Source organism: Nicotiana tomentosiformis, chromosome 2, assembly GCF_000390325.3.
Source record: "Nicotiana tomentosiformis chromosome 2, ASM39032v3, whole genome shotgun sequence".
Lineage (NCBI taxonomy): Eukaryota > Viridiplantae > Streptophyta > Magnoliopsida > Solanales > Solanaceae > Nicotiana > Nicotiana tomentosiformis.
In genome coordinates this window covers 172,844,265-172,916,353 of record NC_090813.1, presented here as the reverse complement: position 1 = coordinate 172,916,353, position 72,089 = coordinate 172,844,265, and the positions used below count along the sequence as shown (strand labels likewise).

General features: G+C 36.2%; 2 protein-coding genes across 9 annotated transcripts; one reads left to right on the top strand and one right to left on the bottom strand.

Moving 5' to 3' along the window:
• Window positions 1–28,266: 28,266 nt before the first annotated feature.
• Window positions 28,267–29,184, bottom strand: LOC138906098 (uncharacterized). Its single transcript, XM_070194620.1, has one exon. It carries the CDS (start codon window positions 29,182–29,184, stop codon window positions 28,267–28,269), a length of 918 nt encoding a protein of 305 aa, XP_070050721.1.
• A 2,447-nt stretch (window positions 29,185–31,631) lies between these two features.
• On the top strand, window positions 31,632–50,323 carry LOC104093002 (serine/threonine-protein kinase GRIK2-like). Of its 8 annotated transcripts, XM_009598706.4 has the most exons (14): window positions 31,633–31,775; window positions 31,898–32,015; window positions 32,630–32,870; window positions 32,987–33,383; window positions 34,213–34,287; window positions 34,371–34,415; window positions 34,926–35,000; window positions 41,830–41,917; window positions 42,099–42,223; window positions 47,694–47,789; window positions 49,222–49,288; window positions 49,366–49,481; window positions 49,574–49,652; window positions 49,905–50,323. In XM_009598706.4, exons 4-14 carry the CDS (start codon window positions 33,051–33,053, stop codon window positions 50,054–50,056), a joined length of 1,251 nt encoding a protein of 416 aa, XP_009597001.1. In that variant the 5' UTR covers window positions 31,633–31,775; window positions 31,898–32,015; window positions 32,630–32,870; window positions 32,987–33,050; the 3' UTR covers window positions 50,057–50,323. The 8 variants fall into 8 exon arrangements, with proteins under 8 accessions (XP_018625255.1, XP_070052427.1, XP_009597000.1 ...); XM_018769739.3 differs by lacking the exon at window positions 32,630–32,870 and having other exon boundaries at window positions 31,632–31,775; XM_070196326.1 differs by having other exon boundaries at window positions 31,632–31,775; window positions 32,723–33,383.
• Window positions 50,324–72,089: the final 21,766 nt, after the last annotated feature.

The window sequence follows — 72,089 nt, the reverse complement described above, 5'->3', positions numbered from 1 at the left end:
ATATCAACCATCTCGTTGAAAGTAGCACCAGATACCCTCTCCCGAGTCATAAGCAACTGTATCTGATATGTGAGGCCATCAATGAACCTCCTAATCCTCTCCCTCTCAGCGTGAACCAACCAAACTGCGTGATGAGCCAACTCTGAATACCGCATCTCGTACTGGGTCACAGACATGCCCTCCTGACGAAGCTGCTCAAACTGTCTCCGCAGCTCCTCTCTGCGGGACTGCGACACGAACTTCTCCAAGAAGAGAATGGAGAACTCATGCCATGTAAGTGGTGCTGCACCGACCGGCCTGCGCCTCTCATAAGCCTCCCACCATCTGAAGGCAGCGCCAGTAAACTGAAAAGTAGTGAACGAGACCCCACCGGTCTCTAGAATACTCGTCGTGCGAAGAATCTGGCACCTATCCAAGAAGCCCTGGGCATCCTCTGACTCAGCCCCACTAAAGGATGGAAGCTGAAGCCTCCCAAATCTCTCTAGTCTCTTCTGCTCATCATCGGTCATAACGGGACCTACTTGGGCCTAGGCAGTTGTGACTGGCTGGGCTGGTAGTACCACCGGTGTCTAAAGTCTCTGCATCACCTGCTCTGGAGTACGGGCGGTAGGAGTCTGAGTACCTCCCCCGACTTGAGAAGTGGCTGCTGCGGCCGGAACTGAGACCGCCTAAGCAAGGCTAGTGCACACAGTCAAAATCTGAGCCAAGGCCTCCCGAAGGCCTGAAATCACAATTAGGGACAGGTGGTGCCTGAGCTGGCCCCACTGGCTCAAACCACATCTGGAACCTGCTCCTGAGCTGGAGCAACTGGTGGATCTGTAGGTGCTGCTCTAGCTGTTGTACGAGCCGCTCCTCTGCCCCTATCGCGACCTCGACCTCTCGTGGCCCTAGCTAGTGGTACTGGTGGTTGTCCTCCTCACAATGTGTGAGAGAATAGAATAACAGAAGTTTAGTTACTGAAATTAACAAATCCGCACGACAAGAATACAAGAATGTTAAGTTTTATAAGGGTTCGACAACCTCTCGAAGATAAGTATAGACGTCTCCGTACCGATCCGTAAGACTCTACTAAATCTTCTCATGACTCTTGAGATCTATGTAACCTAGGCTCTGATACCAACTTGTCACGATCCAAAACCAACCCGTCGTGATGGCGCCTATTGTAGTACTAGGCAAGCCGACTACTCAAATATTTCCAACACTTTAAAGCTTTGAAAGATATAAAAACAGTTTAATTTAATGAAAATCTTTTAAAAGCAGGATATGAAGTCATCTCAATACATAATCTCTCTCAAAACCGGGGCGTCACTAAGTACATGAGCATCTGCATGAAGATACAGTTTGGTACACCGTCTAGAAAATAAAACTGAAACATAAAATGATAGATAAGGGAGAAGTGTCAAGGTCTGCGAATGCCAAACAACTACCTCGATGATCTCCAAAGGTCCAGACTCCACAAATCAGCAACCGCCGTGACTGGAAGCACCCGGATCTGCACACGAATTGCAGGGTGTAAAGTGAGTACAACCAACTCAATAAGTAACAAATCTAACCTTTGGACTAAAAGTAGTGACGAGCTCGATATGTACACTTTAGAATAGGAATAACAGTACAGAAATGTAGGCTTGCTTTGAAGTTCAACAGTTAAACTCAATACAAGTAAGATAGATCAATTCTGAATTATATGAGGAATATGACCTCTCTCTCTCTATATATATATATATACGTGCTAATGTACATGATGTACGTGATGCACCACACTGGAAGCCTCGTGTACTCACACTCTCAGAATACTCAATCACTCAGTACTGTATATGGCCAATCCATCCCAGGGAAGATCCATCCCAAGTGTGTGTGTGTGTGTGTGTGTGTGTGTGTGTGTGTGTATATATATATATATATATATATATATATATATATATATATATATATATATATATATCAATTGACAGTCAGTCACTCAGTAGTGTATAAGGCCAATCCAGTCCAGGAAAAATCCATCCCCAAATATAAATGATTCGGGCAAGATCCATACCCAGGGAAGATCTATCCCGCAATATAAATCAACTGCGCTCACTATGGGGGTGCAGACTCCGAAGGGGCTCCTTTAGCCCAAGCGCTATAATAAGCCAGATCCAGGCATAATAAATAAAACATGCTGCGGCGTGCGGCCTGATCCCATAAGTATCACTCACAATCAGGCCCTCGGCCTCACTCAGTCATCAATCTCTCCAGTCTCTCGGGCTCACAACTCTTATAATAAACAACCCAAATCAATGATACGATATGTGACAGTACACAATAACAAAAACTGAGATGTGATATGAAATCATGAATAATACGGAGTACATAACTGCAATTTAACAAATAAGTCAACAGCAAAGAACGACCACTATGGGTCCTAACAGTACCAGCATATAGCCTAAACATGATTCCTAGCATGAATCACAACTCAAGTGCTCTAACACATAGAATAAGACAAGAATGTTCAAATCAAAATGGCTATGTAGCTCTAGAGTATTGACTAAATCACAATTTCTACGGTGCATACCCACACGCCCATCAATTAGCATGCGCGACACCTCAACATCTATCACATAACACGAAATTTGGGGTATTCATACCTTCAGATCCAAGTTTAGAAGTGTTACTTACCTCAAACCGTGAAAATCTCTACTTCAATACGCCCTTGCCTCGCGAAACTACCTCTGAATGCCCCGAATCTAGCCGCAAACAGTTTGATACAATCAACACGAGCAAAAGAAATCAATTTTATAAGAAAACACTAAGTTCTGAATCAAATTCAAAAGTTGACTAAAAACCTGGTCCCCGGGCTCACGTCTCGGAATCCACTAAAGATCACAAAATCTGGAAGCCCATTCAACCTCGAGTCCAACCATACCAAATTCACCAAAATTCAGTACCAAATCGACACCTAAATCCCCAACTTAAACTCTCCAAATCCCTAGCCTCAAACCCCCAAATTACACCTTAAAACCACACAATCTAGGTGGGAAAATCAATAAGGAAACATAATTATTGAGCAAATTAAACCACAAGTGACTTACCTCAAGAATCCCTTCGAAATTCCTCTCAAAATCGCCTAATCCCGAGCTTGGAATGTTCAAAAATTAAGAAAATCGTGAAACCCTCGTTTTAATATTCTGCCCAAGCTTTCCGCACATGTGCTCCAAAAATCCGATGTGGTCACTAATCCGCTTTTGCAGAAAACACCCCACTCCTAACCTCGCATACCTGCGGCCAAGCTTCCGCATCTGCGGGTGCTCTCCTGCGAGCCCTCGCCCGCTTCTGCGACTCCAACACAGCCTGCCCCTTTCCGCTTCTGCGGAAGACCCTACGCAGATGCGCCTTCGCATCTGCGGAAACATTTCTGCTCTTGCGACCACTATCCAATCCCTTTCAGGTCGTACCTTCACTCACCAGCCCGCACCTGTGACCAATGTTCCATAGGTGCGATTGCACTAGAAGACTTCAGCTACAACAATTTTTCAAACTCCAATTTTGATCCGAAAACTATCTGAACTCCACCCATGCCCCCGTGACCTCAACCAGATATACCAACAAGTCCTAAAATATAATACAAACTTAGTCGAGCCCTCAAATCACCTCAAACAACATCAAAAACACGAATCACACTCCTAATTCAAGCCTATTGAAACTTAGGAATTCTAACTTCTACAAACGATGCCGAAATCTATCAAATCACGTCCAATTGATCTTAAATTTTGCACACAAGTCACAAATGACACCACAGACCTACTCCAACTCCCGGAACTCCAATCCGAGCTTGTTAACCACAAAGTCTACTCTCGGTCCAAAATCACCCGACGGAGCTAACAAAACCATCAAAACTCATTCCGAATCCTCTCCGGACCTAAACCATCTACCTGGCAAGTCACCTAATAACTATAAAGCATAAAATGAGTAGTAAATGGGGGAACGAGGCTACAACTCTCAAAATGATCGGTCGGGTCGTTATAGTTAGGCTCGACACTTACAAAGTACATGGAGTCAGTTGTACTCATATTACTCATATGCACTTCTTGTGTAGATTCTGATGTTGGTCCCAGTGGTATCTAGCGAAGGTTTTGCTCGGATCATATATGCATCTGGCGACTTGAGGTAGAGATGCACGACATTCATAGTCCCTGAAGTCCATTTCCTTATCTATATTTACTGTTATTTTGTTTCGAATAGTTGTATTTTGTTTCAAACTGCATTTATAGTATTCTAGTCGCTCATGTACTTGTGACTCCGGATTTCTTGGATTAGTATATACCGTGTTATTTATAGATTTATTACATGTATTTTCGGAGCATTTCAGTTGTTAATTATTTATATTCTGTCTTTAATTTGTTAAAATTGGATAATTCTTTAGCTAATGTTGGCTTGCCTAGCAAGTGGATGTTAGGTGCCATCACGGCCCCAAGGTTGGGATTTTGTGTCGTGACAACTACGAGTAATGTTAACCCTGTCAATTAATAAACTAGATAAATTAATTAGTCAATTTAAGTGAAAAACTTAACAAGATTGTTAGCTAACCCAAAGCTCTAGAATATTTTCTCTCATTGAATTAGTATCTAAGCTCTCTCACTTGTTCCTTTAGTCTCTTAGTTTGCTACTCTATTTTAGTTATAGTTAAAAATCATACTTTTAAAAAATCACTTGAATAAGTTAATTATTTTAGTTTAGTTTAGTTGATAGTTAATCACAAGTCCTCGTGGGAACGATACTCTACTCGCTCTTTATTACTTATCGACCACGTATATTTGCGTGTGCATTTTAAAGCAACAAGTTTTTGGCATCGTTGCCATGGACTTAGAAATTAACTATTTTACTAGATTAGATTTTTACTTTTGCCTATTTAAGTTTTAAAATTTTAATTTAATTTAATTATTTATTATCTTTGTTGACATGACATATTGGAATACAATTAGTTGAATATTGGTTATTCTAATTTTGGTAATCCTTGTCTATATTGTGAAAGACTGCAATTATGGAAAAATTATAAAAATATTTTGGGGAGCGAGTTGAGGTTACCATCTCAATCTTATGAGTGGATGTTTTGTAATGTATGTGGTTGTCAAGGTGGCCATTGGGATGACTGTCCTGATTCTTTTTATTCTTCTCCAAGCTCTTATTATTATTATTTTAATAATATTTATGAGTTTGATAGGAGCAATGGAGTGGAGGATGTGGAACGTGCCACCCGTACTATGGACATGGTGAGGCAAGTAGCCGAACAACTTGATGAAACTCAAAAGGCAATAAAGGGAATTGGTACAACAATCACGAGAATGAAGGACAAAGAGGAAAAATTGGCTGGAGAGAGCAAGTTCTGACAAGAAGATAACTTTGAAGAAGAAGATATCGTGAGCCAATCTTGGCTAGAGGAACAAGCTAAGCTAATGAAAATTTAATGAGTTTCTCTGTAATGGTCTTTCAAATATGGCAAAACAACTGATAAAAGGAATAAACTGAGCTCAGGCAAGAGATAGACCAATTTGGCTCATATATTTATGACTTGCCGGCTCAATTGCATAAAAAGGTTTAGGCGTCTGATGCTCAACAACTATTTATTGCGGATACAGGCTAGATTGTGGAGCAGAAAGGGGAATTCCAATCATTGATGAAACTATTGTTGATGATGCCAAGGTTGACGTAGTGTGCAAAATGAGAATGTCAAAATTGAAGTGATTTTAGAGTTAGAGCGTATTGGACCTCATTCTAACCACTTTTCAATATTGTGTTTGATTGGTGACACGAGAATTGATCCATCCGATTTTATGGAGGAGTCTAGAAATGAGGAAAAAAGTGCATATAGTGTGAGATTTGCTATGCCAAGAAGAGAAATGCGATATTGTTTGATTATGTTGGCTTTGTACCTCCAACCCGGTACCATAATCGAAATCTTGAATCAAATTTGGGGATATAATTTATATCTTCAAGGTGGAGGAAAATGTGATAAAGTTTGGATAAGTCGTGCCAAGACTATAAATAAAATGCTTGTTGGAAGGCAAGCCAACTCTACTTTTTTTTTGTTATTTTATTTTATTGTGTTATCTTTGTAATGTTATTTTTGTGTTTTGTAGGAGTAAGAGCATAGAGTCAAAGCTAATAGGAAGTATGCAAAAGTGAACAGGTGGTTGGAACTAAGTATGGGGTGTCCGCACAAATGATCATATATGGGTGAAGCCTGCGTATCCCGTGAACTGCTAATGCTTCGAACTTTGACCTACCAGGGAGTCTCTTTTATCCTCTTATTATTTATTGTATGCATTGAGGACAATGCACAATTTTAAGTGTGGGGTGAGGAGATTGTCAGGGTGATTTTCTGCGCTATCTTAACTTAGTTGTAGTACTCTTTCGTAGTATAGTAGTTTATGTTAAAAAAAAATAATTTGTGAAAAAATCGAAAAAGAAGAAAAAATCAGAAAAATTAGACTTTTTTCGACGATGGATTTTGTGGACAGCTTTCTTGAGAGATTAAGGTCCACTGAAAAATGCAAAAAGTGGATTCTCCTTTCGTTTCTAGTTAGTTTTAGTTAGGTAATAATTCTCCCTTGATTTTTTTTTGTGCATCTGTTCTTTTTCAGGGGATGTAACTTTAACCGAGTATTGTATTTAGGATTAGAGTAGGAGTGGGAAGGAAGAAATAATTGCTCTTAGATGCATTTTGACATGTTTGTTGCTAGCACATTTAGGCTGAGGCATGTGAATCACCTTCCCGACATGTTTTGAACTGTATGATGCCTTAAAATATTTAAATAGCATGTTCTGTGACGCCCTTTTCTGAGCTTCTTGACTTGTTTGTTCATCTAGTGCTTATTGCTTAATACTTCTTGGTTATGTGCTACTTGCTTTAACTTGAGAGTTGGAATGAAACTGTCCTGAATGAGTTGTGTGCAATGTGTGTGAGAGGTTTGAAGTTGTAGTCTGTGTTATCTTGAGTTAGTCTAGAATTTGCCCCATGTGTGAGACAAAGCGAAATAAATGTTGAGTCTAGGAGATGATCTAGGTATTTCTGTGATTAGCCCTTTGAGCCTTAATTGCCTATCATTAATTTAATTTTTTTTAGTTAGCTCCTTTGAGCCTATAAATATTTCCTTTGGCACCCACGTTTCAAGCCTAATCCCCTTTCGTTATTAATTTATTCTTTGATTGAACCTTGATCTCCAAAAGTACTTGAGTTACAAGATTGAGCGCTAGAAAGGTAAGGAAAAAATGGGGTAGCTTTTGAGTGGAACCATAAAAAAGGAAGAAAGGTGCACTACAAACAAAGAGCCATTAGCGGAAATTATAAGCATTGGGGAAGTGTAAGACAAAATTACAAAAAAAGAAGGAAAAAAAGTGAAACAAACATCACCCGAGTATATTCTATCATCACTAGTGAGTTATCAATATTGAAGTGTTTAAAGAAAGGGGGCCTACTTGTGATATGGTAATGATATGGGACGTATGAAGATTGGGTTATGATGAGCAGCACTCGAATTATTTGATGTATTGTATTAATGTGCTTAGAAGAGTTAGCCACTATTACCCAAATGTATCTTATCCGTCTCTTAGCCTACATCACAATCCATAAAGTTCTAATTGATCATAGATTTAGCAGGCTTAGATTAGTCGAGTCCTACACTACATGCAAGCCTATAGTACGACCTTGGGAAATGCATGAATTATTTTGTGAGAGTGAGTGAATTCTTGTTCTTATGTATGAGTCTTGAATTACATTTGTTCTTTTGAATTGAATATCTGGACTATTTCTTCTCTTGTTTATTAGTGAAGGAATATGATCTCATGACGGATAGGTGAATTTATTAAACTTCTCTTATTTGGGTGAGGGTGCAAACCAAGAGTGCTTAGTGATAACGAATCGACCTTTGAGGTAAGGTGGTTATGTACAGGTTGTTTGAAGCTTTGAATTTGTTCAACTTATTGTGACGACCCAACCGACCATTTTGTGTAATTGTGTGATATTTTCCCTTTTTATGCTTCACATATGTGTGTTTATGGTTTTATAACTTACAGGGTTGGTTAGTTTTATTCCGGGAAGATTTCGGGTTGTTTGGGACCGTTTAATTCTTGACTTAGAAGCTTAAGTTAGAAATGTTGACCAAATTTTGGCTTTTCTAAAAAAGAGCCCAGAATGGTATTTTGATAGCTCTGATATCTTCGTATCGTGATTTTGGACTTGGGCGTATGCCCGAAATTGAATTCGGAAGTCTGCAGGTTGATTTTTGTTGTTTTGCCAAAATTTGGCAGTTTGAAATTGAAGGATTTGACCGTAGATTAACTTTTAGTTATCGAGTTGGAATTTTATTTTGGGAGTTGGAATTGGTCCGTTATGCTATTTAGAACTTGTCTGCAAAATTTGATATCGTTTGGAGTTAAATTGATAGAATTCGGATGCTTAGTTGCAATTCTAATAGTTCTTGAACTTTACTTTGAAATTCATGCATTTTAGTGTTCGATTCGTAGTCTTAGATGTTATTTTTATGTTTTTATCGCGCGAGTAAGTTCGTATGATATTTTTAGACTTGTGTGGATTGGTTTGGAGCCTCGAGGGATCAGATGAGTTTCAGGCATGTTTCGGAATGAATTGAAATGAAAATGAATTGTTAGTATTGATGTTGCTCTGTTATCGCAATTGCGAGAACTAGCCTCACAATTGCGAAAGTGACAGTGGGGGGTCTGATGTTGAAATTGTGACTAACCCGTTCGCAATTGCGAAGTCATCAAGCATTTGGCTTGGTTCGCATTTGCGAACAATTGTTCGCTTTTGCGAAAAGTCCAGCTTCGCAATTGCGAAGCCTTTGTCGCAATTGCGATTATTATTAAGGATGTCAGGGTTTCCAAATGTGATCCCTGGTCTGCAACTGCTAGGGCTCACAAATGCAAGCCATGTATCGCAAATGCGACATCTGTAGCTGGATAAAGGGCTGGGAGGCGGGATTTTTCAACATATTCCCATTTTAGAACCCTATACTCGGTAGGAGGAGATTTGGAAAGGGAATTTTCATCTACAAACATTGGGCAAGTGATTCTAATCTATTTCCAACTATATTTCATCAATATATCTTAGAGTTTAACATCAAAATCATGTGAATCAAAGTGAAAAATTTGTGAAACTTTGTCAAGTTTTTGAAAAATAAGAATTTGCGTTTTGAGAGTTGATTTGGACTCCAATTTTGAAACTAATCACATATATGAACTCGTGGGGTTATGGGTAGTCAAAATCTACCTTTGGACCGGGGTTTTGACTGGCGAAGCCCCAGGTTGACTTTTTTTGACTTTTTGAAAAAGTATAAAGATCATAGCTTTATCTATTATAATTGATTTTTCTTGCATTGTTTGATGATATTAAGTTGATTTTGATTAGATTTGAGCCATGTGGATGCGCGTTTGGGGGGAAAAGATATTTTCGAGGGTTGAGTTGGCCTAGTTAAGGTAAGTATCTTGCATAAATTTGTGTGGGAGAAATACCCTTAGGATTTGGGATTGATTGTGTCATTTGTATTATGTGAAAATCGTGTACGCAAGATGACGAGTGGGTACACAGGTTATATATAGTATTTGACTGGTTTAGGATACTTAGACTCTTTTCATGTTTTAATTGAATTATCATATCATGTTCTAAATTCTCATAGTCAATCTACTCTTACTTTCGTTAGTCTATCCTTACAAGCCTTAAATGACTTCGTTAACACTTGTCCTACATCTTACTCTATATTTTTCTCTTATGCTTTAGTTGAACTTGTTACCTCTTTCATTGTTACATGTTATCTTTTCCATTGTTCATTTATCATCATTTGAAGTTATTGTTACATGTTATCTTTTTCATTGTTGATTATCATTATTTGAAGTCATTGTTACATGTTATCCTTTCATTATTGATTATCCTTATTTGAAGTCATCGGTATATGTTATATCTTCTATTGTGAGATATTCTTATTTAGTGTCGTGGTTACACATTATCTTTCTCATTGTTGAGTTATTGGTGTTGAAGTTATAAAAGTCGTTATCACATTGAGGCGAAGTGTTAATTGTTGAGATATCTTTTATTGTTGAGAAATTTACATTCATTGTTATTGTTGATATTTTTGTACACATTGTGGTTGGGCCATGGGCTATTACTGTGGAAATATTGATATTATTGATTATTGGCAAGTTGTGACATATGGGCACTTGTGGTGCGAGTTGTTATTGTAATATGATATTGATGCACATGCAGCGGTATAAGGATAGGGGTTAGTATGTATGCGGTAGCATAAGGTGAGACTTATGTGCGTGTTGCTTGTAAGGGAGTTACTTGAAGTTACATGGCATCATAAGTTGGGCTAAAGTGCATGTAGCTATTTTGGAGAAAATATTTTTAAAACTATTTAAATATAAGGCTCACACAGCGGTATAAAAAAAGATTGTAATTGAAATTGAGAAATGTGAATACGAGGCGGTACCTCGATTGTGATTCTTGTTATATAAGAGGCGGTACCTCGGTTGTGATTCTTATTGTACACGAGATGGTACCTCGTTGTGATTCTTGTTGTTTATCTCATGTTGCAAAGATTTATTGGTGGGAATACTTCTTGTTGTTTTGTTCTTCCTTGTTCAATTAGTTATTGTCCGTATATGATCATTGTGGTTCATTTCAATCGCTTCCTTTATGTTATCTCTATGCTTACAATCCTTTCACTAGTCTATGTTATTAACTTGCTTCATATTACTTATTTCTCTGCTTTCCATTTTTTTGTTATTACATTTTCATTCTGTTTATTATGTCCTAGTAGGTATCTTGACCTGACCTCGTCACTACTCTATCGAGGTTAGGCTTGATACTTACTGGGTACCGTTGTGGTATACTCATACTACGCTTTTGCACCTCTTTTTGTGTTGATCTAGGTACGTCTACTCGTGCCAGACGTTAGGGATCGATTGTTAGCTGCTTTTCGGAGACTTCAAGGTAAACTTGCTCGGCGTCAGCAGGCCTCGGAGTCACCTTCCCTTATCTTTCTTTTCTGTTGTATTTTCCATTCAGACAGAGTTATAGTAGACATTCTAATTTATTCATTTGAGCTTATGATTCAGTTCCACTGCTTTTGAGAAAGTTGTTGTTGAGATTCTGTTTTGGAAGGCTATATGAGTTTGTTAGTTCTATTTTAGTATTCCTGCTGATTATTCTTATTAAGTTATTATTAAATGTTAGGCTTACTTAGTTTTAGAGACTAGGTGCCATCACGACATCCTGCAGAGGGAAACTGAGGTTGTGACACTTATGGCATGCGAAGTCAGAAAGTGTGTAAAATGGGTATGCTCATGCTTAATTTTTGGTATCAACCATAGTCGTAGGTGTAGTGTGATTACTTGCTTATGCTCCATCATGATGTGGTCTCTTGAGTTGTGTGGTTGAAATAGTAAAGTTTAGGTTACTCGAGGACGAGCAAAATTTTAAGTGTGGGTAGTGATGTTAGGCATATTTTCATATGTTTTGATATTATTTACTCTACTTGTTTTGTTATTTAATTGTATTTTATATTGTATATGCCCAACTTAGCTTGAGTATTAAGTTTTAAACTTATTTGAATATTAATTAATAATGTAGGTATATTGGAGAGTGAAGATGGAATTTTGGAGTAAAAAGAATGAATTTCAAATCATCACATAATGATTACTTGGTGAGTAATCATTACATGATAATTAGTTGGCTAATAAGTTTATAAGAAGATTGGAAATTAGGCACCAAGCAAGGAAATGAGGGTAAATAATATTCTGGTTCGAGGGATGCGTTACCCCTCCTTCATATGTTGTCTTTAGGTTAAAATTCCCGATCACTTAAAGCAACCTTGTGAGCCAAGGAGATCTTCTCTACAATAATGAGTCCTTTAACAAAAGCGCCTATTTATTCTCAACTATTTTTGTAGGGGGGATCAAACTAATTCTTTGAACTAGATAGAATTTTATAAAAAAACATTACAAAGCTCATAGCCCATAAATAAAGGTAGGTTGGAATTGGTGAAAATTGAAAGGACTTTAGACTTTCGGAATAATGACAATTAAATTAAAGTAGGCATGGTACGAGAGGAAAGAGACCAGCCTTAGGCCTCTTCAGCTAATAAATGCGTCAAAGACCGTTGCCATCTACTACTAGTCGCAAACAAGCCCTTGCTAGGAGTGAAATTGCCCTCGATCAACTTGGAGCTAAAAGCCCTAAAGAAGAAAAAGAATTGTCCTAAGATTGCCTACTTAATCCGGTTGTCATTGTCCCAATTTCTCACCTTAGAAGTCGTGATGAGACCTAGTCTCTAAGACTAGGTAATCCTAACACATGCTGATTTAATAACATAATTGAACTATTTAATCATTTATCATAAACTATTAAATGACATATATAGCCACAAGCAGCCAATAGTTACACATTTTCCAAAATCGGTAGTACGGAGTCATAAACAGTACTAAAACACACTAGAATTTCTAAACACAATATTGTTTTGGCTTACAATTTAATAGTAACATAATGAAGTAAGATGGTGACTCTGAGGCCTGCGAACGTCAAGAGGTATACCTTGAAGTTTCCCGCCGCGCAGATGCAACTCTCAACAACACAATCAGAATACCTGGATCTGCACAAAAATGTACAGAAGCATAGCATGAGTATACCACAACGGTACCCAATAGGTATCAAGCCTAACCTCGGTAGAGTAGTGACGAGGTAGGTCAAGACACCTACTAGATATAGAAATATATTCAAGATATACATAAGCTAACAATGGAAAGAAGATCAATGTAAGATCAACGACAGAAAAATTCTTGATTTACAACCAACAATGAAGTAATAGAAATATAAATGGCAGCAAGTAGTAAATGAGTAATAAAGAAACAACATAATCCGAACATCGATGAGATGTAAATCAAGTCAAATAAGGAAAAACTTATGATAACTCAAATAATCAAATCGCTTCCAACGCATGGACTTACAACAAGAATTACCCCGAGGCACCACACCTCATAAATCACAAGTCATGAACCACAATTTCCAAATCTTACACATATCACACGACAAAGCTCTCGTGCTACCATGTACTTTGCAACCGTGATAAATATTAATTTAGATGAACGAAAGATATATTTAGATACCATAAAATATAATAACAATCTTGAATAAGGTAAAGTGTCAAATGAAATAATGAGTTTATTTTAGAAATCAAGTAAAGTAAAATAATATACAATTTGTACGAAAGTATAAGATGGGTTTAGTTTAGAAATCAATAGAATTGAGTAAAAGTATCATTTTAAAACAAAGCAAAACATAAGTTAAATTAACGAGTTAAATATAGAATTTATTAAAGAAAAACATGATAACAATTTTAAGTAAGGTAAACATCTAACAGGGTGATGAGTATAATTTGAGATCCCAATTATAGTGAAAGTGCGATAACCATTTAGAAAAATAAGGCATCGAGTGAGATAAGGAGTTCTATCTTAAGAGGCATATAGAATAAAGCATATTAATAATTCTTTTATTTAAACCATTATGTTACCAACAACTCAACAGAATATGATACAGTGACTCCACGCAATTAAATTCACATTGACAATCAATTCACTAAGTTATAACAGAGGCACAGATTGACATGTTAAAGTAACACAACAAATCACATAGAATGCATAACTCACACAAGAAACCACAACAGTTCCAACACCAAGATAGCAACGAATAACCAAATACAATCAAAATGTAGATGAATGATTGAAGGAAGAACAATGTCCGTTCAAATCAACAAGTTTTTCCAACATGGAATGTACAATAAAAATCACAACTGAGGTACCGCCTTATATTCACATTTTACAATTTCAATCACAATCTTTCCTTATATCACCGCGTGAGCCTTACATTTAGTTTTGAAAATTATTTTTTTCCCGAAATAGCTACACGTGTTTTAGGCCACCTTATCTCACCGCGTGGCTTCAATTAGTTACCCTACTAGCAACACGCGTATCAAGCCCACCTTATCTCACCGCATGCGTATCAACCCCTAACCTTACACCACTGCATGCCTATCAATATCGCAACATAATAACAACTTGCACCACAAGTGCCCATATGCTACAACTTGTCACAAAGTCAACAACATCAATATTTTCACAACAAATAGCCCATGGCTCAACCACAATGTATACAAGAATTTTAACAATAACAAAATGAATGAGAATGCTCAACAAGGAAAGGTATCTCAACAATTAACAACTCTGCCTCAATGTGATAACGGCTATTACAACTTCAACACCAATAACTCAACAAGATGATATTCCACGAAATAATAACTTCAATTAAAAGTGATTCAATAATTAAGAGCTAACAAGACAATAAGGAAGGCAATAAATTCAACTAAAGCATATAAGAGCAAAATAACAAGTAAGAGGTAGAACAAGTGCTAACAACGTCAAATAGAGCATGTAAGAGTAGATTAATAATGAGAGATATAACATGTTATGACAATTCAATTAAAGGCATGGAAAGAGTCTAGATAATCTAAACTGGTCAAATACCATATATAACCCGTGTACCCACTCGTCACCTTGCGTACACAGCTATCACATAACACAAATAGCACAATCCATCCAAATCCTAAGAGGTAATTTCCCCCACACAAAGTTAGGCAAGATACTTACCTCAACTAGGCCAACTCAATCCTCAAGCCTTTCCCTAAAATTCGCCTCCACATGACTCGAATCTAAAAAATGACTTAATAACGTCAAATAATGCAAGAGAAATCAATTACAATAAATAAAGCTATGATCTTTACATTTCCCCCAAAAAGTTAACAAAAGTCAACGTTGAGCCCGCCTTAGATTCCGAATCCAAGATTACTCGAACGAAGCCCGAACCAATACAATCTCACACGAATGAAAACTGACTCAATCGGAGTCCGATAGCTCAACCAATTCTCCACAATATCGCTCTTGAGTGTTCATAACCCAAGAGTCCAACCCACAGTAATTGGGTCCCATGTCTCCCGAAATACTCCTCCAAAACTCACCAAATTCGAGTATGTTGTTCTCCTAATATACGAGAACAAAACCCCAAAAGGAATCGGGAAATAAATGCATCTAACGTATTTTCAATCTTTAAAATTTAAGATATAACCTAGGTCTTGATTTAAAGAATTAAATGAATTTTCAATTAAAATCATGGATTAAACCTTAAACCAAGGGAATGAATCAAAGTAAAATACTTAGGTTATGGTTTAGACCTTACCCCATAGAAAAAACTTGAAGAACATCCTTGAATTCTCTCAATCCCAAACTTTCAAGATGAGAAAAACTCCAACAACATTAATAGCCAAAAATGCCAGTTGTTCTACCTTGTTTCTTGTGCCAAATGATCCCGAAACTTACTTTTGATGCCTCTAATAGATACCTCGTGAAATTCCAGTCAAGTTAGAATTTTGAATCACTCCATTTGACCTTACAATGAAGGAAATATGTTAGTTTCAATATTTCAAAATAGTGCAGATTTTTAAATACGAATTCACTGGCAATTTCGTAACTAATCTAAAAAATTCAGCAACCCAATTCTTAGTAAAATGACCATAAATTACTCATACGATGTCAAAACATAATGATTTCAGTTGCTATGGTTCCAAAATTATGATACAGATATAATGGTTTTGTCGAAACACAAATCAAAGTCCATTTGCTCAATATGATAACATTTATGCTTAAATCGACGTCAAAACCGAAAACAATCACCATATAACCCAAATTTATCCAAAACTCATTAGAATTTATTCAAACTTTGTGGACATGTCCAAAATCATCATACAAACTTATTGGAATAATTAAAACCCGATTCCGAGTCCATTTACGCAAAAGTCAAACCTTGATCAACTCTTCCAACTTAAAGTTTTTAAAACGAGAATCATTCTTCCAAATCCATCCTGAAACATAGAAAAACTGAAACCAACCATACACGTAAGTCATAATACATAATAAAAAAACTACTCAAAGTCTCAAACCATCGAATGGAATACTAAATCTCAAAATAATCGGTCGGATCGTTACACCGGTACTTTCTTCTTCCCCCAAAAATATGAAGGTTTTGTCCGAATTCCTCACTATCTTAAATTTTTCCTATTTCACCCGGGAAAAAGGTTATTTCAGCCCTACATAGTCCCAACTTGTATAAAAGGCATTCTAAACCTATTTGGTGGATATCTAGCATATTTTGGGGAGAAAAATACGCCACTTTGGAGGAAAAGAACGCAAACCACATTGAGAGGAGGCTTCCATCTAGTTTTTCTTCTCTTCTCTTCTCTTCTCTTCCTTTAATCTCATAGTTTATTAGTTCTAGGGTTGTGGGTGCTATATGAACATTGTAGTTTGAAGCTTGGATTGTTCTTATTAATTTATTGTATTGATTTATTTATACAATCTTGTGCTTAATTTTTGATTGTTTGATCAACAATTGAATACTATCTACAGATCTAGGATTGAACCATGAGTTTGATATTCAACGTGTTAATGAGGGAGCATCCTGGTATTGTTGTTACACATGCTACAAAAGGAGGAAGATCCGTAACAAGTACAATTGTTTCACTCTAAGTTTTAGATTCACTTGCATGATCTTCCTACGGGTTACATATTTGAGGCAGTGGCTAAATAAATTGACAATTTTATTGGGTCCTTTCTTAGTTATAATGCTCGGAAAATTACTGAAAAACTTAATGTTTTTATGCGAATAAGGATCCGGATTGATCTTCGAGAGCCGTTGAAATGTTCTAAGAATATTTCTAAGCGTGGAGAAAATATTGCTTCTATCAATTTTTTTTTTTATAAAATACTGCTATTGTTTTACCTTATTTTTGGTTGTTTGTGGCATGGAGATAGTACCCGTGAGACTAATTTCATGTTACCATAGGACAAGTAATGTTTGGCTATAATTTTATATTTTTAGTGCATTACTTACCTTATATTTTAGGTGCTTTAATGCTAAACTATACTATATTTGTGCTTAATTGAGTTTATTTTATGTGTAGGTACGTTGAAGATGGAATTGAGAGCAAAATAAAGATATTATGTGTATTTTATACACTATAAGAATGGAGCTATGATTATTTAATTATTGAATATACAAGGGTTAAAAGTTAACATTACAAAGAAAATCAAAACAAAGAAAGGAGAGCAACTGAAAAAAGAACCAAAAGTAAGAAACGAGAATGAGAAAAGAGTTTGAAAAGTTAGGCAGAAAAAAATTGTTCGCTCAGGGCATAGCTCCAAAGCAGAGGGTGCAAGCGATAGTGCCATGGTTAGATGAAGATGATGCAGATAAATGTTGGTGTATTGATCCTTCTTTTTCTTTTCTTGATAAAATTTTCAATTGTGCTCGGGTCATCACGGATTAGAGCAAAGGGTGATCGTAACTCTTGGAAAAAACTGAATGAATTCTATGATTATCGTAAGATTATTCATCCTAGGTATGATTTAGATAAAAAAAAAAAAAGAAGTTAGTAAACTAAAGAATAATTTTAATGATGTCTTGCTACAAGAGATTTGAAGAAGAGAGCTAAAAAATTCTGGCTATAATTTGCTGATAATAATACCAATTTCTTCCATATCCAAACATCAGAGCACAGGAGGAGAAATCGAATAGATGCGTTAAAAGATGAAAGTAGTCACTGAGTAACTCAAAAAGATAATATTCATGCATTGATTGCCAATTATTACTCTAATTTATTTGACTCAATCTCCAAGAATTATGCGCCAGTGATTAGCATGGTGAATAGAAGGGTTTCAAGTGATGATAATAATTTGTTATTGGCTCTATTTTCTCATAAGGAGTTTCACAAAACTATTTTTCATATGCATTCAGATAAGTCGCCATGCCTGATGGTATAAATACTAATTTTGGTATTTGATTGTGCAACGACAAAATCGGTCATTTTGAGAATTAGCATCCCGTTCGGTAACTTAAGATCTCAAGCAGCTTCGTATTATGTGTTATAACTTGCGTGTGTGGTCGAGTTCGGTTTTCAGATGATTCAGGGTCAATTTGGAAGAAGGATTCTTGTTTTAGAAGTTTAAGCAGTAAGAGTTGACCAAAATTTTAACTTTGGTGTAGACGACTCCGAAATGGCATTTTGATAATTCCAATAGTTTCGTATGGTGATTTTGGACTTAGGCGTGCATCCGGATTTGGATTTGGAGGTCCGTAGGATAATTTGAATCAATTTAGCGAAAATTGGAAAGTTGAAGTTTTGGAAGGTTAAGAAGTTTGACCGAGATTTGACCTTGTTGATATAGGGCTTGGATTGCGATTCCGAGAGTTGGATTAGCTCCGTTATGTCATTTGAGACTTGCATGCAAAATTTGACGTCATTCCGAGTTGATTTGATATGTTTCGGCACGAGTTTTGAAAGTTAGAAGATTTGAAAATTCATAAGTTCGATTCGAGGTGTGATTCGTAGTTTCGACGCTGTTTGATGCGATTTGAGGCCTCGAGAAGGTCCGCGTTATGTTATGGAACTTGTTTTCATGTATCGACGGGATCCGGGGCCACAAGTGTATTTCAGATGGGCTACGAGCCATTTTCTTATGTTTTGGAATGCTGAAGTTCTGGTGTCTGATGTCCTTCTACACGATTACATAGGTTGTTTGGTGAGTGACCCATTTTCCTTATTCGCGTTCGCAGTGTATGGTTCACGACCGCGAACGTGTAAATTCTTCTGCATCGCGTTCACATTTGATGTTCCACGTTCGCGTAGAGTTGGCCTTGCTGGGGAGCCCTACTTTGTTCTTCGCGTTCGCATATCTTTGCTCGCGATCGCGTACATTGAGACAGTGTTGAACCGCGTTCCCATCCCCTTATTCGTGATCGCGTAGTACATTCTTGGCAGCTGTTATTTTTTTTCTTCTTTGCGATCGCGATTCATGTTACCTGGGCAGCAGAATATAATTTTCAAAATCATGGATTTTGTCCATTTTTCATCTTTTGAGCTAGAGGCCTCAGATTTGGGCGATTTTTGAAGGGTTCTTCACGTGTTGATTGGGGTAAGTGTTCTTTATCCGAAATTAATTATATTTTATGATTCCATAGTTGTTTTCATTATTAAATTAGTGAATTGAATGGAAGAAAATGAAAAAATTTGTAATAAATTTTCAAAATATAAATGAGAATTTGAAAGGCGATTCGATGTCGGAAACTGATAATTTTGGTATGGTTGAACTCGTATCGGAATCGGTGTTAGTGTTTTGTAAATTTTATCGGGTTACGAGGTGCGGGACCGAGGTTGTCTTTTTAGTTTTAATTAAAAATTAGAGTTTTATTATCCGAAATTATTTCCTATGAGTTTTATTTATGATTTGAAGTTATTTTGGCTAGATTTGAGCCGTCCGGAGGTTGTTTCACTCAAGAAGGTCATTTTAGAGTATCAGTCTATCTCCTTTGAGGTAAGTATCTTGCCTAACTTTGTGTGGGGGAACTACCCCTTAGGAATTTGAGTCATTTGTGCTAATTGTGTCTTGTGAAGGCCGTGTACGCGAGGTGACGATTACGTACTCAGGCTAAATTGTGAAAATTTGACCGTTTAGGGCTCTTAGGTTCTTATGTTCATTAGATTTGAAGTTGTTTTGTCATGTTAAATCCCCCATTTACTAAATTCACCCTTACGTGTCTTGTTTGGAATTAATTGATTCATGTTCTACCTTTATTGCTGATTAAATTCTTATGTGCCTTAACTGAAGTTGTTGCCTCTTTTATTGTCATGCTATCCTTTTTGTAATTGCTTAACCTTAATTGAAGTTATTATTATCTCTTCCGTAATTGCTCAACCTTAATTGGAGTTATTAGTATCTCTTCCGTAATTGCTTAACCCCAATTGAAGTTATTAGTATCTTTTCCGTAATTGCTTAACCTTAATTGAAATTACTATTATCTCTTATGTTATTGCTTAACCTTAATTGAAGTTTGTTATCCCTTCCATTGTTGACGTATTTTTATTTGGGGTCATTGATTCATGCTATCTCTTTTATAGTCGGATTGTACTTTTGTGGAATCATTGTTACACATTATATCTCCCTTGTTGAACTATTATTGTTGAGACCATTACTCCATGTTATGTCTTTCTTTGTGAGCTCGTCCTTCCGTTTCTTTGTGTTTTGAAGTTCTTGTGTTGATTTACTTATCGTATTCTCGTGTTATTGTGGTTGTTGTTGTTGTACTCAGTGTTGTTGAGCCGAGGGCTATGCGCGATTGTGGTATTGAAACTATTTTGAGGAAATGTTATGGCATATGGGCACTTGTTGTGAAAGTCATTAAACTGTGTTGTTATGTTTTGGCACACGTCATATTGTTGAGAGGATTGCCGGGGTGTTCGCACGTGAGTTGTCCGTGTTGTTGTTACTATTGATATTTGCGCATGTGGCATGACATGGAGGGCTATATATGTGGGTTTGCGCATGTGACGAGACAAGGTGGGAATATTATTGTGTGTGTGCGGCGAGACAGGCAGGCATTTACTTTATTATTGTGTACATGGCGAGACAAGGTGGGCTATATTGGGGAATGATTTGTGATGACTTGTGATGGCTCGAGGGCATTGTTATTGTTGATATTTGTGTAGTGGTGTGCCTAGCTTGTGTGAGTTATACCTTATATATTTTTTGGTGATCGTTTCTTATGTGTCATTCATTGTCTCTACTCTTACTTGTTGACTTGAATTGTGGTAGAACACTTGTACACCTATATACGTAAATAAATCACATATCGGTTTAAGAAGATGAATCCTAATGTTATTGGCCATTTACATGTACTCCCGTGTACTTGCCTTCTGTGTGAGAGTTATCCTGTTGGCACGTGAGTTGTCCATACAGTCATGAGTCATTGTTATTGTTAGCATGTGAGTCGTCCATGGGGTCGTGAATTGTAATATGGGCACAAGATGCCAAGTGATTAGGGTTCACAAATTGGGACCTGAGATTTGTGATTTTGAGGTTTTGTATCTTGTAGAAATTCTTGGATAAACTTGGTGTGAAAGCGGTTGTTCTTATTGAGTTCTTGCTTGTTTTCCTTTATTTCGTTTCACCTGAGTTAAACTGTGTTTATCTTACTCTACAGTGTTATTACATGTTGTGTCTCGTTGCTAACTGTTGCTTTTAGTTCCTATTACAAACATTGTATTATTATTGACATTATGCCTAGCTTTATATCGATATTGTTCCCTGTTAGTTCTACATTTATACTTGTTCAGGTTGTTTAGTCCAGTGGGTGTCTTGACTGTCCCTCGTCACTACTCCGCCGAGCTTAGTCTTGATGTTCATTGGGTACCGTTGTGGTGTACTCATGCTACGCTTCTGCATATTTTTGTGCAGATCCAAGTGCCTCGGATGTTGTTGATTATTAGCTAGTTGGTCGAGCATTGCTGTGGAGCCTCAAGGTAAACTTGTCGTCGCGTTCGTAGGCCTCAGAGTCACCTTCTGAAACTTCATCTTGTACTGTTTATTTCTCTTCTGGAACAGTTGTATTTAGGGATTTTCTAGCAAACTCAGTAGAGCTTATGGCTTGTACTACCAGTTTTGGGACGTTATTTCATGTTGGAAATGTTGGTTTCATTTAGAAATAGCTGGTTTCTGCTTAATAGTTATGTTGTTTAATCGCTATCAATTAATTCACTAGTGTTAGGATTACCTAGTCCCTAAGATTAAGTGTCATCACGATATCCTACGGAGGAAAATTGGGGTTGTGACAGATTGGGCATGAGTTTCTGGAGGCTTGCAGGTACTGATTACAAAATAAATCTTTTCACGCCTCACTACATGAAACCATTATTGTCTTATACCAAAAACGCTGGATCCTTTTACTCTTAAAGACTTGCATCTAATTGCTTTAAGTAATATTTTATATAAATTTATTACTAAAGTGCATTCTAATATGCTGAAGTCTCTATTTTCAAGAATTACCTCGTCAACTTAGTCAGCTTTTGTGCCTGGACAGTTAATTACTAACAATGAGTTAATAGCTTTTGAAGTAATTCATCACATGAAATGTAAGAGTTGGGGTGACAAAGATGAGATGGATCTGAAAATTGATATTAACAAGGCTTATGATAGAGTAAACTCAGGATTTTTTAAACTATCATGCTAAAGTTGAATTTTGATCCAAATTGGATTTACCTTATCATGATTTGCATGACTTTTGTGAGGTATAAAATTTCTTTTAATGGATAGGAGATTGAGACGATTATTCCAAGGATTTATTCAAGCTTTATCTACTGAATTATGGGATCATAACCCCATTGATCATAACATGTATTCAAGCTTACCTTCACCAATTGGTAGGATTAAGACTCTAGTTTTTTTCTTTTCTTAAAGACAAGGTGAGGAACACATTTTTTTGTTGGGATATTTTTTAGGGCAAAGAAAGAGGTTTTAATTAAGTCAGTGGCTCAAGCTATTCCTTCATCATGGTTGTGTTCCTTATTCCTTCATCAAAGATTGGGAAGCAAAGAAAGATGCATTGGCTGTCATGGCAGCGCCTTTATTAAAAAAAAAGGAGATTTGAGGTATGGATTTTCGTAACTTTGCACTGTTTTAATGCTGCTCTACTTGGGAAGTAGGGTTGTAGATTTTTCACTCTTCTAAAAGCTCTTCTTTGTCAAGTCCTTAAAGCTAAATATTTTCAATTAAGGAATTTTCATCGGCCCATTTAGGCCAGAATTCTCGTTACTTGTTAAAAATCATATTGCATTCTAAGTAGCTGTTGCAAAATGGTATCAGGTGGGGAGTGAGAAATGGTAAAAAAAATTAGTATTAGTAATGACCCCGCTTTAGATATTAAATTTTTCCCCAAAATTATTTTTTGTGGAATATGCGAGTTAAAGATCTGTTTTGTGAAGATAGCAGAAGGTAGGATTAAGATAACATTTTTTCTATATTTGATGTAGAGGAGCAAAAATAATTTGCAGTATTCCGATTAGTGTAAGAGGTGAGGTTGATCGCTTAATTTGGCATTTTATAAAAAAAAAAAAAGGATCTTATATGGTAATAACAGGTTATCATCTTTGTTATTCTCTCTCTAGCTTTTGACTTTTATTGGTATTTGTTGACGAGAAGAAGCTTTGGAACTTGAAATTACCTCCAAAGATATTATTTGGAGGTTTGCTCGAAATATTCTGCCTACTAAGTCTAAGTTACTAGCTATATGATTAATCTTCAAGCATGAATTTTTTTTTGTGGCTTAGTGAAAAACAATGAACATGTATTCCTTGAGTGTGAGAAGGCAGAAGAAATCTGGGTGGTATGACAGAATAAACAAAATGAGGAAAGCATTAGTATAGCAGAGTTCCTTAGGCGCGTTGTTAGTGACTCAAATTCTTCCATTTATGTGCTATCTGAAGCTCTGAAACTTTTAAGCGAATGGGAAATTGTCATGATTGAAGAGCGATTGAAAGGTCTAGTGAGTGCTTTCACACGAGTTGCAGTATCGTCTTGGTCTAAGCCTTCACATGGGATCTGGAATTGTAATATAGATACAGTTGTCTTCCACACTTCGGGCTGCAGTAGAGTAGGGGCTATTGTGCGTTATTCACCAGGTAAATTTGTAGTTGCATTTTCTTCGGTTTTATGATGTTATGCCAATGCTAGGCATGCTGAAACTATGGATTTAAGTTTTCTCACGTCTGGTTGATTTAATATTTTAATGGCCGGGTATAATCGAATGTGATGCCTAGGAATTGTTGTAACTACACCTCAAGTGAAGATTTTATAGAATTTGGAGTGTTTTAGGAGGACTATCGTTTTCTGTTAAGGAGAAATCCTAATATTTCTCTAGTTTCTGTTAAGAGGCAAGCAAATTTAATTTCTCTGCTTGGCAAGCGAGTGTAGAAATTATACTAGTCTGTTCTATTATAAGTACGCTCCTAATTTTATTGTAAACTTGTTGGTTGATGATTCAGCCTAACAAAAAACTTTGTTTGAGTTCAAAAAAGAAAAAAAGAAGATAAGAAGGAACCACGAGATAAAATAAGAGGATGCTAGAGTTATCATAATAAGAAGATTAAACTTAAATATATAATATAAATTGTGGCTTAATATTTTGCAAATAGTTTTAAAAAACGGCCTGCACAAATCTTAATACAGTCACGTGGCTTAATTTCTTGATGTTGAATGTCAGAATGAAGTTACATATACATATATTACTCCCTAATAAGACGTACTATAAAAATTGTAATGGGCCATGCCTCATTTTGAGTAGAAATAGCGTGGTATAGCTACTGTTTTAGGTGGTATTTACTTTTTAGTTAGTGTTTTGAATGTTGAGTAAAAATAGCTATTACTCTATTAAAATTGATACGAAAAATCTTTTTTACCCTTTCTTTATGAGTGATGTGTAAATAATAAGAACACTATATCCTTAATATTTACATTGCACACATGAAGTTAAGGACACCATGTCCTTAACATTTACACTGCATATATGAAGTTAAGGACATGATGTCCTAAAGTTTAGCAGCAGAAGGTGCAAATACAGGATACTTTGTCCTAAATATTTACACAACATTCATGAAGTGAATGACATCATGTCCTTAATATTTACACAACACATATGTCTAGCACAAGGGGTATTTTTGTCCGGCGGGTAAAAATTTATTAAGCACTGGCTAAAGAATAAATACTTTTAAAATAGTGACTAAAAAGTAAAGACATCTCTAATCAGTGGCTATCTGTGCACTTCCCCCTCATTTTGATAGTCTTTATTTATGGCTATAAAAATGTTATTTATATTTTACCAAACTAATGACTTTTACGCGAATAAAAATGAGTTTTGCAAAACCTTTTGATATTGTGTTGCTGGTATATATATTGCGATACTTGTCTCGACTTGAGCAATAATTTCAAAAATACAGCAGTAAAAACGTGCAACGACTAATATAATTCAATTAGTAGCTCGAATATAGAAAAATTTAGATAGGATCTCAAACACAAAAAAAGTTTATTAGGAAGCATACGCTTTTGATTTTCCTAAGTAAAGCAGTTGCAACAGAGACCACCTTTACATAAATATCACTTAGTGGAAACTTCATTAATTATCATCCTCATTTCTTGAGTGACCTTAGCAATGTTAGTCAATAACTTATAATAAGACAATGAATGAGTGACCAAAGATCAATTTCTTTTTTATGAAAAAAAAGGCTATCACGATTATACGATTACAAATGCACACTATAATAACCAAATCAAAGGAATCGTGTTGTAACTTCCAAACATAAGTAAATGAGAGTTTTTTTACGAAGGCAAGAAGGGAACCAAGCTGCACAAAAAGAAAAGGAAAAAAGAAAAGGGAGAGGAAAAGGGAGATATGCTATAGCTATATAGCATCGGAAACGACTAGTGAATAATAAAAATATTTTTTTATGCTTCTCTTTGATGCACGTCGAGAAGTTTGTTTTAAAACACACTCAATGAGTTCTTATTAATGTTACTAACTTGAGTGTAGAAATACTCGTATTTGATCACCACATTATTTATTTAGCGAGAGATGCAACAACGTATAATTGCCTCAATTGGAACTTGGCTACACTCCAATTAAAGGGATGAAGTTATGTCAAAATACTCTTGGAATCACGCGAGTCTTAAAAATAATAATACCAGGGCATCTCTTGTTGGATCTCAAAATCCTCTTGTTAGTAGGCGTTTGGACATAACATTTAGTATGATTTCTGAAAAAGTAATATTTTAAGTTAAGTTGAAAAATGATATTTGAAATTTGAAATTATGTTTGGACATGTATGTCATTGAAAAAATATTACAGCTTATGAGTAGAAAAAAAGGTTTTTTCGAAAAACTTGAAAAAGTGGTCAAAACTACTATGACCGCTTTTTGTTTTTCAAAAAACTCATTTTCAAAAAACCTCAAAAAACTTACCAAATTTCATGGATAAATATATTTTGGAAAAAATAATTCAGAAAAAAGAAAGTAAAAAAATCTATAGATAAATGGGTCCTAGTCTCCAACATTTTTTAAGAAATAATCAAATAGGGGAAGAAAAAAAATCTTATCGAAAGGAATAGACTAGTGCCTAAATATTTTGCATGCTGAACTATTAGCCTATTGGCGGGACTAGAACTAGATTTTTACAAAAATGAAATTATTTTCTCTAATTGTGGAAACATATACTTATGTATTAAGCAATTTATTTTCTACAACTATTATTCTCTATTGACACATTGTTAATGATGCAGTTTTCTTTTTGACGTTGTAGGCATTGTAGATATCTGCCACATTTTAGGGAGATAAATGATATAGAAGACAAGCTTTCACGATATGGAAGAAGTTCTATTCCACTCAGTTTGAAAGAAGCCACTATCATATTTGAGAAACTCCTTCCCATTTTCTTTACATACTTCCAATAAAGACTATTGTCACAGGACCGATTTAAAAGGCTCCGTGCGGACATCAAGATAGCATGACTGCTACTCTAGCTTCAGTCCTAACTAAGAAATAAGCACAATGTCGTACTTGAACCAAGACAATCACATAAACTCAAAGGTTGGGAAGATAATAAACTGAAAGGCACATAAAGGATGGGAGGCCAATGCCAATTTTCGGATTTAATTGATATACAAAAGAAGGAAATACAAGTGTATGAGATCTGCCTTCTAACAAGGCATATACATGTCTATATATACAATGAATGTCCACTACAGATTTGCTGGCAGTGGACCCATCCAGCTGTGTAGCACAACTTTCTGCTTGCATCATGTGATCTCCATGATTATGTTAGCAGCCTTTGTGCCAATGGTCCTGTCCAGCTGTTGTGTGTTGTGCCCCAGTTCTTGCTGGCAAAGTGTTGCCTCCCTGATTGTTCTGGCGGGTTGTGGTCCTACCCAGCTGTGCAGCACATGCCTTTGCTGGCAGATAGTTGCCTCCATGATTGTCCTGGCAGGCTGGGGTCCTACTCAGATGTGCAACATATGATATTGCTAGCAGAGTGTGGCCTCTATGAGGGCCCCGACAACCTGTGGGATTGTTGCCTCCATATGCAAAGACCCTCTGGTTTTTGGCAGCAGAGTTTGGCTCGGTTTGCAGCCCTTTAGGCGGGCAATTCGTTAGGGAACTATGCGGGGTGGTACACTCTCCCCAACTTGAAATGGCGACGACTGCGGCACCACAAAGTTTCAAGTAATTATGAACTTGATCTTTCAACGGCCATAGCTCCTCATATTTGTCCCACGATGTCTTCTCGGGTGGTTTCCCCTTCCAATGGATAAGAAAGCGGGCGCTTGAATTGCCCTAACCTACTCCTTGTACCACTTGATGGTTGATAATGGCCTCGACTTCCTTGTCGACGACCGAATGGGTTATGAAAATATTTGGTCGGCTGGATTGCCCCCACTCCACATCACCCCTGTCTCCAAATAGTGCCTTTGACGGACTAACATGCCCCGACTCAAGCAACTCTTCAGGTTGCTTCCTTGAATCCTCCAACTTCGGAGGTGCCATGCGATACGCACCCAAGGCTTGTGGCTTTGCCCCCGGTATGAAGTCCTTATTCTCTTTAAGGACTTGTTGTTCGCATGGAGGCAAGGCTTCGTCAACCTTGTCCTCCTTGGTCTCTGTCCCGACTGCCAAAACTGTGGCTCCCTCTTCCTTGAAGCCTTTCACGACTTGCATCGTGGACAATTGACTTACAACTTGCGGCACCCGAACTGTTGGTATCACACATGGACCCTTCGGGTCATAAATGTAAATCTGGTTGACATTTAAGCAGATGAAGGCCTTCACTTCATTCCAATAGTCCAATCCCAATACCAGATCAAACATATCCATGGGAGTGACAAAGAAACTCACTTTTCCCTGCCAAGCTCCTAAGTCGAGCTGCACATTGCGTGCAACTCCGTATACATGCCTAGGGATGGCGTTCACCGTCTTCAGCACGGAACTGCTAGGACCAACCGCAAGGCCAAGTGACTTAGCCTTTACTTCGGACACAAAGTTGTGTGTCGCGCTGATGTCCACCATGATACAGACAGACTGTCCGTTCAATCTTGCATCCACGAACATGGATCCTGACTCCCTTGCTTGGGGCTCCTTGCCTATCACATCGTTTCCTAACGAGTGGATCAATTTGGCAATATCATGCTTCCCGTGAGTAACTTGCTTCAAAGCAGGCTCTTTGGCCAGTACCATGTTGCCAAAATGAGTTATGCCTGATGGTTGTTGAACTGTTGCTTCGGCTTGTTCATCAGCTTGGACTCACTCCTCTGTTTCCCTCCGCTCGACCGCAATTAAGGCACTAAGTTTCTTCAAAGAAGGACAATCCTTGTAGCCATAATTGGGGTCCTTGCAGATGTAACAACCGGTGTGGGTACCAACTTCCTTCTTCCGTTGGTGATACATGTCACCCCAATGAGACACCTTGTTGACTTCTTCTCGGGAATCGCGACCCGGGGAAGCGGGTTGCTTGCCTTTGTCTCGATATCCATGGTCTCTACCAAGTTTGGAGTTGGTGTCCTTTGCCTTTGTGGCTTTTGTCCTAAAATCATTTAAGGACTTAGTCACCGTGATAGCTTCATCGACGTCTGTGACTTGACGCCGCTGCAATTCCTGTTTGGCCCAGTTTTGAAGGCCATCTATGAAATAGAATAGCAAGACATCGCTTGCTATGTTGGGAATTTGCAGAATAAGTTTAGTGAACTCCTTCATGTACTCACTAATGGAAGTTGTTTGCTTGAGCTCTCTCAACTTCCGACGTGCCTCATTGACAACATTTTGGGGGTAGAACTGACGCTTCAGTTCGTACTTGAACTGTTCCCAGCTCTTGATGGAGCAAGTTCCCTTCTCCATGTTGGCTTTATTCCTCCTCCACCACAATATAGCAGTGTCGGCTAGATACATTATTGCTGCCCGGATCTTGGAAGCTTCATCAACGATGTTGAGTTGCTCAAAGTAGTCCTCCATCTTCCAGATGAATTTCTCTACATCTTGAGCATTTCGTTTGCCCCTAAACTCCTTCGGTTTTGGGCCCTCAATTTTGGTTTCACGCATTGTTACATGACCAGTGCCACCAACAAACCTTGTTGCCTGCAGTTGTTGCTTTAGGGCTTCAACTTCCCCGTGCAACACCGATACAGCCTCGGCCAGTTTAAGCTCAAGGGTGGTCAGTCCATCCATGTGCTCCTTGAACACTTGATCTAACGTCTCTTTGATGTCTCCTAGCTCTTATAGGGTAGTAGACTCAAGTGAGCAGAAGTTGCCTTCAACAACTTCAGTACGCCGATTTAACGCAGCTAAACCAGCCTCGGTGAGATCCATTCTCACGTCTAAAAGATTTGTGGCAGAACCCTCACAATCTTCGCCACGGCCAACCAGTTATAGGGGTGGCCTAAAAGCTGACACCTCACTTGTTATGGCTATGGCGGGATCTCGCACTTTGCTCGTCCCTCTCTTCCTTGGTTTCTGTTTTCATGTTGGTGATTCGTCTCTCCCACGAATGTTGCCTAAGGTGACATTATCTCCATTTGTTGCCATGATAATAACCTTTTGCTCTGATACCACTTGTCACGAGACCGATTTAAAAGAACTCCGTGTGGACAGCAAGATAGCCTGATTGTTACTCTAGCTTCAGTGCTAACCAAGAAATAAGCACAATGTCTTGCTTGAACCAAGGCAATCACACAAACTCAAATATTGGGAAGATAATGAACTGAAAGGCACATAAAGGATGGGAGGCCAAGGACAATTTTCGGATTTACTTGATATACAAAAGAAGGAAATACAAGTGTATGGGATCTGCCTTATAACAAGGCATATACATGTCTATATATACAATGAATGTCCACTGTAGATTTGCTGGCAGTGGACCCGTCCAGCTGTGTAGCACAACTCTCTGCTTGCATCATGTGATCTCCATGATTATGTTGGCAGCCTTTGTGCCAATGGTCCTGTTCAGCAGTTGTGCCCCAGTTCTTGCTGGCACAGTGTTGCCTCCTTGATTGTCCTGGCAGGCTGTGGTCCTACCCAACTGTGCAGCACATGCCTTTGCTGGTAGATAGTTGCCTCCATGATTGTCCTGGCAGGCTGGGGTCCTATCCAACTGTGCCGCATGTGATATTCCTGGCAGAGTGTGGCCTCTATAAGGGTCCTGACAGCCTGTGGGATTGTTGCCTCCATGTGCAAAAACCCTTTGGTCTTTGGCAACAAAGTTTGGCTCGGTTTGCAGCCCTTTAGGCGAAAAATTCGTTTGGGAACTATGCGGGGCGGTGCACTATGCTGGATTAACGATTGATATGTTATCCATTACAATTATTACATTCAATTTTTTGTAATAACCAAATTTTAGCTTCCTAGTTTTCCGTTTCTAAGCAAGAAAATAAAATAAAATTTAATGTAAATAGAAATAGCAGATGCATTTTTTGTTATGGTTGTTATAATATGGCCAGCTTGCAAATTTAAAAGAATCATATCGCACATACTCAAATAACTTGTACAAAACTGCCACTTTTCCTTTCTCTATTCAGAAATATAATGGGTTTCAACAATTTTCGAGAAATAACCAACTAGGAATATATAAAAGTATTGTCTACAAGAAACAAACTAAATACTCCAAAAGTAAAAGAATTTTCAAGATAATGGGTATTATAATATAGTAAAAGCTTACTCATATTAGATATTCGCATCAAATCATAACAACTCATCACAATTGAATGATTTACTAAGATGGAATATATATTAACTAATCATAATTAAATTAAAGAATTCTTTTTTTTTGAAGGCAAATTAAAGAATTCTATATTATACAAGTAGATATCACTAGGGGTGTCCATGGACCGGATTAGTTCGATTTTTATTAAAACAGAACCAAACCATTTATATCGATCCGGATTGGTTCGGTTTTATCAGATTTTTTGGATTTTTTGTTATATGAATAATATGTCTATCTTACTTTGTTAAATTTTTTATAAGTAAATATATGTTTAATAAAAATTAAAAAAATTGACAAACATATGATTTATTAAAATATTCTTATGAGAGAATTATCTTAGTAACACATGATAGTTAATTTCTAAGTTGTCTCACAATAAATTTTCGTTGATATACACTTTTAAAGTTAACCGAGTTTAATAATTAAACATAAAAATCAATATGATACCTAAATAATGATGTGTTCTATTTAATTTTTAATTATCGAAATACCACTTCAAATTCGGAAAAGATATAAGAATATAATAGATCTTGGCATATGAATATGAAAAAACAAAGAGATTGACGTATTTAAATAACATTTGATAAAAAAATGATCATACAACACATTATTTAAAGTTAATAAAAATGGAGCACTTCATATTCTATATAATAGTACATCCAATAAGAGAATTCTAAATATTTTTAAATATTTTTTATATAAAATATTAAAAATATATATAAAAATTATATATTTATATGTAGGTCTTTTTCCAAACCAAATCAAACGGTGCGATTTATATGTCCGTTCAGTTCAGCTTTTTAATGGATTTGGTGCGATTTTTATACAGCCCACGTGTCACCATCTTGCAAATTCATAAGTCATAACGGACACATACCTCAAATAGCTGGAAGTGCAATATCAAAAAGCCAGTACAAAACTGCCACATTTCACCTTTCTTTTTGCCTCTCTTTTTCTCATTTCCTTGGCTTTTTTCCCTCTCGCGTTCCGTCCCCATTTTCCGCACAAAACTGAACACAGCCCTAAATCTCAAATTTCCCCTTAAAACGCCATTTCCACTGTAAGAACTATCACAGCAAATCTCTCTCTATATTTTTATTTTATTTTTTTCCCTTTTGTGTTCTCGTTTTATCTTACATTTTTGTAATTTCTTTTGGCTATTTCTTGTTTTTGTTTTTTCAGGTAAAATCAATAAGCATTTAGTTTTTTTTTTTTTTTGATAATAATAAACATTTAGGGTTTTGAACACTAAATTCGCTGATAACGAATCAAATCAAATCATTCTTCGGGAAATTCTCAGGTTAGTTGTTGAATTCCACCAATTCACAGTAAAATGGTTAAATATTTTTTCACTGATTTTGAATTTTTTAAATTGTGTTCTGCCTTCTTATTGCATATGCGGATGATAAATGTATATGTTAGTTGTATGAGCATGTGTACGTGTAATATGTAGTATGTTTGTTCGTACCTATGCATTATTTTTTTCCTCTCCAATTTTCGGTGGTTGATTTTTGTGATGTCAGCTTCATGTTATTTTAATGTTGAATTGTCCTCTCCTAAAAACTAATTTATTTGTGGAATTTGACTTTAGTTTATTTCACCTTATATTCCTAATGTGGATAGTATTTTATACTTAGTTTTTCTTTTTTCTCTTTTCTGGTTGTTACGTTTGTAAATTTAATTCAATTTGAGGTAAAAGGTTAACTTTTTTCACTGCTTTTGAATCTTTTTTCATTGCCTTTTTCTGGTTTATGATATTTCTGATTGCGTATGCAGATGATACATGAATATAGTGTGTGTGTGTGTGTGTGTGTGTGTAGATAGATAGACATATATAGCGTGTTACTTCAGTTCATATTCCATAATGTGTAGTAGTTAAAACTTGTCATCTTTTTCCTTTCTGGTTTTTTTCAGTTATGGTGAAAGGTTAGGTTCTCTGATAAGGCTCCTTGGCTCTTGAAGAGTGGAATATACTAGCCTGCCTCGGTCTGTAACTAATTTTTGTAGTAAACTGGAGCTCATTTCACTATGTCGGGATTCAATCGCAATGGAGTCAATTTGATCAACTGCTTCTTTCATTTTTCTGAATGGCATCCACTTGAATAGCAAAGTCAACTGGGGCTTGAAGCCCATATCAAAATTTTTCCTTTTAAGAGTATCATACTACTTTTACCTTTCTTTATAATCAAGGATCATACTGCTTTTATCTTTGGATTGGTATGTGAATTGAGTTGCATATTGATTTGTAACAAAACACATGCTAATTTTCAGGTGTGGGGATCAAATTGTTATCGGGTTGTATAGTGTAGTCATTACAACTTTCTGTAGTTTCTTGATGTTCGTGAAGGGGCATTCTGTTGCTAAAGTGACAGAAATGGGGTGCTGTGGGTGTTTTGGGTTCTGTTTTGCTAGGAAACCAAAGAGGGTGGGAAGGCCCAATTTGGGATTGTCCAATAACTGTTCTCAGGAGTCTTTGTTGTATGAAGAGGGGGAGGAAGAAGATGGTTGCTCCTACAATGGTGATGTAACTGATACTGGTAATGGGGATGATGGTGAGTATCGCAGCCCAGTCAAACGCTCTGAAGAGATTCTCATGTACAGAGCTCAAAATGGGTTGGTTTGTAGGGAGATCCCTGTCAAGGAAACCCACAAAGTCACACGGGATGAGGTAATAGGAGAATATAAGATCTTTTTAACACTTATGGCAAACAAAGTATCCATGTATAGCTGGAAAATGGAAATGTTTGAACCTTCATTTAATTTAATAGACGTGAAAATGATGGTTCCACTTCAGCTCAGCTTCCATCGAGCTATAGATGAGTAGGTTTGGCTGTCCTGATAGGTGCTTTTTTTTCTCCCCTAAAGTTAGGACTAAGAGGCCTTCTTGTTTTTCTTTCTAAGACGTTCATATATGAAAGCTTCTCCTTTTGGGAAATTCCTACGATAATTGATGTGAAGTATATCTTTTTACTCATACAAAAAAATTAAGCCCGGAACAGACAAATGAACATATTAGTTTTTAACATCTTAAGATATCTGATAGGAGATATATACTCCCCTGATAGCATATGCTTACCTATTAAAAAAGGTAAACCAGAGCAGACATTTTAATTTTTAATATCTCCAAAGATGTCTGGTTGGAGAAATATACTTCCTTATGTTGCTATTAACTTGTTTTTGATAAGAAAAGGTTGAGTTCTTGCTAGTGCACCCACGACACCTTTTAATTTGCTATTAGTTTTTTGTAATATACATTTGTATGTTGAACCAACTGAAGTGGCATGCTCTATTGCATGGTTATCCTTTTCTGCAGCTATTTTATCGCATTATTTATCTTCTCTTGTACAAATGCAATTGTTGATGTGGCACACTCTATAAGCTTTGTATGGTCAACCTTCTATGCAGCTTTTCTAAAAAGAAAAAAACGGCTGACCTTCTATGCAGCTATTTTGTCACATTACTTTTCCTGGTGTTACTCATGGATGTAATTGTTCCAGGATGAAGATGGGAACAAGATGGTTAATGAGTATGTACGTGAATATAAGATTGGTTCTGGTAGCTATGGAAAAGTGGTGAGCTGATTGCTACTGGTGTTATGTTACCATTTTTAATTGAAGGAATTTCGGTTAAATATCTTGTCACCTTGCAATGACAGGTTCTATATCGGAGCCGTACTGACGGAAAACATTATGCCATTAAGGTAACATTATATGATATTTCAATTTAGCAATAAGAAATAAATTTTCATGATTTCATCTTATCTGGCTGTTGATACATGACTTAGCTTAAAGCATGCATTTCCTTTACCTGTACTCTCGATCTGTACAACTTCTGTTCTCATGTGTAAATCAGATTGCTTTAAACACAGAATTGGAGGTTTAAAGTTTAATATGGCTTTTTGTTACGGTTCTCTTTAATGGGTTGCTAGATTCATGATGAAATTTGTTAAGTTGTACTAGAGAATACTCACCATCAAACTCAGGTCATTTTCATCCTTTCATTGATCGTTGGGAGGGAGGGATTAATCAACTATTTTATCCATGACCACTAGTTCTATTAGTAATTATTGTTGTGGAAGAATAGATGGAAAAAGGATAAGAAGTGAACTATTTTGTACGAATAGGTGGTTTTAGAATAATCACTGTTTGTTATTGATATTGGCTTAGTTGGTCTCTCAAATAGTGGTAAGTGCTTTCAGTAATTTATGCAGGCCTTTCGCAAGTCTCATTTATTAAAATTGCGTGTGGCACCTTCAGAAACTGCTATGTCGGATGTTCTTCGTGAGGTACATGCTCTGTTCTTCCATTGAATTTTTGTTTCACCCACTTTTGGGTTATCGTCAAACTTTATTCTGTAATTCGGTTATACAATGTTGAACGTGAATCTCTTGCAAATGTAGGTAAACAATAGTCCATTGTGAAAATAGGAGAAGAGAGTAAATTTTTGTATAATTTCTTCAGTTATATGAACACGAAAATTTGTATAATCTTTAGTTATGATATAATCATTAACATCTTCCACAATTTTTAATTGCTCTATAGCATATTCGTTAAGGATAGCCCATTCAACAACAACAACATACCCAGTGTATTCCCACAAGTGGGGTCTGGGAAGGGTACTTACCCCTGCCTTTAAAAGGCAGAGAGGCTGTTTTCGGAAGACCCTCGGCTCAGGAAGGGGAGAGGGGAGGGGCAATAACAAGCAAACCAATCTGACAACCAAAGCAAAAAATACAAACCTAGCAAAAGGTAATGCAATCAGAAAACCGAAACACCGAAACACAAGACCAAGGATAGCCCATTTAATGTTTTTAATGTTTATGTCGACTTTCAACAACCTTACTAAACTCAAGGGGGTGAAGTAGTTTGAGTGTGCTTATTTTGAAATCAGGAAACACTACAAAAAGCACTGAAATAGTAAACTACCCCCTAAATAGTGATCAATCACAGGAAAGAAAAACTATGTTTGACCCCCTCCCCCCCCCCCCCCCCCAAAGTGGCCGAACTGCTTGCACACGCGATAATGAATCTATCATCTATCACTATAAAGAGGTATAGTGATACAATTCTCCATAACATCATTAGCCTAGTTTGACGGTAGAAAAAGTGGTCACAGTGACTAGTTGTTCAATGCTTGGAGAAGGGTCTCAATGCGCAAATTCTAATACGATGATGAAAGGAAGAAGTCCTCTCTGAAATAGTGATCGGAAATTCAAATCTATATCTATATATATATATATATATTAAAGGAATAAAGTTACCATATATAATTGACATTATGGTTAAGCCAAGTGGCAAGCTAATAAATGTCAATAGTATATGATAACTTTATTCTATATTTGACTATGTTAGTCAAATACAAATATAATATATTTAGTCGGAAAAAAAAAATTATATATATATAAACTGAATTTGAATTAAAAGATAATTTTGAATTTATAGATAAAGTTTTAAAATTCGAATTTAAATTAAAAATAAAAATTTATCTTTTTTATCATGTTATCATACTTAATTCGGTTAATGATCATATGCAATCATGTTAGGAACTTTTATTATCTTTTCTAATTATTTAAATACTATTTCGCCTCTGGCAAAAAAAAAAAAAAAAACTATTCCATATAACTATAAAACTCTTTCACATTTAAAACCCTATAATATAGTTCTTTAAAACACTGTAGCTAGATTTGAATAAAGTGAATTTCTTTTAAAATAAATGTAATATATAGGGTACACGTCTATGTTTATCCAAATAACAAAAAATAGTTTAAAAATCGAATAAAAGTTTACTTACATATATAATGAAGTAAACATACATGCCGGAGAAAGAAACATCACAAAAACCAGTCAATATTAAAAAAAAGAAGAAGCTGTTTTTTCTTTTCTTTTTGAAGAATAATTGTTTGAAGAGTCAATTTGTATAAATGGACATCAAACAAATAACAAAACTTTGGCTATACAATTGCTATCATTAATTTCAATTTAGGACATTTTAGGAATTGAAGGGTATAAGCTGAAACCCCTTCATTTAGCTGCAGTCAAGCAAATATTGCAAGGGTATAATATTTTTTTCGTTGAAGAATATTTGTTTTGAATCATTAGATTATGTGAAAGGTTTTTTTTTTTTTTTCCTGAAACTCAACAAGAGAGATATTGATTTCTAATTGATACTTTCTATAGCGATTTTCAAGTGTAACAAAGAGTATATTTTAAAAACAAAATTGGTATGACGTGAAATATTTTTTTTTCTAAAATGTAAACAAATTATCTATATATATATATATATTAAAGGAATAAAGTTACCATATATAATTGGCATTATGGTTAAGCCAAGTGGCAAGCTAATAAATGTCAATAGTATATGATAACTTTATTCTATATTTACCTATGTTAGTCAAATACAAATCTAATATATATATATATATATATATATATATATATATATATATATATATATATATATATAAAAACTGAATTTGAATTAAAAGATAATTTTGAATTTATAGATAAAGTTTTAAAATTCGAATTTAAATTAAAAATAAAAATTTATCTTTTTTAATCATGTTATCATACTTAATTCGGTTAATGATCATATGCAATCATGTTAGGAACTTTTATTATCTTTTCTAATTATTTAAATACTACTTCGCCTCTGGCAAAAAAAAACTATTCCATATAACTATAAAACTCTTTCACATTTAAAACCCTATTATAGTTCTTTAAAACACTGTAGCTAGATTTGAATAAAGTGAATTTCTTTTAAAATAAATGTAATATATAGGGTACACGTCTATGTTTATCCAAATAACAAAAAAAAGTTTAAAAATCGAATAAAAGTTTACTTACATATATAATGAAGTAAACATACATGCTGGAGAAAGAAACATCACAAAAATCAGTCAATATTAAAAAAAAAGAAGAAGAAGCTGTTTTTTCTTTTCTTTTTGAAGAATAATTGTTTGAAGAGTCAATTTGTATAAATGGACATCAAACAAATAACAAAACTTTGGCTATACAATTGCTATCATTAATTTCAAGTTAGCACATTCTAGGAATTGAAGGGTATTAGCTGAAACCCCTTCATTTAGCTGCCGTCAAGCCAGTATTGCAAGGGTATAATATTTTTTTCGTTGAAGAATATTTGTTTTGAATCATTAGATTATGTGAAAGTTTTTTTTTTTTTTTGGAACTCAACAAGAGATATTGATTTCTAATTGATACTTTTTATAGCGATTTTCAAGTGTAACAAAGAGTATATTTTAAAAAAATATTTGGTATGATGTGAAATATATTTTTTCTAAAATGTAAACAAATTATCTATATATATATATTAAAGGAATAAAGTTACCATATATAATTGGCATTATGGTTAAGCCAAGTGACAAGCTAATAAATGTCAATAGTATATGATAACTTTATTCTATATTTGATTATGTTAGTCAAATACAAATAATATATATATATATATATATATATATATATAAAAACTGAATTTGAATTAAAAGATAATTTTGAATTTATAGATAAAGTTTTAAAATTCGAATTTAAATTAAAAATAAAAATTTATCTTTTTTATCATGTTATCATACTTAATTCGGTTAATGATCATATGCAATCATGTTAGGAACTTTTATTATCTTTTCTAATTATTTAAATACTACTTTGCCTCTGGCAAAAAAAAAAACACTATTCCATATAACTATAATACTCTTTCAAATTTAAAAACCTATAATATAGTTCTTTAAAACACTGTAACTAGATTTGAATAAAGTGAATTTCTTTTTAAATAAATGTAATATATAGGGTACACGTCTATGTTTATCCAAATAATAAAAAAGAGTTTAAAATTCGAATAAAAGTTTACTTACATATATAATGAAGTAAACATACATGTTGGAGAAAGAAACATCACAAAAATCAGTCAATATTAAAAAAAGAAGCTGTTTTTTCTTTTCTTTTTGAAGAATAATTGTTTGAAGAGTCAATTTGTATAAATGGATATCAAACAGATAACAAAACTTTGACTATACAATTGCTATCATTAATTTCAATTTAGGACATTCTAGGAATTGAAGGGTATAAGCTGAAACCCCTTCATTTAGCTGCAGTCAAGCCAATATTGCAAGGGTATAATATTTTTTTCGTTGAAGAATATTTGTTTTGAATCATTAGATTATGTGAAAGGTTTTTTTTTTTTTTCCTGAAACTCAACAAGAGAGATATTGATTTCTAATTGATACTTTCTATAGCGATTTTCAAGTGTAACAAAGAGTATATTTTAAAAACAAAATTGGTATGACGTGAAATATTTTTTTTTCTAAAATGTAAACAAATTATTTCGAAAAAACTCTTTACTTTTTTCTACTTCAAAGATAATAAAAGGATAAGATATTTTTGAACATTAGTAGAGAATTTTTAAAATTATTATAATAGAAGTCATATCTTGGATAAACTCAAAAACCGATATCTTACGGAATATGTTACATAAATATCCGGCCAGATTTATTGTTTACTTTTTATAGCTAAATAAATAAATGATATACCGACAACACACGATTATACACATATTATATATGGATTATATATAAATTACACATCCTTCAATTTTTTAATTTAAGTGGTCGGGTGAGCACCTATTTAGGCTGATTAGATAAAGCCAAAAGAAAAATATGAAAGAATTTCAACCAAAAACTAAAATTATAAATAAAGTTTTTATGTAGATAATTTCTATTAAAACTCATCCTTTTACAGTGAAATAAATTATTTTTTTGTAAAAAAAGAAAGAATGACATAAAAAATAAGATAAAAGAAAATAAATATTGAAAAAAATGTATGAAAGATCTAAAAACCAGAAATAAGAGATGACAACGAATTTCTTCTTATGTTTCATCTTTGTTGAGTATAAAAAATTTGGAAGCTAATCTCATCGATTTCAAATATTGTTTTCCACTCAAATACATACATTATAAGATAAGGATATCTTAGAATATTTTTTTTTATTTACATTGTGTGTCGTTTTTACAAAATCTCTATTACTAACAAACTGATATGATATTCGAATTTGAATTTAAATGCAATTTGAGTAGTTTGCATTGAGGTTAAGCCAAGTATGGTGTCGAAAAATAAACTAGTTGGCAATTTTAAGACAATATATGCAATGTTATATAATAACAATCAACTAATTTAACATTTAATGATTCAAAGAATAATTCTTTTTTATATATGGGGTATTAAAAAATATTTACATATAATTCAAATAACTCAGATATTTAACATGGTTAATGTCAAATATCAAAATGGAGTCATACTGGAAAAAAACATTCACTGGCTAAAGAATTTTTTAAATATTTAGATAGCCAACTAAAATGAGTTTTGAATTAAGGATAATATTTTCACTTACATTATTATAAAAATAATTATTATTGAAAAATAAAGTTTTAGAAACTGAAATTTTAAACAAGAAATATTTTTTTAAGAGATATCAACACACAAAATAAGAGTTCAAGTAGTAGTAAAAGAGTCAAGTCGTATCAAAAGAGTCATTCATAGTCTCAACATTTGATTGTTTTGCCATAAATATGAGTTATTATTTTGCTTTCTGACTATTTTTAGGATACAATGACACCGGCGAGAATGGTCTCAAAAAAGAAAAATAGAAGAAATGGTTAATTTTTTTCATGTATTATTTTTTATTAATATCCAATGATTATCTATATTTACCGAGAAAGCTTAAATTTTAAGATTATTTACATATAATCCAAATAACTTAATCATTTGACATGATTAGTGTCCGCGCATCCGCGCGGGTGCTAATACTAGTGTTCAAAAGAGGGATTTAATACCCAAACTCTAGTGCCATGAAGAAAATGAAGAGGAAAACTTTTTCGAAATATTGACCGGAATTCTTATTTAGAGGAGGGACTTGGTATCGGGAATCTGATACATGGAGAAAAAAGAAAAGAGTTTTGAAAATGTTTTGCTTGAAAAATCGCTTGAAGAAAGCCCCCAAGGAGGTGGCCTAGCGGTCGAAGAGTTAAGAGTGATAATTTTGGGAACCAAGTTTCAAATCCCAGCAGAGTCGATACTAGGTGAATTCTTTTGATTTGCCTAAGCTTTGGTGAACGACATCTATGCTGGTAGGAGGTAGCAGGTATCTGGTAGATTAGTTGAGGTACATGCAAGTTGTTGTCCCAAAATAAAAAGTTGTTACAAGAATAAATGTGATAGTCGTCAGAAGAGATAGAGATGGTGCTGATAGAATGATCACTATGAAGTGGCTCTATATTATCGGAGTGGTAATTAATAAGTGGCGAAGTCAAACAATTATTACTAAAAATAAAAGTGGTTATTCTAGAACGATCAATTGAAAGATGCAAGAATAGTAAACTTATTTAGAATCAGAAAAGTTTGGGCTTGGTAAGAGATGGAAGGTCACCTATCAGTATGCAGAAGCTACTTATGTCTCTATCAAGATTGTAGATTCTCTGATATCATAAAAAGTGAAGAAAAGAAAATTCTCTTGTTAAAATTGGCTGATTAAAGACATACACGGGGCTCTATTTATTTGTTTATTTATTTTAAATAAGTACGGCATAGATACTTATAGGAGATCTTAGTTATATGAACTATGAAGTAAGAAATTTTTTTCTAATTCTTGGAATTCTTAATAATGACCTAGTCATTAATGATAAATTCAACTGTTGTATGTCTACATTCTGCATAATATTCTTAATATTTTCTGATAACAAGTGATATTTACAATATTTTCTGATAACAAGTGATATTTACACAATCTTGATGATTCTCTTGACTTTGAACCTTGGCCATAGATCAACTTGAAAATTTTGACTGTTCTACTCTATCCTTAGGCTTCTCAGTTTGATTTATCAATAAAGAACAAAAAGGACTCCTCACTGTGTAAGATTTGGTAGTGTTAGTCTTTATATTTGTTAAGAATGTCTGATTACTTTTGTTTTACTGTGTGCCAACTAAGTTTGAGATGGATTGATGGATGGATTGCCCTATGTCACTCCTGTTTTATTATATGACCCAGCTACCTATTACATTTTTTATTCTCATAAACTATTATGGCCTAAATGTTTATTCCCATTTTTACAGGTTCTGATCATGAAAATGCTGTGCCATCCCAATATAGTTAATCTTATTGAGGTGATTGATGACCCAACAACGGATCACTTCTACATGGGTATTCCTTGAACATCCCTTTTCCTATAAACCAACCTCATTTAAATCAGTCAGCTTTTGGCTTGCTCTGTATATTGAATCATATTTTGGTGAATGGAAAGAGGGAACCAAAGTACCCAAAAAAAAAGGGAATCCCAGAAAATCCTAAGCTATTTTTCCTTTTCTTTTTTGGTTTCAAACAGTTCTTGAATACGTTGAAGGAAAATGGGTCTGTGAGGGTGCTGGTCCGGCAGGTGGTCTCGGAGAACATAAGGCACGGACGTACTTGCGCGACACGGTATCCGGCTTGATGTATCTACATTCTCATGTATGACCTAGTCTTTTCTTTGGAAGAAATATATTTTCGTTGAATCATGTCTCATGAGCTTTTCTGTGCATCATGACCTTCGTGTGGATTTTTCTTAATGTAATTGATCTTAAAGGCTTCATCACTAATTTATGCTAAGGGCATTCTTGAAGGCATATACCTTGTCCAGAGAAACTCCACTTCCAGTTATGTATTGGGTTAATTATGTTATTCTTGATTGACTGTTGAGTTCTAATTTGAAGTATTGGCACACTTTGACTAAATATTTATAATCTTGGTGTATGGGATTGGTAAGTTGTTCCTCGTGTACAATTCCGTGCTCTATTTTAATGTGTTTGAGGAATGAAATGCTTACCTTTAATTTCTAGGTTGCTTTGGCTTGATAAAACTAGTGAAACCATCAACCAAAAGCACTTTATACAACAAGGGGTCGTTTGGTTTATGGGTTAGAGAAAATTAAAACCATGATAGAATATGAGATTATTCAATCTCGTGTTTGGTTGAATTTTTGTTTCCGGTATAAGCAATCTCGTGATTAGTTATACCACATTCAATTTGGGATGACAATTTTGGGATGACAATTTTGGGATTAGCTATCCAGGGATAAAACAATCAAATGACCAAAATGCCCTTCTTCAAAACTTCTCTCCCAAAGTCCTTTAAGAAGGACAATGTGAAAATTGGAGATAGAAGTTTAATCCAGGTTTATCTTTTGTAAAAAAAAATACATGTTTTATATTATACTTTGTATATCCCATTTTTAATCCAGTGAACTAAACATCTGGCAAAAAAGTATATCCACTAAGTAATCCCGTTATTATTTAATCCTCGTATTATAATCTTGATATAACTATTTTTTAACCAAATGACTCCTAAAGGTTTAAGGATAAATATATTACATGCTCTTTTCCTGTTTAAACAAAATGGTTTTAGGATAAATAGTACGACTGGATAGATGCCATGGAGTTTAGCCAGCATAAGAAGAGTGAATTTGAGGTGAGACGTGATCGTGCCCTAAATGCAAACGATGCAGATATTTAGGCTCTATGTTTTAGGAGAATAATATGATAAATGAAGATGTTACACATAAATTCAAAATGCTACGGTTGAAATTGAAAAGGCTATTGGTGGTTATTCAAAAATGGAAAAGGCTATTGGAGTATTAAGCGATAAGGATATACCTATCAACGTGGAAGACATGTTATGTAGAAGGATTATAAGACCGAAAATGTTATATGGAAGAGAATGGTGCCATTTTGTATAAATGGTAATATTAAGATAGCTATGTGGTAATACGTGATCTTTCTTTTTATCAAGGTTAGAAAAGATTAGACATGATCACATAACGAACGTGCAAAATAGATCTCTTTATCAAAAAGAGACTTGCCTGACCGTGCTTCACCTTATTTTTTATGCGAAATACATAGATAGAATTATGATGACATGTGTAATTTTTAAGAGAATAATTGCCACATGTACCTAGAAAAAGAAATAGAATTATTAAAAAATTTAAAAAACCAATTTCCCCTCTATATAAAAAACCAAAACGGACCCCCTTTCCCAACTTCTTCCACAACTTCCACTTTCCGGCAACAATCTTTCACCCACCCACATCTCTTCCCATTTCATTGATTTCCGCCAGCATATTCTACCACCAATTCGGCAAGTTTTTCCCCCTACTACATCTCCACCACAACCACCAATTCGGCAAGTTTTCCCCCCTCTACATCTCCATCACAACAACCACAACCCTGTCTGAAAGTAGAGAACCCAAGTGGGAGAAAGCTATTCTACATAAAGTTGACGTGGTGGTGGGGTTCTCAGTTTAAAATTTGTAGGGGTCAGTGCTTGCATTGCTACGTCAAAAGATGAACTTTTTTTAATCTAAGCTAGAGTTTGGTGCCTTTAAAATTTGTAGGGGTCAGTGCTTGCATTGCTACGTCAAAAGATGAACTTTTTTTAATCTAAGCTAGAGTTTGGTGCCTTTTGCTGTTGCAATTTGATAAGCTATTTAGGAGTTTTTTTTTCTTTCAAAAGGAGAAAGCTATCATTTATATTCATCGTTTATCTGCGATTCGGGAGACGTTATAGAAGTAATCAATGATGATTAAAGAGGTATACAACGTTCCAATCGGTTACAAGGTTTACGTGTATTACGCTGGCGCTTTCCGTTGTAACATGCTTGATGGTTGTCAATCATCAGAAGAACTTCATTGCTTGTCCGTTATGTACTCGTCCAACAAGTTTTTTCTTATTGAGGTGGTGGTTGAGGTGAAGTTTAATGGTGTCTGTGGGTGTATTTTCGAAAGGTGTTGTTGTATATGTGTTTATGGATGAGCAACAATAAGTTTAATGTGGTGGGTGGTGGCTACTGGATGGTGTGGTGATTCAGTGGTCATTTTGGTTGATGGATAAATGCAATGTTTTTAGAATGAAAATGAGAGGCTAGTGCTTTAATTTAGAAATCAATCATTCTCCTTTGTTCTTATTTTTAGTAATATTGGTATGAGATGAGTTTATAAGAAGTAACATGGGTATACGTATAGTCGACCCCAACTTATTTGGGCCGATCATAGTAGTAATAATAGTAGTAGATCAAGCCCCAAGATAATGTGACCACCGTGCGTAAGGGCATCCAATTTCAAAACCAACCCTTCAATACGTTGGTTTGTAGCACAATCATTTATACATAACACGTTCTAGAAGGGCTATATCACTTGAGTAGCCCCAAATACAATTGTGAACTCTCATAGGGTCATCATGGATCTTATATAGATTTTATGGAATACAACATATGATCGGGACACTATATATATATATATGTGTGTGTGTGTGTGTGTGTGTGTGTGTACGGTAAATGTTTTGTGTATTATCTTAAATTGTATGAAACTTTCAGAAGAACCAATTTGAGGGGCATTAATGGTGGTTGTTGGGTGCCGGAGAAAATGATGAATAGTAGTTGGGGTGAATTAGTGGTCTTGTAAGACCACAAATGACTTGAATGGTATATGATATGGGTGAAACAAGATTTCACTGAAAGCCTAGAATTTGAGATAAACTGATGCATGTTGTACTACAAGATTTGTCCCACCTTTTAGAGGAAGTGTATGAGCTTACTGAGTATTTTATTTACTCATGTCCAAATTGTATGATTCTACAGATGTAGGTGTGCACTACGACAACTATACGAGCTAGGCTTAACGTTTTCCTATTCCTTTATGAGCCCTACATATGAATTCTCTTGCCTAGCGTGCGCGCGCGCGCGCACACACACACATATATATATATATATATATGAATTTCAAGTGATAAGATTACCTCTTTGTGGCCCAACTCAAAGTTCTCCCTTTTGGGTGGTTTCTTGAGAAATTTGTTAATCTAGTAAAATATCAATGTAGCCTCTCTGCCCTTCCAGTGTAGGGGTAAGGCAGTGTGCATCTTTAGCTCCCTTCTTCTTGTTTTGAACTCAATTTAGAAATGGAGATTTATAAAGGTATTGGTTTTAATTACTCACGTTATAGTGCGCACATGGGAAGTTCATTTTTTCTTAGTGCGATAGTCTCGCGGTGTGGAGAATGTAATGCCCCTGAAAGTTTCAATTAGTTAAGTCAATTTCATGCTTAATTGCGTTATAAATGCATGGTAATATGTGAAAATAATGTTATATGATATTGATTATATGGTTGGAATATGAACATATATGTTACATATGGTTTGGAGTTGTGTTAAAGTAATTTTGTAACCACAAAGAGTTAATTTTTGAGTTAGAAGAAAAGCTAACAATTAGAAACAAAAGTTGGAGTTAGAAAAAATCTCAGCTACATGGGGTCTTTTATCGCATGAAACAGTATTTTGCCTAAGTGATGAGACATCATAGTTGGGCCAAGTCGCGGCGCTATTGCGATGAGGGGTCCTGCGTAGGCCACTAGGCGTCGCGGCTGGCTCACGTTATGCGAGTAGGGAGAGACGCTTAGTTCCTATAAATAGGCTAGTGTCGTGAAAGGAAAACTGATATAATGTGTTAAGATAGTGGGTATATGCTTGGTGGATGATTGGAGTTAGATGGTAAGCATAAAAACAAGAGGAGTTGGAAAATAACGCAAGGGGCGAGAAATTCTAACAAGCGAAACAAAGCCTAAGTTTTTAGAAGGCCTTTCAAAAAGATTTATCTCTTAATATATAACGAATCTACCTATGGTTCATGAAGCAAAAATGTAGTCCTTGAAATGTAGCTTTCCGGCGTTTTATACCGTTTGTCAATCAAAGCTCTATACAAAAAAGTTATGACCTTTTTATCGAATGGTGTCGACACAGGTGTTTGACAAGGTGGGTTGCTCTGATGGTAAGCACCCTCCACTTCCAACCAAGAGGTTGTGAGTTCGAGTCACCCCAAGAGCAAGGTGGGGAGTTCTTGGAGGGAAGGATGCCGAGGGTCATTTGGAAACAGCCTCTCTACCCCAGGGTAGGGGTAAGGTCTGCGTACACACTACCCTCCCCAGACCCCACTAGTGGGATTATACTGGGTTGTTGTTGTTGTTGTTGTTGTCGACACAGGTGTAGGTGAGACTATCTCACAAAGAAGAAAAATTGGACTTCCCCGGAATGCGATAGTCGCGTTATAGCGCGATTAGCTGAAGTCCAACACCTATATAAAACTCATTTTGGGTTTTTGACTCGGAACAAGGACAAGGGAGCTTGTTTGTGGGAGGATTTTTACTCTAAGATCAAACATTAATCACCCATGTAAGTGTAATCATGGTTTTTTGGTGTAGTTATAATCCATTAATACTAGCCCTAACATCAACAACATTGATTTTTGACTTGATTATTAAATCTCCCAAGAGGAGAAACTATGAATTTGGCATTAAAGAGGTATCCTATCATATATATATATATATATACACACACACACACACATCCCTGGGGGTAGGGGTAAGGTCTGCGAACACTCTACCCTCCCCAGACCCCACTTGTGGGATTATACTGGGTTGTTGTTGTTGTTGTTGTTGTTGTTGTATACACACACACATAGGTAGATCGATAAATGAAACTTGGGCCTAACTCAACTCCAAAATCTAGCTCATGAGGTGAGGATTGCTCGACCCAATGACAAAAAAACTATTGTAATACTAAGGAGCTGATAAATTCCAAATAAATCAGGGTTATACACATGTGTAAAATTAACCTAGCTATAAAGATTAACTAGACATTGGTCTTGAGTGCATGGTTGGTAGTTGAAATGCCATCAAAACATTTTTGATTCCTTTCGGTCCATATACACCACAAAATACAAGCAGAAATCGTAGTACTTTTGTCCTAGATTGATACTTTGGACACAAGCATTTTCTTTAGATTCCTTAAATCACGTATCACTAATTTTAAGGCTTAGCAGATACCTATATGTCATTGATAGATCACTGTAATGTGCTTTATGCAGTTTAACATATATAATTTTTCTTCTCTTGAACAGAATATAATCCATGGGGATATTAAGCCAGACAATCTTTTAGTTACGGCCTCTGGCAGGGTGAAGATTGGTGATTTCAGCGTTAGCCAAGCTTTTGAGGTATGACCTTTTTCAACAATGGTTTTTTCGGCTTTATTAATTAAAAAGGAACAATGGTTTTCTTCTGAATTTCCTTTTATGTAGACTCATGTACAAGGGTCTGTTTTTGAGTTTTTTTTCTTCATTTTTCCCACTGGGGATGTAGGTTGTGGGTCTTTCAAAGTTGCGTGCTTCCCTTGACTTATTCGGCACGCAGCATATGTTAGTTACTGTACTTCTGTAGTTCTGTCGTATCTGTTCTGCACTTACGGATTCTTGGTGTGTTCCCTGATCTAGCTGTTGAAGACCTTGATCTGACTCCTTTCAATTTATTGTCCAAGCATCATTTTGTGAGCTGTTAGATATATGAGAGATGAATATGTACCTCAGGGATCACTGGCCCTGTTCAGCACATTGTTTGCATGGAAGCAGGGAGTGTGACTTGTGGGTCTAACTTCCACCTGCCTGCTTTCCCTGCTTTCTCTTTCTCCTTCTGATGTGATATGTTGCTCGGATCCTTCAAAATTCTTGCCACACCATCGATCCGACACGATTTGGGTGTGAGTGCAGGATCTGCACTGAATTTGGTGACCCTAACTTTGATATTTTGACTACACCTGTGGCCAAGAAATATAGGCTGATTGGGTATTTGGTTTGATTTTAGGTTTGTCATATGTAAATTCAGTAAAGTACTAGAACACTTTGCTATTATGCGAGATAATTTATATATAAAATATAAGTGTGTACAAAAAATGTAACTATACTAGCTTTAATTTAATAACTTCAATTAATTGTCAAAATATATACTTTAAATGTTGTAGTTACATTTCTTCTTGACTACATATTAATACCCGTACCAATAATCCTGGCCCTACTCCCGAATCCTAAGATTAAAAAATACTAATACTTGTATCAACTTATAATTACTAATAGTCATTTTTTGTTTAACTTAATTAACAATAATGGATTCAAGTCACCGTATTAATCGAAAAATATATTTTTTTCCAACAATCTTAAATAACTAATTGTCATATATATTATTCTTATATACTTATTGCTCGTATCCTAGCGCCCGTATCCATACTTCGACCCATATCTCCGAATCTTAAAGTTTGTGAGATAACGAATCCAACCTCTAGATCCATACATGTATTGTATACCCGTACCCGTATCCGAGTATGTACTGGTACAAAGAGCTTGCCCTCAGGTTTTTTCCTGTCACCTTCATTGTTCTCTGGCAGCCTCTGCTGTACTCATCGATAATATGCATACCTTTTGCATTTGAATGCCCTTGGGAGAGGGGGCTCTTGATGCTGTTTATTTATATCCTTTTGTTCTAAATTCTGGGGCTGAAGGGTTTAGGGTGGTTGGGTTAAGTTATATTTGCCATTATCTTATCTTACTTTTTGCTCTTTCAGTTAATTGCTAACATTAGTGAACTGCTTTTTTGTAGGATGATAATGATGAGCTTAGGCGGTCTCCTGGCACTCCGGTTTTTACTGCTCCCGAGTGCTGTTTAGGTTAGAGTCTCTGGTCTTCCAAAATTGACATTTAAATAAACTTTTTACTTACTGAAGTGTTTTCTTCTTATTAATAGGACTAACATATCATGGAAAAGCTGCTGATACATGGGCAGTTGGTGTCACCCTTTACTGTATGGTTTTAGGAAAATACCCATTTCTAGGAGACACACTCCAGGACACATATGACAAGGTAAGGGTCAACTCTTGTTCCAGATGTATGATACAAGGTTTAAGTCCTTTAGTTTCAAGCTTCTTTTAACAGTCTTCATTTTGTATTCCCAGATAGTAAATAACTCCCTCGCTCTCCCTGATGGTATGAATCCGCTGCTGAAGAATTTGCTTGAGGGGCTTCTTTGTAAAGGTTCGTCTTTCATGCCACTGGCATTTGCCTTAAGCTGTCTTATTGCGTATGCTTTGAATTTGTGGAAACGTGTTCGGCTCAAGTTTTTATTTCTGTTATTATATATTGGGATTAAGACGGGCTTAAACAAAGCTACATGGATAGTAACGATTCATATAGCCAACACAACAAACTTGGGATTGAGGCGTAGTGGTAGTTATAATATGTATTTTTCTCCCTCGGGGTTCTCCTAACAAGTACTGGCTCGTGCAGATCCAGCACAAAGGATAACACTCAAGAGTGTGTCCGAGCACGAATGGGTTGTCGGAAATGAAGGTCCCATCCCTCAGCATCTATGTTGGTGCCAGCGCAAAAAATTACAAAAGGAAGAATCTGATGGGAGAATGGAGGATACTTTCACTTGATGCTAACAGAGAGATGTTCTGTGATTTTTAATTTGTGTTTCTAGTTTTCGAGCTAGGATGTTTCTTCCAACAAGCTTTGTTTGTGAAAGCAAAAGAATACAGTTATACAGGCAAAAGAACATAGGATAGTAGAGCATGAGAGGTAAGAGGTTAAGTAAATTCTGTGATATTTCTAGTGTAGTTAAGAGTACTGGAAGACAGACGACTTGTGCCTCAAATAATCTTTATTCATATCTCATATCATGGTGGACTAAATTTTGAAATTTATATCAGACATTCTCCCTTGACTAACTGAACGATGATAGTTTCTCATTTTAGATTTTCATCTCCATCCCCCTCTGAACAAGGCAGTGCTTTCGTCAAAATTGGTGGTTGTATTATATAGAAGATTAATGAAAACCAAAAGGTGCACCGACAACGTTGGCTGCAATTAAGCTTTTTTTCAGTCAAGAAGACAAATTATTAAGAGAGAAGAAGAAAAGAAGGGGAAAGCCAAAGATCTCATTTTGCTTTATCATAATCCATTTCTCATACCCCCTCAGCCAAAGATCAGAGAAAAGGATACATTCTACCAACATGTAAAGAAGGGACAACTTTGTACCCAATAAATTTATAAGCCTAGTATCGAATTCATTGTAAGTTTTTTCTAATCTCCGTGAAGAAATGAATTCAAAAGTTACAAACTATTAAGCTCTCGTTTGGCCACAGATTTTGGCTTCATATATTTTTTTTTAAAATTGAGAACATTCTTGTTTATGAAATATGATCATATTTTGAAAAACAAATTCAAAATTGTTCAGGTTATCAAATTCTGGTTTAGGGCAGTTTTTGAGTGAATTTTTCTTCCACTCACAAAATTTCAACTTTTTTTCAAATAAAATGCATGTTCAAACACAACTTCAACTTTCAAAAATTATTTTTCAATACAACTTCAAAAATTCTTTTTTCAAGTTTCAATCAAATCTATATCCAAAAGTTAGGTAAGTTTTGAGTTGAAAGTGTGGATTCTAAAATCTCTGTCTTATTTTACTTGTACTTGTTTTTCACTTTCTTATAGAGTACACGTTAGAAGAGGAGCTTGGAACAACATTAAAGTCGTTTTCACGTGAGTTATAGGTTACGAGTTCGAGTTGTGTAATTAGTTACTAATGTTTGCATTAATTATTCTGTCTATATCACACCCCTTAAGGTGGTTCTTCCACGTACCCTACGTGAACACATGATGCCCTTTATAGAATTCAAGTCAGAAGCCATAGATTCTGTTGAACCTGCAGAATACACATGGATCTGCCATTCTATAAGCCTATGATATTTCTCTATAGTTTCTGTGGTCAGCATTTACAGCTTTGTATTACTATGTGCTTTTAGAAATTGTTATGCACAATAAGACTACCAGAGGTCCTTATTGACATTTACTTGCAACAATGGACCACTCAACATAAAAGGTGAAGAAGGCCTTCAGTATCTGATACTATTATTTGCCTTCCCTTTCACTGGTGGGGGCGTTTAGAAATAAACCACCTGACATTACTATCATTCATATTGACAGAAAGTTCCTGTTTGGAAAAAGTTTGTTCTTGAAATTCGATTTTATCCTAAGTTCAAGATATGGTCTAACATTGCAAAAAATTTATTCAAATTCAGTGTCTGCACCAAGCAAATTAATACCACAAATGCAACAACAACAACAATAACAAACCCGATGTAATTTTATGAGTGTGGTCCAAAGAGGATAGTGTGTACGCAGACCTTACCCCCTAACTTATAAAGGTAGATGGGTTTTTCGGACAGACACTCGCCTTAAGAAACAATGAATAATATAACAAATGCATTTTTTACATATATGTATATGTCTTCATTTTAAATTTGTAACTATGATATTGCTAAATTGTTTCTTGGCTTAAATAAGGAGTCCGGATTAATATTTTCCTTGTGGTTTACCTTTTCTGAGTGCTTTTCCCAATATGCAGTTGGTGGATAAGTGTTTAATGTTCTCAATATTGGTGCCTTTTGAATTCCTTATTGAATGAATGAAGCTATGTTACAATGGGCAATTTTTGAATGTACTTCATGCACAGGATTGGATGTCTCAGTCAATGACTCTATATTTGCCTTCCTCTGATTATTACTTCATCCATTTCATTTTATGTTGCATACATTTTTAGCGTGTTAAGAAAGAAATGCTACATTTTTTATACTTAAAACCAATTTAATCTTTATTATTTTCATCTTATTCTTACTGACATAACTTGTCAAGCCCAATTTGATGTAAAACTACACATTTTTATGAGGGGGATAATATGAAAAATATGTGACTCTCACCAGCTCTCGTTTAATTGTATGATAGGAATGACAATATTGGTACTTTATTTTTTAAATTTTGTGTCCAATTAAATACCGCCACCTAAAAATAGAATGACTTGTTTACCAATTTTTGTCATAGAGGCATGCACTATTAGAAATTCGAAAAAAATCGTCCAAAAAAACAGACCAAAGTTGGTCGGTAATAGCCAATAACCGTCCAAAACGTGACTATTCACGTGTGAACGGTATTTTGAAGGTCGAAATAGTATACCGACCAAAGTTGGTCGGAAATTACCGATCAACATTGGTCGGTATGTCATACACGACCATTTGACAATTTAATTGACATACCGACCAAAATTGGTCAGAATATTATTTTAATAATTTAATTTTACCGACCAAACTTGGTCGGTGTATTAAATTTATTAATTTTGCCTACCGACCAATTTTGATCGGTATTGAAAAATATATTTTTTTATAAATAATTAAAATTTAAAAATACCGACAAACTTTGGTCGGTACTGGAAAATATATTTTTTTATAAATAATTAAAATTTAAAAATACCGACCAAAATTGGTCGGTAAACTGGATAGGGCAGGCAACAAACCGACCAAATTTGGTCGGTAATGTTAAATTTTTGGGAATTCATTGTACATTAACCGACCAACATTGGTCGGTAATGTGCAATTAATTTTTTTTTATTAGTTACCGACCAAGGTTGGTCGATTTTCTGGGTTTAATTTTGGTAGAAAATGCCTGTTTTGATAGCTACACCACCTGCCAAAAAATTACAGCATACCAATACCCCCAATTCACCACATACAATCCCTAATTCACCACAAATCCGACCAAATATCCAACAACAACAACAACAACCAAATATCCAACAACAACAACAACAACCAAACATCCAAACATCCAATTAATACTTTAAAACTAACAAATTAAAGTTCAATTGAACATCACAATCCAAAATCAAGCAAAAACTAATTACAACAAGTTCAAAATTGTTCAATCTAATTCAAAACTGGTTCTATTAGTCTAGTTCAAAATATATAAAAGTATTGGTCAAGGGGTGTTTTCTACAACATCATCACCGTCTGATGAACTTTTATCTACAAGACGGTATAGAGAACGGTCTTGTGGAGGACGGGAAGAACGATCACGGGGAGGACAGAAGGAACGATCACGAGGAGGATGAGAGGAACGATCACGTGGAGGTCGAGCCTCTGGCGATGACTCACGAGACCGGGGCAACGGAAAAGCTCTAGTAGAAAAGAGAGTTCTGAGCTGAGCTTTTATACCAAGGAATTGAGTATCTCTAAGCCTTTCTCTTTCCTTGGCCGCTACTAGCTCGGATGTAAGCTTTGCCACTGTTTCCCGCATAGCCGAGAGGCTCTCCCTATTAAGTTCTTCGCCTTGTGAGGAAGTCCCTATTCCATGCATTCCACACCTATAGCGATGAAATTTTTTTGTAGGAAGCCCGTATACCTTCCCCCATTTTGGACCGCCAACAGCCTCCAACCATATTCTTTCAGCATCCTCGTCCGAAGGTTGGATTAGTTTGCCCGATTCATCAGCTGGCTGACTACGAATAAATTCCTCCACGTTACTTTAGTAGCGACCCTACAATATTTTAAATTAAATTAGTATTTAAAAATTCTTATAAAAGTAAATTATAACACTTAAAGAAAATTGAAAGCTTATATATGCAGTCTCTACCCGATCCTCGGCCCACCTATCTCCATCCCCCTCTTTCTTCTTCTTTAAAGTACGCGTCTCTCTTGAATAGCTCATCATGACTCATTGGACGCCCGTACTTCTTTTCCTGAAAATAAATTAATTTAATTAATAAATAGAATTGATATACTTAGAAAAGTAAAATGATTTAAGCAATTATCAATCTTCTTTTTATTATCCCGATGCTGATAGCACCCCCAGTGTGCAAGGAGCCTCCCTTCTCGGATGAGCGAGCTTTCTTTCCTTTTTCGCTCCTCCATAAGAATTACTCGACCTGTCATTGCCTTAACAAATCATTTCATAAATGCTGCAGACACCAGTCAGGCCTCTTGTTCTTCATGCACAGGATTGGATGTCTCAGTCAATGACTCTATATTTGCCTTCCTCTTATTATTACTTCATCCATTTCATTTTATGTTGCATGCATTTTTAGCGTGTTAAGAAAGAAATGCTACATTTTTTATACTTAAAACCAATTTAATCTTTATTATTTTCATCTTATTCTTACTGACATAACTTGTTAGGACCAATTTGATGTAAAACTACACATTTTTATGGGGGGATAATATGAAAAATATGTGACTCTCACCAGCTCTAATTTAATTATATGATAGGAATGACAATATTGGTACTTTAACGCCGCCTAAAAATAGAATGACTTGTTTACCAATTTTTGTCATAGAGGCTTGTCTTATCATTTGGAACCTTCACCTAATCTTACTTTTTAGCCTAATTATGTGAATTGAGTACTTTTTAGGGTTTATGAAGTTTCTTATCAAGAAAGCTCCTTGCTTCTTTGCTTTTTCTTGCATTATGCAAGCTTTTTTTTTTCCTTTTTGCTTTTTCTTTCTTTTTTCTATCACTGACAGTTAATATGACTCCCCCACACCCAAAAGAAAAGAAAAAAAGATAAAGGAAATATTGAATTCTCATTTATATTTGTGGATATCTACACCTACAAGTTCTATGACCTCTATAAGTGACATAATTTATTGTGGACTAGTGTTTTGACTTAGGCGAATTAAAATTTAAAATCACTGAGTCCAGAATGAGTGTGACTTTGTATGTATTATTTGTATACATAATTTGAGTTGGATAATGGGCTAAAACCTATGGTATCCATCTCTAATTTTTATTTCAGTTTGATGCTACACATGTTAGAAGGGATTTTAGCTTTAGGACTGAATGCTTTCCATACAGGTTAAATGTATTGGTACAAAAGTTAAAATATGAAAGGTATTGTAATCCCGTGAACTATAGGATATGTTAGTATTACGAAGCAAAATCTGAAAGGATATCAAAATTATCCTAAACAATAAAGAACGTCATTAAGAATTGTGTTGTATACTTGTATTAAAAACATTAGAAACATTAGAAATATGATAGGATGATTGAGATTCCTAAATTCTTTACAGAAATCTCAAAGCTATGAGAATGTAAATTTTTCTGGTAGGAAGCATTTTACTCAGCCTACCGAAACGGCCAATTGATTTTGGACATCAGATGCCTAAAAGCAAAAAAGAAAAGTAATTTTTTTTTAGAATATAGTATGGCGTAAAGGAAGACTAGGCGCTTATATATTTAATAGATGTGTAATCTTATCTTGCCTTGATAAGATAATTGTTAAGTAGTTTAAAAATTGATCCTATTACTTGTTATATTATAAGTAGTTGATCCCTATCTTTTGGGCCTCTTTACTTTTAGTTTTAAAAAATTGGATATTATCACTTTTAACCCGCGCCAGAAACTATTTACATCTGGTAGCCGAAAAAGTGTATAAAATTTGTATAATTTTATATATACAAATTTTATATATTTTTTCGACTACTATTTTTACAACGGCTATACAGTGTCATTTCTTCTAAAAACTTTGCATGGCATGACCCCCAAAGGTACTGAAATATCGTATTTTTTACTTGAACATCATTGATCTTTAATTTTTAAAACTTGAAATTCTTGTGTGGTGGTAAAAAATAGAAATTGATGATAGATTATGATTAAAATCATTTGAATATTGATAATTTGTGCTTAAATTTTTCGTTCAAACACAATTTGTGCGATTTACGGTTAAAAAAAATCTCAAAACTCCATTGTTGGACTTAAGAAAGTATTGAAGATGACAAAGTGTGTCTTCTTGATTTGGTGTTATTTGACTATTTGGTGATTGAGGATTGTTTGTGTTGGTATTTGGAAGCTTTATTTTAAATTTGAGATAGTTTAGAGTAGATTTGGAAATTACTATCCCAAAAATTTGGGTGGAAAGTCAAACCCACGATATGTTACTTTATTTTACCGTGATTTTTTATGCTTATTTTGACATCCTTTTTGATTTTTAGGATTTGCAATCCGTAGAGTTCGTCCTTCTTCCGCTCCCGCAATAAGACTTGATGTTAACACTGCTCAGGAGCGGATTTTGAATGTGTCCTTTTCGAAGAGGAAGAATAAAGAACCCATTTGTCTCTGATGAAGAGGAAGAAGAAAGTTCCTTAGTGAAGAGGTCTCGAGTTAGGAGGCAAGTCATTTTGGATGATGAATCCAACGTTCCTCAAAATCAGCCTTCAAACTCCGTGCCTTTTCACTTGGTTGATGAGCCTGAAGATGTCCCTCTGGAAATTTCAGATGAAGAAGATGTTGATCCTGCTTTGAACACTCCTTTGAGCCCTGTTGAAAGACTCTTTGCTCAAGGATTTGAGAGTGAAGAGAAAGAATTTGGCTTCGTTTCTGAAGAGCCACCTCTCATTACTCTTTCTATGAGTCATGTTTCTCCTATTGCCCGCTGCTGTCCCTCAAGATGAAGCTGGTCCTTTTACCGGGGCGATATTAAACAAGTTATGATCGAAGTCCCCGAGGATATTAACTTGCTGAAGAAATCCCACCGAGATACGATTTGGCTTAAGCCTTTGATTGGCCCCGTCGAGAGGAGAAAACTTGACTTTCACTCCTCCATTACTCTGATGAATGATGTAATTCATTCTGCTATCAAGGTATGTCTTTCCTCTCTTAATTCTTTCATTTCTTCCTTCTTTAGGTTTATAACTCCTTTCCCCTTGCCTTTTTTATTTACAGATCAACTTAATAGGTACGCAGCTCATGGAGAGATTGGCTTGGACTGAGCAGCAAGTTGCAGAGTTGGGTACAAAAGCTGATAACTGAAAGAGCAATTTGAGAGCCTCCAACTACATAAGGATGTCTTAGACGGTGAAAAAGAGACTTTGGAGCAACAACTTAGGATCACTACTGCTAAGTTCGTAGTGATAAAAGCTTCAGCCAATCAGGCAGAGAAGGAACAAGCTAAGATGGAGGCCACTTTTGCTGAGCAGCATTCAAGGGCCACTAAGGAGATTTGAAGTTTGAAAAAACTTTTGAATCAAAAAGAAATGTACATGGGTGATCTGGTTCAGGCATTGACTCAATCTCAAGAAGATCTTTGCGCCTCCTCCAACGGATTAAAATTCCTTGAAACTACATTGGAACCTTTGAAGATTTTATATGATACTGCCGAAGCTGAAAAAGAAGAACTGAGGGCTGAAGTTGAACAACTAGAGAAAGACTACGAGGATCTCGAGGACAAACTAACTCTAAGCTTGAGTTGGACCTTCCTGAACACCCGTCTTGAAACTTTGACTGAAGTTAGCCAAGAAGGATTTGATCTCGAAGTCGAGATTGCCACGGCTAAAGAATCAATTGAGATTACTCACCAACGTCAAAGTACTTTTCTACACCTGAGGATGAAAAATCCAAGGGTGATTTAAGCAAATACAGTTCGGAGGCTGATCCTGCTGATTCTCAACCTTCGTCTTCAAGCCCCCTAGTTGATCCTTCCGCTCCTTCCCAAAATGCTCCTTAGTTTTTTTCTTTGAAAGTTGTATCAAATATTTTTGGATGTTTTTTGAAAACTTTTATCAACATCAATGTTAACTTTCAGCATGTTTTATATATACTTTTGCTCTTTAATTTTCGAGCATTTTTTCGCATTATCTAAGTAGAATGAATGCTTTAATATGCTGTGACTAAATACTCACAGTCTTACTTATAAAAGAGGATCCTTTTATGCAATCGACACTATTGAAGATGTCGTCTCATCTTCATGTTGGTGTAAAATTATGAAATATGAAATAATTTGAAAAAGTTTTATTTAAACTTTCAAAGCAAATATTCATATACAATATTTTTATAACTACTTTATTATAGCATGTTTACAAGTATAGGGATATTTATCTTGTGACTATTTTTGTAGCCTTAACCTAATAGTTCTTGTGAGTTTTCTGTTGAATCTTCAATTCTTTACTTCCCATTCAATCTTTGAGCTTGAAAATTTGAAATTTCCTTCAAAGATTTCTTTGGGAATTTCTTGAGATATGCTTCTCCCATATGTATAGTCCCCCTAGTGTTTGAGCTTTGAAGTATGAAAACTTGAACAATGGATCAACTTTTCTCCACAGTCCTTTTCCTGAAAAGAAAATACACACGGGACTTGGGGGGTAATGTCTTAGATGATGACTGTTGGACCTTTCACATCAGAACTATTGTAAGCTTGATCGAGAATAATTAAGTATTCCGCGTGTATTTTGGGTCTAATGTCATCATCTGGTTTGAGTTAGCTTTTTACCTATCATCTAACAAGGTTAGTAAAAATTATATGAATAAATAAATAATAAATTTTGAGATACCTGAACGTAAGTACTTGCTCAAAAGTAGTATTTCTTCAAGTGTACTGCATTCCAATTGAAAGATAACACTTTCCCGTCCATGGTCTCCAATTTATATGCTCCTTTCTCAGCAATGTCTCGAACTCGATATGGTCCTTCCCAATTTGGACCTATTTTTTATGCATTTATCGCCTATGTTGATTGAAACACTTTCTTAAAGACGAAGTCCCCAATATTAAAATATCGAAGATTCTCTCCCTTGTTGTAATATCACTCAATCCTTTACTTTTGCGCTGCCATCCATATTAAAGCTGCTTCCCTTTGTTCTTCTGCCAAATCCAAATTTGTACAAAGTTTTCCTCATTGTATAGTTCATTTGTATGTTCAAGCCTCAGGCACGGTTCCCCTATTTCTACTGGAATTAGTGGCTCAATACCATAAATAAGTAAAATTAGAGTTTCCTCCGTGTTTATTTTTTTCATTGTTCTGTAGGCCCACAATACCCCAGATAGCAACTCACGCCACATGCCTTTGATGTTTCCAAGCGTTTCTTTACATGGTTGACAATAATTTTATTTGTCGACTTCGCTTGCCCATTAGCTACGGGATGATATGGTGCTGACGTAATCCTTTTGATTTTTATTCTTTGAGAAAGTCAGTGACCTTTGCTTCCACGAATTGTGGTCCATTATCACAAATAATTTTCTTGGAACCCCAAATTTACATATTATATTCCTCCAGATGAAGTTGATAATTTTCTTTTCTCGTACCTATTTGAAGGCACATTCTTCCACCCACTTAGAAAAATAATCAGTTAATATTAATAAAAAATATTTCCTAGTGCTTGCAGCAAAGGACATACGATATCCATTCCCCACTTCATAAATGGTCGTGGTGCGATAACCATGGTCGACCACTCAAAAATACTTATGTTGCTTAGACCGAGACTACATGTAGCCAATAATTTTCTTTATCTGAAGGAGAATATAATGAGTTTCTTCAGTACCGAGAAAGTAAGCAGACATCTCCACAAGTAGCTTCTGTTGCTCAAACTGGTACTTCTATTGCTGGTAATTCTTTTGCTTGTGTTTTCCAGTCTAGTACTCTTGGACCGGGTCATGGACTCAGGTGCTTCTGATCATATCTCTGGTAATAAATCACTTTTGTCAAATATTGTGTATTCACAGTCTCTTCCCACTGTTACTTTAGCCAATGGGTTTCAAACTAAAGCAAAAGCAGTTGGACAAGCTAATCCCCTATCTTCTGTCACTCTAGATTTCATTCTTTATGTCCCTGGCTATCCTTTTAGTCTTGTATCTGTTAGTCATTTGACTCATGCCCTCCATAGTGGTATATACTTTATTGATGATTCTTTTATTATGCAGGACCACTGTACGAGATAGACGATTGGCACAGGGCTTGAATCAGATGCCTTTACTACCTTAACTCACTCAAACCGTCCAAAGCATGTCTAGTTATAGATCCTCCAGACCTAATTCACAGATCTTTAGGACATCCGAGTTTATCCAAGCTTCAGAAGATAGTGCCTAGTTTGTCTAGTTTATCTACATTAGATTATGAGTCATGTCATCTCAGGAAACACACCCGAGCCTCCTTTCCTCGTAGTGTTAAGAGTCATGCAGAGTCTATTTTTTCTCTAGTTCATTTTGATATATGGGGTACTAGTAGAGTCAGTTCAACCTTGGGATTTCATTATTTGTTAGTTTCATTTATGATTATTCAAGATGTACTTGTCTTTTCTTAGTGAAAGATCGTTCTGAGTTGTTTTCTATATTCCAAAATTTTTGTGCTGAAATCAAAAATCAGTTTGGTGTTTCTATTCACACTTTTCGTAGTGATAATGACTTAGAATATTTATTCTCTCAGTTTCAGCAGTATATGACTTCTCAAGGAATTATTCATCAGGCTTTTTGTCCTTATACCCCTTATCAACATAGGGTTGCAGAGAGAAAGAATAGGCACCTTATTGAGACTGTTCGCACACTTCTCATTGAATCTCATGTTTCGTTGCATTTTTAGGGCGATGCAGTTCTCACAGCTTGTTATTTTATTAACCGGATGCCTTCATCTCCCATCCAAAATCAGATTCTGTATTCAGTATTGTTTTCCCAGTCACCCTTATACTCCCCCCCCCCCCCCCCCCATGTTTTTGGATGCACATGTTTCATTCATAACTTAGCCCTTGGGAAAGATATTTTAGCTCCTCGTGCTCTCGAGTGTGTCTTCCTTGGTTATTCTCGTATTCAGAGAGGATATCGTTGTTACTCACCTGATCTTCGTAGGTACCTTATGTCAGTTGAGGTCAAATTTTTTGAGTCTAAACCTTTCTTTACCTCTTTTGAGCACCTTGATATACCTGAGGTCTTACCTATACCGACTTTTGAGGAGTTTGCTATAGCTCCTCCTTCACCTTCCGCCACATAAGTCTTACCCATTCCAACCGTTGAGGAGTTTAGTGTTTCTCCTCCTAGATTCCCAACCACAGGAGCACAACTCTTGACTTATCATCATCGTTTGCGCCCAGCATCAGGCCCAGCTGATTCACGTCCTGCATCTGACCCTGCTCCTACTGCGGACTTGTCTCTTTCTAGTACACCGATTGCACTCCGGAAAGGTATATAGACCACACTTAATTCTAATCCCCTATATCAGATTAAGTTATCATCGTCTGTCATCACCAAATTATGCTTTTATATCTTTTTTGTCTTCTGTTTCCATCCCTAAGTCTACAGGTGAAGCATTGTCTTATCTAGGATGGCGACATGCTATGATTGACGAGATATTTGCTTTACAAACGAGTAGTACTTGGGAGCTTGCTCCTCTTCCTTCATGTAAATCGACTGTTGGTTTTCGTTGGGTTTATGCAGTCAAAGTTGGTCTGGATGTCTAGGTTGATTGACTTAAGGCCCGTCTTGTTGCCAAAGAATATACTCAGATATTTGGGCTCGATTATAGTGATACTTTCTCTCCCATGGCTAAAATAGCATCAATCAGTCTTTTTCTATCCATGACTGATGTTCTCCATTGGCCTCTCTATCAACTGGACATTAAGAATGTATTTCTTCATGGTGACCTTGAGGATGTAGTTTATATGGATCAACTACATATTGTTTTTGCTCAGGGGGAGTCTCGTGGCCTTGTATGTCGCTTGCGCCGGTCACTTTATGGTCTCAAGCAGTCTCCTCGAGTCTGGTTTAGTAAATTCAGCACAATTGTCTAGGAGTTTAGCATGACTCATAGTGAAGCCGATCATTCTGTGCTTTATCGGCATTCTACTTCAAGTCTTTGTATATATCTGGTGGTCTATGTTGACGATATTGTTATTACCAGCAATGATCAGGATGGTATTACAAAGTTGAAGCAACATCTCTTTCAACACTTTCAGACCAAGGATCTGGGTAGATTAAAATATTTTTTGGGTATTAAGGTCGCTCAGTCTAGTTCAGGTATTGTGATCTCACAACGGAAGTATGCCTTAGACATTCTTGAGGAGACTGGATGATAGGTTGTAGACCTGTTGCTACTCCGATGGATCTGAATTCTAAACTTCTGCCAGGACAGGGGGAGCCGCTGAGCGATCCTGCAAGATATAGGCAGCTGATTGGTAAATTAAATTATCTCACAGTGATTAGACCTGAATTTCCTTTCCCGTGAGTATTGTAAGTCAGTTTATGGGTTCTCCCTATGATAGTAATTGGGATGCAGTTGTCCGTATTTTTCGGTATATAAAGTCGGCTCCAAGTAAAGGATTATTGTTTGAGGATCGAGGCCATGCGCATATCGTTAGATATTCAGATGCTGATTGGTCAGGATCATCTTCTGATAGACGTTCTACGTCTAGATATTATGGTTTAGTAGAAGGCAATTTGGTATCTTGGAAGAGCAAAAAACAAAATATAGTTGCTCGGTCTAGTGCAGAAGCAGAATATCGAGCAATGGCTATGGCAACATGTGAGCTAGTTTGTATCAAGCAGTTGCTCAAGGAGTTAAAATTTGGTGAAATTAGCCAGATGGAACTTGTGTGTGACAATCAAGCTGCCCTTTATATTGCATCAAATCCGGTGTTCCATGAGAGAACTAAACACATTGACATTGACTGTCACTTCGTCAGAGAAAAGATACCCTCAGGAGATATTGCTACAAAGTTTGTGAAGTCTAATGATCATCTTGTAGATATTTTCACCAAGTCTCTCACTGGTCCTCGTATTAGTTATATATGTAACAAGCTCGGTACATATGGTTTGTATGCACCGGCTTGAGGGGGAGTGTTAGTTAGTTGTTGTGTAAATATGTATAGTCCTACATGGAATATGAGTAATGTAAGTATTGTGTATTGTTATAAATAGGGGTACTTGAATTATAGTTAAAACACATCAATAATATAATTTTCTCGTGTCATATTTCTCATAGAACAATTTTGAAATCTTCGCCCTAAGTGAAATAAAAAGGGTCACCTTCTCCAAACCAGGGTACATGTATGTTTATACATACCCTTTCACTTTAGGAGTGAGAAAAGAAATCGACCCAACTATCTTGAAATTTTGCCACCAGTACCAAATCTGTTTGGCACAAGTATGCCCATCTGTTTGGCGTACGGTGGATTGCATCTACCAATTGTGCTCTGAGACCAGAGAAACCCTAAATTTTGCTCACATGATGAATTTCTACTCCCCAAAGATCTTCCGTGGGAGTGTGCTAAAACTTAGCAAACGAGTTCATCATTCCCTTCTTACCAGCATTGATGACGACAACAACCGTGAATGGATGGAACGGTTCATTGTTATTGCTACCAGGGCAATCCTCCCGACCACAACACATCTTTTCCTGAATCATGGAATATTCTTCGTAAGTCTTCCGATATCTTTTTTTTTTTTTTTCATATTTAAAAAGATTTACTACTTTATTAACCTTGAATTTTTCTTATTCCAGCTACTTATTGGGAACCACCATGGGTTTCAAGATCTGGTAGAATGGGTATAGAAAATTCTGGATATCACTACACTAGAGTCCCGAAGGTGGAAAGAAATCGCTCCCAAATATGGGTGGAAGAACAAAAGTTCTTCCTCCCTTCTTTCAATCTTTAAACATAACGTAGAAACAATTTGTTAACTACCTTTAGTACCACACAGAACTTCCGAAGGGATCTGTTGTTTTCCTCGACATTGAGGCTCTCGATGATCCGGTGGAATACGAATGGGTACTATAAAATACCCTTAACCGGAGAAGAGCTCGTGAATCTACTTTCACTTCTAGTGAAGGTGCCTCCTCCTAGAGTCTCCAACACAAAAACAAGAAACCAAAGAGGAAGCGTACCTCCTCGGCTGGGACTCAAGAGAAGAAATTGAAAAGAACACCAACCGGACCGGCCACAATGATCCTCAATGATGAAGAAACTGATGATGAAGCGGTTGCCCTTCAGAGAAAAAATAGACCTTTATCAGCTCAACCGGATGCTCAGTCGGGAGAGCTTCGAACGCCACCATCTGGGGAAGTTCAGAGACTCTTTATGAAAATGGATTTGGTTGAAAATGCTGATTCCTATTTTCCAATTTCTGCCGACATCTCCGATCAAAGGAATTCAATCCCTAGCCTTTCTACACTAGCTGCTACCTCTCCACTGGCGCCACCCGAACAAATGGAAGATGCTCCTTCCCCACGGTCACCCGACCATGGAAATTTGGGAAATACTTACTAGGCACCCACTCAAGACCCTCATGGAAAACAAAACGTCATCATTACGATATCGAATGAGTGCCATATACTTTCCAAGCCGGTGGATCTTGCCAATTATCTGATGCCGCTGGCCACAGAAAATAATTAGAGAAAAATGGACTCTTTTCTGCGGAGTATCTGTTAAACAACAACATGCACTACTCGACATATGTATCAATATAATCATCTTCCATCACTCTTTATTTTCTTATATTTTGAATTAATAACCTTAGCTTTAACCTGTTATGTCCAACCATCTTGATTTCGGCGGCCTACAAAGGTTAATTTTGGATAAACAAACACTTACTACGGAACGAGATCAACTTTTGGCTGAACAGAATCAGCTTGCCGAGCACCTCCCGGTGTTGAAAGCAAAAATTGCTCAAATAGATGATCGAGGCTCGGTTGCAGCAATTTGAGTAAGATAGAATGGCTCACAGCCAAGAGGCTGCACAATTGTATGAAGACCTTAAGGATGCAAAGGCTAAGTGGGCTGACCTATATGATACAGTAACCGCTACTACCGAGCGCGAGTCTGCTTTCATGAAGCAAGTCAACAACTTAGAGGCTAGCTTAAGCTCCAAAACCGGGGAGGCCAATGCTGTTGAGAAGAAGAGAGAAAGAATGGAAGAAAGGATCGAAAGGATCATGGAGCATAATCAACTTCACGCGACCACCAATATTGAGCTTGATTCCAAAATCAGCATTATGAAAGTTGAAAATGATAAGCTCTAATACAAGATTGAAAAACTCCGAGCTAAACTCCAAGACCAGGAAGATTCTATCCTCTTCGAGAAAACCTATACCATATATCATACGAAGAGGAAGACTTTGAAGGAGGACAAAGAAGGTATTGCAAACATTGATGAATGCATTGGCAATGATCGTAAACTAGAGATAACTGCTTTCAAGAACCACCTCGGTCCGTTGCTTCTGACTCCTCGAATACTAACTCCGAGTATTCGGGAACTGGAGAGGAAACTGAAGAGGAAGAGGAAGAAGATGAAGATAAAGATGAAGGCCCCAAACCGGAAGCGGAACAACCTTCCTCAAATAAAAAAACGAAGACTCTTCTCTTCCTTCGGGCTCTAGCAGCAAGAATAATTGATGTGTACATTTTTTTTATTTTATAATTTCTGTAACTATGCCCAAACTTATTTATTGAGTTAGGCATTTTAATTATTGAAAGAAATTCTTTGCTTAAATATTGTGCAAAAAATTCTTTTTTATTTAACTGACAAAGGTTCGAGAATCTTTTCACATCCGATAGATTTTGATTTCGGGCATTAAGACTTCTGGAATTTACCCTTTGACTATGAGGGTTTCATAAGAGAGGGCCCCTTATGTTTACGATGCTCTTAAAGAGGACATCTTATGTTCATTCCGGCACAAGCATTTGAAGTTTTAACTAACTTTTAAACGATAAAGTAAATTAACTTATCATTCGGACAAGAAATAAGATAAAAATAAAAGGACTTTGATTTATTCCCTCTATCTTTAAAAGTACATTTACATAAGAATTCTTTTTCTTAAGTAAATAAAGTTGTTAATACATGTGGCAAACTTGTGCAACTTATTTCTACGAGGCTGATCATGCAGTCTCTGGTCCTGATAAGACATTGTTACCGGTTCTAACAGTCCCCGGTCTTCATAACACTTTTAGTGCCTTCATGGTTCCCCCCAGTGTTCAGATGCTAAGTATAAGAATTCGAACACTGGAAGTCTTATTTTTGCCGATGATCCTTTCTTAATATTATGCTTTGCATTGATGCCTCTGATAAGTAGGGATTTCGACCGATTATTTGCTCTCTTTTACTTGCGCTTTAGCTCAAAAATGATTAAAGGCATTCCCGAAAACTAACAAAATGTGCTTACTTGCAGGAATATTGGGATATGAGCCAAAGAAGTCAAAATTTATTCATAAAGGAGTCAAAAGTGAACAAGAACCAAAACATGGCATAAAGGCCAGCAGTGCGGACCGCACAATTCTAGTGCGGCCGCAGAGAGGAGATTCAGAGAATGGTATCTGGGCAAGCTGAAGGAGTGCGGACCGCATCAAAATTGTGCGGCCGCAGAATATCAAATGCGGCCGCACTCACTATTATGCGGACCGCATGAGTGAAGAATCAGAGAGTTGGATTCAATTCAAAATCAAGAAAAATACTCGGGGCAAATTCTAGACTATTGGCATGGAAACTTGGACTTGCAATTCAATACCTCACCTCTTATACTGCTGGATTGCTACAGAGAATGGAGTCGAGGGCCCACAACAACCCTAGCTAAGGTTAAGAATCACAAATGGCTCGACTGAACCACTCGATGACTGTTTGAGTCAACACAAGAGTCTAAAGGTCACAACATCCGCAACCGAGAGTTGAACAAAAGCACAAGATCACCTTCTTTGAATTATTTGTTCCGGATATACTTGTCGTGGAGGTACTTCATCTTGTCCTTATAATAAGCCCAAAGAGAATCGTCAAGTTTCTTCGACCAATCTGTCCGGTTGGCATTCACAGTCTTTGACAGAATACTCTTTATCTCTCGGTTGGACACTTCAACCTATCCACTTGCTTGAGGATGATAGGGGGTCGACACTTTGTGAGTGAAACCACACTCTGAGATTCATTGTTGGGAAAAGCCACAGCTTCAACCCATTTGGGCGTCGTGCCGCGACGTTAAATCAGGCGCTTCTTGGGAGGCAACCCTTGTGTCTTTTTCTTTTTCTTGTTTTTCTTCTTTAGATTAGACATGCTTTATTGTGTGCTAACTAGTTTTTAAGAATCACAAATGGGTCGACTGAACCACTCGATGACTGTTTGAGTCAACACAAGAGTCTAAAGGTCACAACTAGAGCTATTTTATGCCAACAACTTTGTTTTTAACCATAAGGTCAGCCTCATTAAAAATATTGCCAAAAAAACCCAATTGGAACCAAAATTGGATGAAGGGAAAAAGAGTGTAGCATATACTTTCAGTTCCATCAAGGATATTTAGAAATAATACATTTTGAGGTGCGTTACGATCCAAGTGCTTGGCAATTTAACTCCATCTTAATTTTCTAATTCATATGAACCTTTATCAGTTATAGCTGAAACCGGTAAAGTCCTTCCCATGTTGGTCCCAGCTTTCCGGCGTTAACTTCCCAAGTATTTTGAGTTGCCTTTCTTAGTACCAAATCTCCAACTTTGAAATATCAGAGATTTGATCTGCAGTTGTAATATGTTTCTATTATTTGCTTTTGTGCCACCACCCTCACATATGCCAGATTCTAGTGCTCTTCAAGCAAATCCAGTTTCATCAGCAATGCTTCATTGTTTGTCTCCTACTTTGCTCGGGAAAACCTTAGAGTCGATTCCCCCATCGGGATGAAAGCTTCTGAACCGAATACAAGTGAGAAGGGTGTTTCACTCGTGCTTGACTTTGCCATAGTCCAGTATGCCCACAACACACCTGGTAGCCTATATGGCCACTTGCCTTTAGCATCTTTTAACTTCCTTTTAAGATTTTTGGATTATGTCCCTGTTCGTTGACTTCTCCTGTCCATTAACACTCGGGTGGTATGCGATCTTCAATCCCTCCAAAAATTTTGTGACTTTGGAACCTATAAATTGTGACCCATGTCACAAGCAATCTTTTTTGGTATTCCAAACCGGCAGACGATATGATCTTATATAAAATCGATCACTTCTCTTCTTCCAATCTTTTGGTAAGCACTTGCTTCAACCCATATAGTAAAATAATCAGTTAAAACCAAAAGAAAATTTACCTTACCGGGTCCTTATGGTAAGGGACCGACTATACCACCAAATGCAAAAGTTCCGTCGGTTGATGCACTAATTGTGCATGACATATACATTTATCACACTTTTGTACAAATATCTTTGCGTCTTGCTCCATCCGTGGCCAGTAGTATCTAGCCCTTATTAACTTGAGAACCAACAAGTCTGCACCTAAATGGTTCCCGCATACTCCTTCATGAACTTCCCTCATCATGTAGCCAGGCCCCGATATCCCTAAACACCGAGCCAATAATACTTAGAACGACTACATGTATAATTTACCACCAACAAGACAGTAATGAAGCTGCCTTGGTCCGTAGTGCTCGGGATGCTTTTGGATCTTCAGGTAATTTGCTATGCCTTAAGATATTATATAAACTCATTTCTCCAATTCCAAATTAAGTTGGTTGAGTTAACTTCATAGTAGACATCCACATACAACATCGAATGCAACAATTAACCTACCGCACCGGAATCAGATCCTTTCATTTCCGTGGATGAACCAAAATTGGCCAATGCGTCTGCCTCCACATTTTCCTCCCTTGTAATGTGGATGATTGGCCACTCCCTGAACCGGGAAAGTAATACTTGAACCTTGTTTAAGTATTATTGCATGTTCTCCTCCTTGGTGTCAAAAATCCCGTATACTTGGTCCACCACCAACTGGAAGTCGCACTTTATTTCGATAACCTCGGAACCTAGTCCCCGAACTAGTTCAAGTCCTGCAACCAAAGCCTTGTACTCGACTTCATTATTAGTTCGTGGCACAGTTCTAATGTCCTGTCTTAGGGTTTTCTCCGAAGGAATGATTAATACTACCCCGAGACCAGGCTCTTTTATGTTGGAAGCTCTATACGTAAACAAGTTCCAAATACTTGATACCGTTCCTGATACAAACATTGCTTCTTTAGCAGCTAAGTGCATTAATCTCGAACTAAAGTCAGTCACGAAGTCGGCCAAAAATTGTGACTTGATTGGAGTACTTGGCTTGTATTTAATGTCGAATTCACTAACTTTGACTGCCTATTTAGCCAAACGAGCCAATAACTCAGGCGTATGAAGGACATTCCTCAAGGAAAAAGCTGTCACAACTTCTATAGAATGACATAGAAAATAAGGACTAAGATTTTGAGATGCGACTACGAGAGCTAAGGCAAATTTTCAAGGTATGGTTAACGTGTCTCCACTCCTGATAGAACTTTACAAACATAATAAAAAGGAAATTGTGTACCTTCCTCCTCTCGGACTAGAACAATGCTTACCGCTACTCTCAAGACCACTAAATAGATCAAAAATTGCTCACCTTCTATCGATTTTAACAGCAACGGAGGGCTAGATAGGTACTTTTTTATATCATTCAGTGTTTGTTGGCATTCCAGAGTCCACACGAAATCGTTCTTCTTTTTCAGAAGTGAAAAGAAGTGACAACACTTCTCTGAAGACCTCGATATGAACCTACTCAGAGCCGCCAGTCTACCGGTCAACCTTCGTAGTTCCTTCACACTTTTTAATTTGTCCGGGATATTCTCGATGGCTTTGATTTTATTACGGTTTACTTCGATACCTATTTGAGATACCAAAACCCCCAAGAACTTACCGAAACCAATTCCAAAGGCACACTTCTTCGGGTTGAGCTTCATGTTATATTATCTCAAAATGTCAAACGTTTCTTGAAGATGTTTCAAATGATCTCCTGTATTAAAAGACTTAAGTAACATGTCGTAAATATAAACTTCCATTGTATTACCTATCTGTTTTTTCAAATATTTTATTGACAAGCCTCTGATAAGTGGCTCCAGCATTCTTAAGCCCAAAAGACATCACATTATAGCAGTACGTGCCAAAATTTATGATAAAAAAAGTGTTCTCTTGATCTTCCGTGTCCATCCTAATTTGATTATACCCGGAATAAACATCAAGAAAACTCATTAACTTATGCCCCGTTGTAGCATCAATCATTTGATCGATGTTTGGAAACCGGAAAGAGTCTTTAGGGCATGCCTTATTTAAATCTTTTTAATCTACACACATTCTAAATTTATTATTCTTTTTACGCACTACCACTATGTTACCTAGCCAATCAGGGTAATTTGTCTCTCGAATTGAACCTATATTTAGTAACCGGGTACCTCTTCCTTGACAAACCTATTTCTGATATCTACTATCGGTCGTTTATTTTGTCTTACCAAAGGAAGTTAGGATCCAAACTAAGATTGTAGACAACCATTTCTAATGGAATACCTGTCAAATCTGAATGTGAACATGCAAAACAATCAATGTTAGATTTTAGAAAATACATAATGTTTAATCTGAGTTCAAGACTCAAACCCGAACTTAAGTGAAATTTTCTTTCTAAGAACGCCTTGAGCAATGCCACTTGTTCGAGCTCCTCTGCACGTTGATTTGGTCGCGTTTGTTTCCTCCGGTACCTAAAAAGACCTGAGTACCTGATAAAATTCCGATGACTCCTCTTCTTTATTAACTTGAATTGCGGTGGAAGAAAGCACTGGTTCCTGTAATTGCTATTTGCTAGTTTTTTTGCCTTTGCTACTGGAAATGATCACTGCGTTCATCTCCCTAGAAGCCGATTGACATCCTCTGATCTACTTGATCCCTTGTAGTGTGGAAAATTTCAACAGTTGATGGTATGTTGAAGGTACAACCTTCATTTCATGTATCCATGGCCTTCCAAAGATTAATTTATAGCCCATATCGTCATCTACCACTTCGAACAGGGTGGTCTTCATTACTCCTTCGGCATGTGTTGGCAATAAAATCTCTCCTCAGGTTGTCACATTTGTTAAGTTAAACCCGGCCAAAAGATTTATTGCCGGAACTATGTTTCCGGTTAGCTTTGCTTGCTCAAAAACTCTCCATTTTATGATGTTGGCTGAACTTTCTGGATCAACCAACACACATTTAATTTTAAAATCTAAAATATTAAGAGAAATTACTAGAGAATCATTGTGCAGTAGAAAAAGTCCATCAGCATCTTCGTATGTAAAGGTGATGTCATCTTCTGAGACCTCTCGGATCTTCTTGTCATGAGTTACCGATATCTTTGTTTTCTTTGATGTTGAAAAATATCACCCATTTATTTCGTCTCCACCGAAGATCATGTTTATCGTCATACGAGGTGGCCCTGCAACCGATTTTGATGGTTCTGTAATATCTCAATTTTTCCCACAGCTGTTCTTGGCCCGGTAACTTAAAAACTCTCTAAGATGACCATTCTTCAATAATGTTGCTACCTCTTCATGAAGGCATCGTCAGTCCTTAGTCATGTGGCCGTGATTTCCATGGAACTCACACCATAGATTAGGATCCCTTTTTTTAGGATCCGACCGGATTAGTTTTAGGAACCTAGCTTCTTTAATAATCCTCATAACCGATACCAGTTCTACCAAGCTGATATTAAAGTTATAACCAGATAACCTGGGATATGTTGAATCTCGGGACCTCGACGCCTTTTTCTCCTGCAATGATCTGCTACTTCGACCACGATCTGCTCTTCTATTGGAAGCAAACCTATGCGATGACTGAAAACATTTATTTCCACGCCCATCGGCCCTCTTATAAGGTTGAAATTAACTCCTAGAGGACCTCCGATCTGCATCAAAATAATTTTTAAATTTATCCTGATTCCGATCACGATTTCGTCCTTTGGAAGACACTGAGGAACCCAGTTGATCATCTTCTATTATGATCTTTGACTCATAATGATTGTGAACATCAGTGCACGTAGTTGCCTGAAATTCTAACAAGCTTTTCTTCAATTTACTGGAGGCATCAGAACTAAACGTGTTGAGAGCCTTTGTAAATGCCTA

Excerpts from the sequence above, each read along its gene's own strand:
- LOC138906098 (XM_070194620.1), bottom strand. The coding sequence starts at position 29,184 with ATGGATGGACTGACCACCCTTGAGCTTAAACTGGCCGAGGCTGTATCG.
- LOC104093002 (XM_070196326.1), top strand. The coding sequence starts at position 32,973 with ATGCTAATTTTCAGGTGTGGGGATCAAATTGTTATCGGGTTGTATAGT. Across the intron at positions 33,384-34,212 it reads ACAAAGTCACACGGGATGAG|GATGAAGATGGGAACAAGAT; the intron begins GTAATAGGAGAA and ends TAATTGTTCCAG. Across the intron at positions 41,918-42,098 it reads AACGGATCACTTCTACATGG|TTCTTGAATACGTTGAAGGA; the intron begins GTATTCCTTGAA and ends GGTTTCAAACAG.